Genomic DNA, 72,089 nt, shown 5'->3' with positions numbered 1-72,089 from the left:
ATTTTGATTGTGTTTTTTTTTCCCCGCTGTTATATGATGAATACCTTCAAGTCACTGTTTTTAGTGAAATTTGATACATTCTGAGAACAGCAAAAATAAACCATTTAACATGTATAATTAATTCTGTACTGTTTGTATTTATGATGTACATTTAGAACTGTGTAGGAGGCATGGAGAAGGAGAGGCTTCTGTAAGTGTCAAAGTTGTTGCATACAGTGCTCACATTCTATGTAGTCTTTCATATGATAGACTACATTTCCACAATTAGATACCTAAGCAAAGGAAACACAGGTGATATGATTGTGGAATGAGCAAAAAAAAATGCACGTTTTTCAATTATATTACCTGTGTTTCCTAACATTACACATCACATTGTGTAGATGAGGTTTAGGCCTGTTCCAGGAGACAGAGGAGGTCTGACATTTGTTCAAGAGTGCAGTGGACATGACTCACTTCGTTGGTAGGTCTGCACATGTATTATCTCCTCTGTATTCTTCAACAAACCTAAATTTCATCTGCAACCCTGAGTAGGACTTACCTGAAACAAATCTGTGGATAGGTTACACCTTATCGGCATCTTGAAACAATCATTTAAAATGTTAGGATCAGATTTATGATGGCCGTGCGCCTCTTTTGCGCCGCTGTGGGTCAGTTTTGTGTAAAAGATGCACCATGTTGCAAGATAGGTTTTAGTTCATCTCCAGCAAGATACCATCAGTTTGAAATTTATATAATTAGCACTGTGTAGGGGGCATGCAGAAGCTGAAGCTTTTGTAAGTGTCAAAGTTCTTGCATGCAGTGTGCATTTCTGGGTACTGTTTCATATGCTGGACTACATCTGCACTATGAGATACCTAAGCAAAGGCAACACAGGTGATGTGATTGTGAAATGAGGAAAAGAAACTCCACATTTTTCAATGACATCACCTGTGTTTCCTAAGTTTACGAATGACATTGTGCAGATGAAGTTTAGGTCTGTCCACGGACACAGAAGAGGTCTGGCCTTTGTTCAAGAGTGAAGTGGACATGACTTACTTCATTGGTAGGCTTTCACATGTATTATGTCCTTTGTATTCTTCAACAAGCGTAAATTTGATCTGCAACCCTGAGTAGGCCTCACCTTAAACAAACTTCTGGAGAGGCCACACCTTATCGTCATCCTGAAGTAATCATTTAAAATGTTAGGGACAGATTTATGATAGGTGTATGCCTCTTTTGCGACACTGTGCGTCACTTTTGTGACGCATTGGCGGTGGAAAAGATTTGCTATGAGGCGACAAAATTACAAATTGATGCATCTAGGCAGATGTGTCATGCTGTAAAAAACCCGTGCCAATTGTTGTATACACTGCTCAACATCTGTGTACTCTTTGATATGCTAGACTCCATCTGCACTATGAGATACCTAAGCAAAGGAAACACAGGTGATGTGATTGTGAAATGAGGAAAAGAAACTCCACATTTTTCAATTACATCACCTGTGTTTCCTAAGTTTACGAATGACATTGTGCAGATTAAGTTTAGGTCTGTCCACAGACACAAAAGAGGTCTGGCCTTTGTTCAAGAGTGAAGTGTACATGACTTACTTCATTGGTAGGCCTTCACATGTATTATCTCCTCTGTACTCTTCAACAACTCGAAATTTCATTTGGAACCCTGAGTAGGCCTCACCTGAAACAAACCTCTGGATAGGACACATCTTATTGGCATCCTGAAACAATTATTTAAAATGTTAAGGGCAATTTTATGATGGCTTTGCACCTCTTTTGCGCTGCCATTGCATCACTGTTGTGAGACAGCAGCAGTGCAAAAGACGCACCATATTGCAAGATAGGCCTCATTTCATCTGCATCAAGATACTGTTAGTTTAAAATGTATATTTTTAGGACTGTGTAGGGGCATGGAGAAGCAGAGGCTTCTGTAAGTGTCAAAGTTATTGAAAAACTGTTTGTCCTTCAATCTTTTCCCTTGTCTTTTCTAATTTTTAAATACATGTTTTAATATTTTTCAAATGTTTTTTCTCTCTTTCACAGATTGAAAGTATAAAAATTACAAGTGACTAAGTGAACGACAATTGTAAGGTAAATGTTTTGTACTCTTTTCGTTACATTTCTATCACATTTAACTTCTATTAGTTTCACTACTTCATTTCTTTAACCCTCACTTTCCTGCCTTTGCTACTTCCCTCAATCCTTTCTCTATTACTTACTTACTCTACTCCTTCCACTATTTTTGTCAGTCCCTCTCTTCTCATACTTCGTCACTCTTGTTCACTCACTCTGTCTCTATTACTCTCACTGTTTCTGACTGATCACTCTTTCACTACTTGTTCATTATGCTTTCTCTCTGTAGTTCAAGCACAGTAAGGGGCATATTATCAACACAGGCAATAAATATATCAGTGTTTTTATCGGCAGAAAACTGCCGCAAAAGTGGCTTTAGCAGCAGTTTTCTTCCGGAAAAGCGGCTTTAGCGGCAGTTTTCTGCCGATAAAAGCAGTAATTATTGGCAGAAAACTGCTGCAAAAGCGTCTTTAGTGTCAGATTTCTGCTGATAAAAGCAGCAAAATTTTTATCGCCTATGTTGATAATATGCCCCTATGTTATTTACATTTCTTTGCTGTTTCAATCATTCCTTTTCTGTTACTTCTTCTTTTCTGCATTGTGTTTTTTCTCTCTGTTATTCCGATGTTTTAATATTAATTTGATTATTCATTCACATTCTTTAAGAAACTCTTGTTTGTTATTCTTCTACTCTCTTTTTTTTCTCACTTCCTTATCTATTTTGTTTTTCACAATTATACTCTCTTAAATCTTTTCTTCAGTAAATAGATCTATTAAACAGTATCTCTACTTTACTCCCTATAGCTGTCTTTCTTTTAACATAACTGTCTGTTTCCTTCCCTTATAATTACTCTTCTTTTTAAAAAAAAAAAAAATTTGGGTTCGCTCCCGGTTCGCGTACCGGAGAGCGAACGGGGAAGCGAACCAAAAGAAATAGAGGTTGGCAGAGTTCCAAATATTCTACCAATTTTTTTATAACGGGGAGGTAGTTCTGAAAAGAACTTTTTTTTTATTGTTTTTGTTGTTTTATATTTTTTTTATTATTTTTCTGAACATTTTTTTACTTTTTTTGTATTTTCTGAACAGTTTTATATTTTTTGGGGTTTTTTTTGGGGGGGGAAACGAAAACGATTCATTGTAAAGGGCTCAACAGGAGCAACAAAAAAAAAAGAATTTATTGTCTGGGGCGTTTCGGACAATCATGATTGTCGATAGCTCTGTTGATCAGAGTGATGCTACTTTCTCTGTAGCAAATGAACCCATTGCAATGCACGCACACTTGTTTCACTTCCCCGAATTTCATCTGAATATTTGGGACCAACTCCCTCGCCTCTGGTCCCGTCACTTCCTGCACAACTGATCTTCTGGCCATAGAAGGAGGATTATCTTGCTGGTCACGTAACTGCGCAGCACTGTAGTTGTTAGGATGCCACCTACTCATATGGCGATGCATCGTGTAATTGCCGTAACTGTACTTCTTCTCGGTGCCTCCGGACAGGCTTTCTTTACATATAAGGCAAGTTACGTACCGTGCATTGACTTTTTTTTGGCCCTGGGGATAACTAAAAAATTGCCAAATATAATTTACTTTCACATGAGACCTCCTGGGCTCCTCACGCAAAAATTGCCTCTCTTGCTGCTCTTCCTCTTCTTCCTCTTCTTCCTCCTCTTGCTGAATAATAACTTCAGCAGGTGGTCCTCTCTTCTTTGGATGTGGTGGAGGTGGTGGGGAAGCACCAGCTGAAGCTACTAATGAAGCCATTGCTCACTAATCACAAAGGGTCTTTCTCTCACAAAGATGAAAGTCAGAGTGAGGAAAGAAGGAGGGGTTTTCATCATTTTGGAAAAAAAATAGGTCTAAACCAATGAAAAGTGTTATTTTTAGGTCACATGACATAGTCTTACATCATTAGGAAACCAAAAGTGAAATGAACCAATGAAAAGTGTTATTAACAAGTCACATGACCTGTTGTGTTTACGTTACGCGCTTTGGGCCGCGTCCCGGATCGCTTCCGGGAAGCTGTGCTTCGCGCCTCGTTCGCGTACCGGTTCACTTCCTGGTACGCTAACGCGGCGCGTCATATGACGTATTACGCGACAACGCGATACGTCACGCTGACGCGACGCGTCACGATGTTGTTTTCTAACGCGGCAGTTGCGCAAACGGAACGTTTACCGGTTCGCGGACCGGGTCGAGGCACCAAATTGCGCTAACGGGAAGCTAACCGGTTCGCGTACCGGGAGCGAAACAAAAAATATAATTAAAAAAAAAAAAGTATTAAAAACATGTAAAATATATTTTTTGATTTAAAGAAAAATACATTTTAAAGCTTTTGTTATTTGCTATTAAAAAACCATTGAAATTCACTGAAAAAACCATAGGTTATAGACCATATATAGTTAGGAATTAGCATTTAAAAAACCTTATTTTACTCACACAAAACCATTGAAATTCCATATATAGTTAGTTGTACTAACTATATATCGCGCACCCGCAATCCACTGCTGATCATGTCACATATTACATCATTCATGACATGGTCAGTGACATCACTGATGACATCTCAAATGACATCACTGATGACATCACTGATGACATCTCAAATGACATCACTGATGACATCACTGATGACATCTCAAATGACATCACTGATGACATCACTGATGACATCACTGATGACATCTCAAATGACATCACTGATGACATCTCATTTGACATTACTGATCACATCACTGATGACATCACTCATGTGATAATACGATGAACCTCTTCAGACTCTAATATAACCTAAGATACACTCAGTGTAAACAGACACTCACAGACTGTCACTCATCCATGGAGTTACTCACACACCTAGTCAGTCATGCAAAGAATCAGTCACACCTCCATGTCCTCAACTATACAGTTATACACACCTTACTTATTCAAACATATACTAACACATATCTACTCTCTTATACAATCCCTGATACAAGTTCACAATCATCCATACAGCCACTCACACATTCACTGGCTCTTATGCACAGTTATTTATATATGTCAACTCTCACATGTACTGTGTTTTACATATGTACTTACTTTCACATGTAGCACTGAGATATCCAGCCACTCATTAATGCACTCAGTCAACCACCCATACAGGTGTTTCCACATGCACTTTTGAACCCATACATCTAGTGAATCAACTGCTCACACATCTATGCACAGTTATACACCTCCCAGCCACCCACACACACACTCAGTCTCCCATACAAATACTTAGGCAATCAACCAATAACCCATATAGTTACTCATATAGGTACTGATCAACACATGCAGCAGTTTACAGAACAACAGACATAATGATGCACACATTTTGACAGTTTAGTCACTAACCCATGCACTCAGTGAGACACATTTAATCAGTCACTCATACAGTCAGTCATGCACCTAATAAATCCTTCATCCAGACACTTATAAATCCACTCATTCTTCAATATGTAAGACATATTTTAACTTTACAGAAACACACAGTCACTGGATGATGTCATCAGTGATGTCATCAGTGATGTCATTTGAGATGTCATCAGTAATGTCATCAGTGATGTCATTTGAGATGTCATCAGTGATGTCATCAGTGATGTCACTGACCATGTCATGAATGATGTAATATGTGACATGATCAGCAGTGGATTGCGGGTGCGCGATATATAGTTAGTACAACTAACTATATATGGAATTTCAATGGTTTTGTGTGAGTAAAATAAGGTTTTTTAAATGCTAATTCCTAACTATATATGGTCTATAACCTATGGTTTTTTCAGTGAATATATATATATATATATATATATATATATATATATATATATATATATATCCAAACTGTTAGGTCCAAAGGCGGGCTTCCAGGCGCTCTCAGGGCGGTGCGTTCAGAGCGTGGCAGAACCAAGCCACGAGTTAAATTATTCCAGTTTTCCCAAGGGAAGTTTGTCTCCGCGCACTCCCGGATATTAAGTAAATAACGGCAAAACATCCAAATTGTAGTCCAGTCTTCAGTTTATTTTTAGCCAGCCAGCTACACCTGACGCGTTTCGGTCTCTACGGAGACCTTGCTCACAGGAAAACCTGGAGTGCGCGGAGACAAACTTCCCTTGGGAAAACTGGAATAATATATATATATATATATATATATATATATATATATGTATATATATATATTACCAACTGGCGATCGCCAGTAGGTAGTTATAGTTAGGATTGGCTACCATAGGAATTCCGCAACATTCTATTGGGAATAACTCTGGCGCCGGTTGAGGAATTTGCGTGTAATTTTTCAAAATTTTGGCCAGCTCCGCTCCGCTCCTTCCCTGGAAGTTTCGGGGGGATTCGTGGAGTGGGGGCTGAGAAAAAAGGGGGGTCCCAAAACGTGTTTTCCCCATGTTAATTTTTATAGGACGGTCTGACAAGTCTACAGCCCGAACCGCTGAACGGACTTACGCCAAACTTGGAAAAATTGTAGGGACTGGTACGCAGATGTGCCTTTGCTATGTTTGGTGAAAATTGCTCCAGTGTTTTTTTTTTAAATTAACTTCAAAAACACATATATATCTATATGCGCTCTCCGAGCACTCACAGGTGCTCGTACCGGGGAGCGCACCCGGCACGCTACGGGAGTGCGTGAGCGGAAAGCTGATTGGCTGTCGGGTGTCTGTTATCATTCTAAACAGTCCGGAGAGTCCGCCATCTTGTGTCTCGGTAGAATCGAGACACAAGAGGTGAAAAAGAAAGGGGGGAATAATTAAAAGGGGGCAGAGTAGACACCCCCTGACCCCCTAGGTTTTCTGAGGGGGGCCTAGAAGGACCCTGAAGGGCAAAAAAAATTTTTTTTGTTGAAATTTTCGCGGGGTAAGCGCTGGGTGCGTTCCCAGGTGCGCGCTCCGGTACGCACACCCTGAGCGCACCACAGGGAAAAACTGTGTAAAAAATTATAGTAAAAAAATAATTTAGAGTGCTTAGTGGTAGGGTGGCTCTGAAAAGAGCTGTTGTGTTATGTGGGTGTTTTTTGTACCTACAAGTAGGTACCAATGCAGAGTCTTCTATTCAAGAGGAAAACTCTATTCCCCTCATCTGTAAAATGCACACCATCTCTCCTATAGATGTCTTGCATGTTGTAACGCAAGTTGTTGTGGTAAATGGAACCCATACCATAGTCTCTGAGGTAAGCAGAAACAGATTTATTTACATGTTTCCTTGCTTTTTCAATCTGTGGACAAAATTGGTTGGACCAGTTCCATTTTTGCCTTTGGCATATATTAGAAAATACCAAGGCAGTTTTGGGAAAACGTGACATCAATTGCCCAAAGATGTCCTTTGAAAGCATTTCCAGACCTACTCTAGTCAAAGTGCCCAAGTCATTTCCACCACAGTGCACAATTATAAGGTCAGGGTTTGGTAAATGCATAAAGGATTTTACCAATGGTATCAATTGGTGACTTCTCAATCCTCTATGTCCAATCCATACAATGTCCACATTTGGTAAATCAAGGTTGTAAATACCTCTGTTAGCTGCGTATTTTTGACTCCAGTGGACATAGCTATGACCCACAAACCAGACTTTTTGCATGTTGAAGGTAGATGTGCTTCTAGTCAGATGAATTGTGGAAATGAAATGGCAGTTTGATTATGAAAAAAAGTGCTTGGGAATCAGTGCAGTTGAAAAACCAGAAATGATTGGTGCTTTCTTAAAAATCTCCACTGAAAATTAGGCTGCATGCTTTTTTTTTTGTAAGAAGTCATTTAAATGGTTGAGAAAAAGTCATTTAAAGAAACATTGCTTCTCTTCCAGGGGATACTCATTAATAGTCATAAGCACTGAATAATCTCCGCCTGTGAGCGGGAACCCGGAACATATAACAATATACATATATATGTGTAAATATACAATAATTAGTACATAGTACTAAACCAAAATATACACATATACATGTATAACCCCATAATATGCAACCCAACATAATGTATAAGCTAATAAGACCTTATTACACACTTTCTGCAGTATGAAAATACTCCATACACCAATGCAATAAACAGGCTAGAGCCTAGAAATGCATTTCATAACATAAATACCCTTTATTTTCATCAAAGAATCTGTTGTAAAAGGCAATTAGCCTAACAAGGCTGCATATGAAAAAAAAGTGTCTGTGTACAGAAAATCAGACTGGCACCTCGCCTTTAAGGCCCCAGAGAATCTGAGCACTTTGCCTTTAAGGCCTCCAGGAGAAACCCTGCTCCCATCATGCCCCACAGGTGACAGTTAAGTCAGTTCTTTTTTCTGGCTTGTTCTGTGAGGAACCTGGAACTTGAGCTTGGCTAAATTTGACTTTTTTCAGTCAAAATTTGGTTTTTTTCCTGTCTTTTTTGACAAGATTTAGTTCTAGTGGTGGTTTGCTTTCATTTTCTGACTAAACTGTTGGAGTTTTTTAGTCAGTTATGACACCTTTATTTTATAAATGTCCTTCCTGTGGGAAGAAAATGTCAAAGACTGATCCACACGCTGTTTGTGTGGTTTGTCTTCCTTCTTCTCATAAGGTGGAAGAATGCTATAACTGCCTAACCTTTCCAGCAGGACTCTGAGAGAAAGGGAGAAGATGCGGCTTCTAGGTCGTTTGGAGAGAGAAGGAAAGGGGCCTAAAAGCTTGATCTCATTTAGAAGGCCCTCTTCTCGTGAAAATCGTCGAAGATCTGCGTCTCCTGAAGGTACAACCAAGAAAAAGCGTCTTCAGGAAGCGTCGACGTCGAAAAAGGTGCGTTTAGCGTCGAGATCAAGATCGCCTTCAGGCTTATCGACGCTGAGGCAAGACAAAGCTCCATCGGCGTCGAGGACATCACCGGTGAGGCAGAAGTCGATGTCGATGCAGTCGCCATCGAAGAGTCTCTCTACGTCAAGACATCTGGTGTCTGTTGCGGTAAGAACGACGTTGGGGGTACGGAGTTCGACGTCGAAGGAGAAACAGCACTCGACGTCGAAGGAGAGACAGCACTCGACGTCGAAGGAAAGTTGACGGTCGATGTCGAAGGAGAGACGATGGTCGATGTCGAAGGAGAGACGACGGTCGACGTCGAAGGAAAGACGAAAGATGTCAAAGAGAAAAGCGACGTCGAAAAAGAAAGTAAGATCGACGTCGAAGGATGATGCGACGTCCAGACATGAAAAGAAGAGGAGATTGAAGTCTCCATCGAGACGTAGTTCGACGTCTAGACATGCTTCAGGCTTGAGGCATGAAGAGAGAGTATCAGTGGCTAAGTCTCCCCCACCTGCCAAAAGGTCGGCATCGGGACATTCGAGATCAGCCTCTCGGACCTCCCATAGGTCTTTGTCGAGGTCTGAAGTGATTCCGCGGCCTTTGGTGACTTCTACACCTCAAGACCAGCAGGAAAAAGTTACGCACCAGGATTCTTCGGTGATGGCGCACTCTGGTTCGACTTCAAGGCAGTCGGTGTCAGAGGAAAGGCAACCAGTTCCCAGAGAACAAACTCCATCTGGCTCACCACGATCTGAGCGGAGTGGCTCTTCAAGGTCTTCCAAATCTTCACTGGGAATTCAGATTGTGCAAGTTTCGCCAGAGGGCTCTCTGGAGCGTGCAGCACAGCCGATTAACATGTCACCAAGATAGTTGGAAAGCCTACGACACTGGAAGATGCAACCAACCGCGAACCTAACTAGTGTGAGAGTTGCGTCACTTTGTAAATATGACTCAACAAGGTGCATTTTTTACAGCACTGGTGCGTCACAAAAAGTGATGCACCGGCGGCGTAAAAGTGACGCATGGCCTCATAAATGAGGCCTTCAGTCTTCTACTCTTACTTTTTCTTTCACTTTCTCTGTTTCTTCACTGCCTTACTCACCTTGTCTCACACTCACTTGTCTTTATCCAGTCTGTATCTCCACTCTTTCCTAAACATCACTGCTCTTTTCTTACCCTTCCACACCCTCGTTCTTTTACTACATTTTCTTCACTTATCCACATTCCCCATGTTCACTCTCCTTCTTCTCACTCTCCTTCCCCACACTCACCTTCTTTCAGTCCCCCTACTTCACTTCCCTTCCCCTTTCGTCCCTTTCTTTGCTTTCTCACTCATTTTCCTCTCCTCTCTCACTGCACTCCACTTCAGTTACTCTTTTTCATTTTTTTAAGAATACAGCTCTTTGATGAGAATTGGAGGTAGTTCTGAAAAGAACTTTTTTTTTCTTCTTTTTTCAACAACAAAAACAGGGAATGGGAAACTGCTCCACAGGAGCAAAAAATAATAATCAAAATTAGGGCTGGGGACGGCAGCGGTGGTTCTCTAATGCTGGAACCATAAGCATAACACTTTTTTTTTTTTTAACTTTTTATTATTGAAGTTCTTATATCAGGTTTCAACTAGTAAAAAGAAAGTACGTATATTGACAATCAAAGAATACAAAATCATAGTTTACAGAGTACAATTTCCAACATTACTCAAAATATGATTTCCAAATGTTATCAAATTTCCTTATCCCCCCAATTCGCTGTGCATAACGAAATTCACTTATTCTAACATGTCTCATTTTCTGAAGCCAGGCATTAAACGTAGGAGCTTGTGTTAATTTCCAATTCTGAAGCACCAAGGACCTCGCTACTGCCATCATAATAAATAGTAGTTTAACCAACTGTTCTAGCAAACCGAGATCAGTATCATATCCATAGAGTATTAATTTGACGTTATAGACAATCTGACTCCCACAAAACTTTTGTAAATATTCGAATATCTCATTCCAGAAAGGGACAATTTTAACACAGTGAGCTGTAATGTGGGACCAATTGGCGGGACTATAATGCTTACATCTAAAACAGATGGCACTAACATTCGTATACATTTTTGAGATGACGGCAGGAGTTCGATATAGGAGCCATTTAGTAAAAAAGAACATTCTCCTCCAGTTAGAGCCACGAAGAACACTAAGATTCAATTTGTTTATACATTTCCAGGTATTCATAGTAAGAACATGATTCTCTTGTTCCTGCCATTTTTTAATGACTCTTGTGCTAAGATCTAATTCAGTATATTGAGCTAAATAACCTTTCCATGCTCCTGGCTTCTTATTCTGAGGAATCAAAAACAAATCATCCCACAACTGACAAGGAGAGTCGATCATTCTTAACTCAACTTGTCCCAATACTTTAAAAATCGAAACATATGAATTGGATAACATAAACTTTCCTGAGATTAATTGCTGCATCTCTCCTGGTAACAGCCAGGCCCCTTCTCTTATAAAATCTGATAGAGTGCAAAACCCAGCCCGCTCCCATTGACAAACAATATCTGCTCCGATTTTGATTCCCATAAAAATGAGAGCATTCCTTAGAGGAGTTCTAGAATTAAACTGCAGAAGAGAATATCTTTTTAGAAGAACGTCACGGCGTTTAAAGAACCAATACATTATTTTATATCGGGTGAGTTTTGGCGATTTAGAGATGTGCAAAGGAACTGGGGTTTGTACCTCTTGACTAATTTGGTCAAAAAAGAAATTGATAAATAAATTTGGACTCTGCATTCCTAATTTGAATCGTTCTAAATATTGGGCAAAATATCCACTATAATAATCTCTAAGGTTGGGAAGAGATAAGCCTCCCAGTTCAATATCTACGTACAGTGTCTTTATTGCAATCCTAGGACGTTTTTTAGCCCATATAAAGCTTGAAAATAATTATTCTACTTTTGAAAAAAAACTACTAGGTAGGAAGCACGGAATAGCTGAAAATAAAAATTTAAATAGTTGAAGTACAGACATCTTTATAAGTGCCACCCGTCCCATAATAGTGAATGGTAATGAATCTCATCTAGTAAATAAAGATTGTAGTTTTCGTAAAAGCGGGTCAAAATTCAGCTTAACTAAATCTGATACCAAGGTGGAAAACATAACCCCTAAATACCGCTTTGGTCTTAAATTAATACAACCAGCTAAATCCGCATGTAAATCCACTTCTCCCCACCACACACTAATATTTCATTTTTTTTTTAATTAATTCGATCCCCTCCTAAGGCCTCGAATTCTTCAAAAAGCTGCAAAACAGCAGTTTGAGATTGGATATCTGTCTTGATTATCAACATGATATTATCGGCATAAAGTTTAATTTTTGCCATAGATGTAATCGGTGGAGGGATATTTACAGATTCGCGGATAGCAGTGGCTAAATGTTCAATAAAAAAAGCAAAAAGGATGGGGGATAAGGGGCAACCTTGCCTGGTGCCCCGTTGGACCGAAACTGTGCCTACCATAACAGAATTAATAATTATATTTGCTCTGGCACCCGTGTATAAATTTTGAATTAAACTAATAATTTGTGAAGGGATACCAAAGTGTTTTAAAATAAAAAATAAAGTTGTCCAAACCACTAAATCAAAAGCTTTCTCTGCATCTAATAATAAAATTAAGGCTGGGATTTTTTTAACTTGAAAATAATCTAGCGCTTCCGTGAGAAAATGGGTGTTGGTCACTAACTGTCGGCCTGCCACAAAACCATTCTGATCTAAGTGAATTAGATCCGTTGCAATTGAATAAAAACGTATTGCAAGTAATTTAGTAAGGATCTTATAATCGGTATTAAGTAATGTGATAGGCCTGTACGAGTTAGGGTCTTTTAAATCTTTACCTTTCTTAGGAAAACTAACAACAATCCCCTCCCCAAAAGAATCCGAGACTTGACCACCCATTAACATATAAATAAATAATTGTAATAATAAATCAGAGAACGCGGTAAAGAAACTCTTAAAAAATTCAGCCGGAAAGCCATCCGGGCCACATGCTTTACCAATTGGTAAATTTTTAACCACTAATTCTAATTCTGATTTGGAAAATAACCGCTGCATTGAATCACTATCTACCTGCACTAGGGAGGGCATATTATATCTGGGTAAAAAATTTAAGAGCTTGGAGTTACCTATTATTTGCTGTTGGCTGTAAATCTGTTTATAGTGGGACAACATAATAGTGCCAATAGCATACGTCTGTGATACTTCGACTTCAGTGACAGGGCACTTTAAAGAGTGGATTAACTTTGCGGCAACTTCTCTTTTGCCTGCCATGCGAGGAGTTTCCCAGAAAAGTTATTTTCCTCATAAATCCTCTGAGATTCTATCGAGAATTGCTGTTCACTCTGTGAAAAAAGAAACATTTTAAGTTCACGTTTAGCCTCATTTAATTTTTTATGAACATCACTCGAAAGAATAACTTGGCGCAACAGAGTAAGTGAGTGGATTTTTTGATAAAGTGAGGTCTTAGTTAGTTTAATAGTACGCCATTCTTCCGCATCTTTACTGATTATGATCCCACGAATAAAAGCTTTTAATGCGTCCCATACAATATAGAGTGGGGCTGTATCTAGATTACGTGCTATAAAGTCAGTAATTTCAATTTTTAAGAAAGAGATCCAATTATTGTCCTGCAAGTACATTTTATTAAATATCCATCTTTTAGATGGCTTAATCTCATCGCCTACTTCAAATTCAATTAACAACATGGCGTGGTCTGAAAAACCATTATGGAAACATTTTTGGTAGGAAAATTTTAATAGGCTTGAAACCAGAAAAAAATCTAGTCGAGATGAGGATCTCTGGACCCAGCCCCGGCCCTGGTTATGAATGCAATTGCCCCGTTAGTTATCAATCCCCTACTTGAAATCTGGAACTCCTCCTTATCCCTAGGTGTTGTTCCTTCCGCGTGGAAACAAGCAATGCTAATTCCCATAAAAAAAAAATCAGGTGTCGATCCCTCCTGCCTGACCAATTACCGTCCAATCTCACTTCTACCCAAGCCAGCCAAAGTGCTTGAGAAGGCGGTACAAGAGCAGCTGTCCAACTACCTTGAGTCAAACTTGCTGCTCCATGACTCTCAGTCAGGATTTAGACCAAACTTTAGCACTGAGTCAGCCCTACTTGAGGTATCTGAGTCAATCAGAGAGCACACAGATAGGGGAGAGGAGGCCATGTTGGTTCTCCTCGACCTATCCGCTTCATTCGACACCATCTCCCACGATGTACTACTCACTCGCTTACAAGAGGTAGGAGTCGGCGGAACTCCCCTCGCTTGGGTCAAATCTTTCCTCACGGACAGATTTCAACAGGTGATGCTGGGATCCTACATTTCCACCAAGAAACCATTGTTCTGGGGAGTTCCACAAGGATCGGCCCTCAGTCCACTCTTATTCAATGTATATCTAAAACCACTGGCAAAAGTGGTAGAATCCTGGGGCGTCAGAGTAAATTTTTACGCTGACGACACTCAGTTGGTGTTCTCCTTTAAAGACCACTCTGAAAAGTCATTTAACAACTTCAGACACTGCATGGTGCATATCGCCGCATGGATGTCATCCAACAATTTAAAACTTAACACAGATAAGACGGAAGGCCTTTTTTTAAACCAGAAATCTCCCATTTCTCCCAGTCTTTGGTGGCCAACTGAGTTAAACCCTCCTCCGGTACCAGTCCAAGCTGCTCGTAACTTGGGCTTCCAATTTGATACTGCTCTCTCCTGTAAGACCCAAATTAATAAAGTCACCACATCCTGCTTTGGAAAGCTCCGAATGATAAAAAAAATTCTCCCTTTTCTTCCACTAGACTCACGCAAGACAGTAGTCCACGCCCTCATCACCGCTCATTTGGACTACGCAAATAGTCTTTATGTCGGAGCTCCGACATATCTTGTAAATCAACTACAAACAGTTCAGAATTATGCGGCCAGGTTGATTTGCAACATCCCTTATCGTCACTCCATTTCACCTCATTTGATCAAACTTCATTGGCTCCCAGAAAGACTACGCATCCAATTTAAGTCTCTAATTCTAGCTTTCAGAGCTCTTAATGATCGTGGCCCGATTGATGCATCAAGAAACCTCAGATCAAACCATCTCCGCCTTATGATCTGTCCCCGTTTTCGCCTTGCACGAACGGGAGGAAGGGCCTTCACAGTAGCCACCTCCAGACTGTGGAATCACCTGCCCGTGGAATTGAGATTCCTGACCTCAGAGCCTCTATTTCGGAAAAAACTCAAGACCTGGCTCTTTTCCCTAATTTAATCTACCCTTTCTCACAAGCACCCCCCTGAACCACCTAGGACACGGTCTCCAGCGCCGGGACACCTCCGTTTGGAGGTAGATGCGCGCTCTAAAAACTACTAAATAAATATGTCTCCCAGACCAACACGTGAATTCTTTTTTCTGTGGAAATTTAGCACGCCATGGGTCACAGAGATCCAATAAAGATATATTCTGCATTATGGACCTTCTTGATTTTGGTTTAGATTGTTTCCTTGGCCTACTAGTGGAATCTAATTTTATATCCATGAGGATATTAAAATCACCACCTATCACTATGTCCCCCCTAACTAACAATAAAGATTGAAATAACTCGTCATAGATTGGGGCGCGATCTTCCACTGGGGCATAAATACTGACAAATGTAATTGGTCTTTTCCTATCTTTTATTAAGCACGTGACCCAACACCACCGTCCTGCCCCCCCATCTTCATACTGAACAATTTCTGCGTCTAGATTCTGATTTAGAAAAATCGGGACCCCACTTTTAGGTTCTTACGCACATGAAAACGCTCTATATAATGACCAGGTTTTAAACATAGAAAATGAGTTAATTTTGGCAGTGGAAATATGAGTTTCTTGGAGCATTACAAAAGCTGGTCGTTCTGACTTAACCCAGAGCTCAATTGCTCGCATTTTTTTTTTTGTTATTCAGCCCATTAATGTTGAAGGAAATCACTCTAAGCCCCCCAATAGACATTTATATAACTCAATGATAATTCACTAAAACACACATCTTGCCAACTTATTTTCCCATCAAAATCCAACAAGAACTTCAATTTTTTCCTTTTTTCCCCTCCCCCCACCCCGCACCCCACCGAAGGTGCTCCCCTCCAGCAGACTAATTAATGGAATAGCAATGGGTCAGACAGGGTAGAACTATCTAAAAACTGTGTGATCCAAACAAGGATACAGTCACAAAATCCACAAAGGAGTAATTCGTGTTGAAAAATAATTTTTCCCATCAGATACCCATCCTGTACCGCCCTACATCATTTGGGAACCTTCACCCGAAGGAAGTGGTATACATCCACTGTAGATTAGGTAGACTGTAGCCTAATCTGGTGAAAGGAGACTAGGATGTAGTGGTGGATTGAGTGGCATCAGGGGGTAATCTGACTAGCAGTGCAAAATATAAAAAAATAATGGTGCTAAGTGCGAACCAAGAGAGTAAGATTGGGTTGTGGAAGTGGAAGGGGACAATTTTAATAGGATCCTATCCACACCCAAGGCTAAAAACAGAGCAAAGTAGTGTTCAACAAATGACTACTAAGATGGATTGTAAGTCGACATGTTTCTGCAGTTAATATAGAGTCAAACGATCTCTTCCTGCTTCATCAGGACCTTAATGTAATGCTACTGCTTGATGTACAAAAAGTGAAGAAAATAAATGAAATTCATATCACCTGGAGTACGTCCATGTAGATGATTCAGGTGATCAAGTAGTAACAGTGGACAGATAAACAAAAAAAGGGACACACAGTTAATGGCCATAGTTCACAAAAACAACAATTGTTGTAAAGAATTGCATTTGCCAATGATTTTTAGGTCAATCGTTTCTACAAAGTAAACAATTCTGTATTTATCCTCATATTCAAATCTAGGACAACGGATAAAATTGTATCCACTCACCCAATTTATGGGGAATTCTCTCTCCACCTCACCTGGCTACAGCTCAGGTATAAATGGAGCACCGCTCTATAAGGAGAGAAGAAGAAGAAGGAAGGTAAAGGAAGGACTAACGAGCTGTCTTTTAGTAACATTATCTTTGAAAAAGGATTTTGTGTCCGGTAATTTTATATTGAACCCAGTGCATGCTAGTTTATCATACTATGGCTAGCAAAATAGCAGATGTTTATTCATGTATATATATATATATATATATATATATTAGTTGCCTTGTTTGTATCAACAGGCAGCCTGTACACACAGAGGGGCGTTAATAAACGCAGAACCGATGATGGTTCGTGTAAGGCATTTGTATTTGTGGTTAATATAATATTTAATATATGCGCCTGCTTATTGCTCGCGAGATATGGACCTATCAAATCAACTTAGCAAGCGTCTGTTACATGGGGTGTTGCACGCCAACTTAAACTCAAGATCTGTGCTGCGATCGTCACAATTGAAGGACGCCTCAAGCCATGTCTATTTAAGCGAGCACGATAGCGTTAAGCAAAGCCCCATTAGAGACATGTTACATTACTGCGCGTTCCCCGACTAGCTTACCTGTCCGTCGGTACGCCGGACATCCGTCTGGGCTGTCTCGTGGGAGGTACCTAGACGGACAGGAAGCCGCCATAAGAACGCTACCATTGCGTGCTCTGGAGTCACCTGGTCACGTGAGCAATGCCTCAGGGTCTGCTGGGATATGTAGTGCGTCTGAATTATGTCAGACGTAACATGTAATTAATAGCCGAACAGAAAGCTGTCGTTACAGTGGCACGGAACTTGTTGTGCACACCGAATTTATGCCGCTTTGAGAAAATGTGTTAAAATGCATGCCATATGAGTTCTACTAATGCGATCCCTGGAGTCACATGATCACGTTGGAAAAGAAACGTCATGGTCTGATGGGAGATGTAGTATACCTGGATTTCATCTTATATCAGACGTGGTAACAGAAACAAGGGGAGGACTGTCGTCATAGTTACTCGGAACATACAGTGCAAACAGATTATATGCCGCTTCGAATTCCAAGGCCTGTTACCTTCGCAACAAGTCATGTGTAAACGACTCGATGTTACTGGTAGTCGTTTATAACAGCCTTGGGTATGTTACCAATTACTAAGTACGTCTTGGGGAACCATTAAATGAACCAGAGACAGTGTTCACGTAATGGTGAGAGATATGATTTTACGAAAAAAGGTAGAAGCCCCTTGGTGGTGTTCCAGTAACAATATCGGGTGTAAGTGACCCAAGTGTTGAATGGATTGTGAAAATTGTTATTTGTAGAGCGATCACCTAGCAGGCACTCTATAGGCTGATTTCCCAGTAACCTCACATCATATTACACACCTCAAATATAATCACATCAACATTGAGGGTGTTTACTTCGCAGGCAGCGATGTAAAAGCAGGACTATCGGGGTTTTATCATTCCTGTATATTAGATTTTAGGCCGGATTACAGTGACATCCACGGGATATCTTCATTCAGTCCTGTTTTATCAGTCTGCAATTTATGCACCCATCTTTGTTCTTTCCTGAATAGAAATGCACTAATGTCTGAGATATGTGTGGGGATCACTGGTTGTTCCAGCACGGTCCAGCGTAAATCGGTAGGTAGATGGTGGACTGATATGAAGTGGTTAGTAAGTCTCGTTGCTTGTTTGTTGCAACGTATCGAACTCTTATGTTCTGATATCCTTAACTTCACTTTTCGAGTGGTCATGCCCACATATCTCTTTTCGCATGGGCAACTGATTAGATAGATTAAGTTTGCACTATTGCAGTTTGTAAACCTGCGCTGTTCCCATGCTCGTCCGGTGCCAATATCAATTGTTGTGGACCTTAAAGTCTGAGGACACGCCACACATTGGCCACAAGGATGATGGCCAGTGACTGCAGGCATATCCCATAGGGTACCTACTGCTCTGGTAATTTCACATCTTGGTCTCGTATGGACTAATTTGTCCTTCAAATTTTGTCCCCTTTTAAAGGCAAAAAGTGGGGGAGGCAGTGTGTCATTGCCTGTATTGAGAATGCCTCAATGTCTCTTAACAATCCGGGTAACTTGGTTTGAAAGCATGCTGAATGTAGTGACACATGTCATGCGTTCCGTCTTAGGTTTAGGGGGTAAAATTTCCAATAGGCTAGCTCTGTTGTTGTTGGCCGCTCGTTTTTTAGATTGTTTAATCAGTCTTTTTGGGTATTCTTTATTTGTCAGATCTTGTGCCAGCCCTTTAGCATGTATCTCAAATGAAGAGCGGGTAGAGCAATTTCTTTGGATGCGTAAAAACTGCCCATAGGGCAGATTGTCGCGCAGGGACTTCGGATGGCAGCTATGATAGTTTAGCAACGAATTACGTGCCATTGGTTTTCGGTAAAGTTCCGACACCAAACCTGAGGGTGTGCTCTTGATCAGTAGGTCTAAGAAGGCCAAACTCTGGGTGTTGTATTCCATTGTAAACTTCAAAAATTGGTTTCTCTGGTTAAGCCATTCATGGAACGCCCTAAGCTGTGTATCATTTACTCGCCACACGACGAAAATGTCGTCTATGTAGCGTTTCCATGCCCGCAGACACCCAAGATAGGGGTTGGTGTCTGCGAGCACGTGCTCCTGTTCAAAATGGTGCACGTATAGATTAGCGAGACTAGGGGCAAAAACGCTGCCCATACTAGTCCCGCTAATCTGCAAGTACAGGGAGTCCTCAAAGGCGAAGAAATTCTCTGTCATAGCCAGAGTGGCTAGTGTCATGATGAATCTGACTGGTGTTATGGATTTCAGATCTCTGGCAAGTAACAATTCCTCTATGATCTCTAGTGTCTCAACTTGTGGTATCGAGGTATACAAGCTCTCAACGTCAAATGACACTAGGATGTCAGTTTGGGTGTCAAATTCAATGTTGGGCAATAGCCTCAAGACATCTTTCGTGTCCATTAAGAACGTAGGCATTTCTCGTACCATAGGTTGTAAAAACACATCGACAAAGGTCGATAGAGGTTCCAATAGCGAACCTATCCCAGATATTATGGGACGTCCTGGGGGAGGGAGTTGTGTTTTATGGATTTTGGGTAATTGATAGAAATATGGTGTTACTGGGTTTGGGGTTCGAAGGCATTGTTCCTCTTTTGGGGTTATCCACCCTTCAGCGAGTGCCTCCCCGACAATGTGTCCTATAGTGTTTGTTAATCTCTCTGTTGGATCCACTGAGAGTTTCTTATAAGACCTTGTGTCGTTGAGTTGGCGCAGGCACTCAGTTCGGTAAGTTTCCACATCTAAAATTACCACTGCTCCCCCTTTATCCGCAGGTTTAACTACAATCCGGGGATTGTCTGCCAACTCCCTGATTGCATCTTGTTCTTTTCTGGATAAATTGTAGAAAGTCTTCTGCCTGGTTTTGAAGAGTTCCTGCATGTCATGGTTAACGGCCTCCTCAAAAGTGAGAACCTTAGATGGTAGACCTATGGTCGTAGGATTAAAAGTTGAGGGTCTTTTTAAACCTGTGTTCTCAATATAGTTGGTATGTTCCATTGCTCTTGTCTTGTTTGCAAACATATAGTGGAGTCTGATTTTACGGTAAAATGTACCCATTTCGATCTGGGCCAAGAAAGGATCAGTCATATTCGTGGAAACAAAACCTAACCCTTTATTTAGTACATGTTCTTGAGTCTCTGTGATTGGAAAAGAACTCAAATTCATGACTAGACTTGTGCCGCTGAGGTTCCCGCTTGGTCTTGTGGGATCTTCTTCCCACTCCTCAGATCCATGGTCTGGGGTGGAAGGTTCCAGCGGACCTGTCCTTGGCGGAGTGTTCTTTGGCGGCCACGGCTCCTCCTGCCTGATCCTAAAAAAGGCTGCTGGTTAAAGTCACCATAGAATTGTGGTGGACCGTAGGGATTTAACATGGGTGGAAAGGATGGTGGCCCCCATGGTGAAGGCTGCCACCAAGGTGGAGCCTGGGGTTGGGCAAAACCTTGGTTGTACCCTCTCCAACCCCTTCTGTTACCACCTCTCCCTCTTTGTTTAAATGATGGATTGCTAGTGTTGGAACCGTCTGAGTCGCTGGAAACTCCATCCGAACTGGAGCTACCATAGTTGGATCCACCTCTATGGCCATTTACGGTATTCGTAGAGGGTGAAAAATCATCACTTGTGTAAGGGTAGACTTTGTCCATTGCAAATCTGGCCAGGTCTTTTTTAAACTTTTCCAGTTTGGTGAACAATATTGTATCCCTGAACTCTTTGCTGGATTTGTTGCCATCCTCTTGGTGTTTGGCGAATACTTTGCTCGATGTGATGGTGGTTTTAATTTGACTTTCTAGAAATTGGATCTCCACTAATATTTTGTCTGCTGTCTTTTTGGCCGTTTCTATAATAAGGACCAGCCAATCGCGTGTACACTTCCACGCTATAAGTGACCAGTCATGGAGGAAGTCCTTATCGTCTAAGAAAAGACGAGGGACATTCCCTACAATGAGGCCACTTGGGGCACAGTTGCTTCTCAAGTAGTCTGCCATCACAATTCCATGTACACTGACCCTTGTTTTTTTTTTTTTTAAGGGTCAATATTTTAGCCCAACCTTCCTCGGAATTAGTTGGGTTGGTAGGTATCATATCAAGCATGCTAGGATTTTCAGAAAGTAACGTTTGAATCTCATTCTCGTCGAATGCTAGGCCTAAATTGGTGGCCATGGTGTATTTGTCTAGTTCTTTACATCAAAGAAAATCAAAGAAAGTCACTCAACTAAACCAAATCTCCCACTTCACAACACTTATGAAATATAGGTGACAAAGTGAGACCCGCAGTCGCAGAACTGCTCCAGAACATATAACAATAAGAAGGGTCAGAAGGGAATATTTAATGACCATGCATTGCTAACAACCCTAACATATAGCAGACTAATTAATGGAATAGCAATGGGTCAGACAGGGTAGAACTATCTAAAAACTGTGTGATCCAAACAAGGATACAGTCACGAAATCCACAAAGGAGTAATTCGTGTTGAAAAATAATTTTTCCCATCAGATACCCATCCTGTACTGCCCTACATCATTTGGGAACCATCACCCGAAGGAAGTGGTAAACATCCACTGTAGATTAGGTAGACTGTAGCCTAATCTGGTGAAAGGAGACTAGGATGTAGTGGTGGATTGAGTGGCATCAGGGGGTAATCTGACTAGATAGCAGTGCAAAATATAAAGAAATAATGGTGCTAAGTGCGAACCAAGAGAGTAAGATTGGGTTGTGGAAGTGGAAGGGGACAATTTTAATAGGATCCTATCCACACCCAAGGCTAAAAACAGAGCAAAGTAGTGTTCAACAAATCCCCTCCAGCACCTAGTCCTGTGGCCCGGCACTTCACCTTCACCTCCTCCCCACGCTGGCCACTTGACACTCACCCCTCTCATGGAGGCGCCTTGTTATTGCACCTCTAACCCTGTGATCCCCTGTTCCTCCCCTACCCTCCCCCCCACAATCATGTTTAGATTAACTCTGCAGTTGATTAAGCATCTCACGTGCCTCATCCACATCAGTGAACAAATAGAATTGCCTTTTATCAGAACTTTTAACTTTGCCTGCTGTGCCATTGACGCTTGGACACCCTTTTCTTTAAATAATTGCAAAATCTTTACAAAGTCTTTTCTCCGTCTCGCAGCAGCCGCCGACATATCGGAGAAAATCCGACATTTAGTAGTAGGATTGGCATGAAATTGTCTTTGCTTGAAGGCTTGTGATAGGATTGTTTCTTTGACCCGTACATCAGCAAAGTTAACAATAATTGTCAGAGGAAAAGGAGAGTTAGAAAATGGACGAGCTGGAACTCGGTGCGCACGTGTAATTGTTAGGTCTCCCTTGAATTCAGGGATTACCTCTCGAGAAAAGAAGGAAGTAATGTCATTTGAGATGTCATCAGTGATGTCATCAGTGATGTCATTTGAGATGTCATCAGTGATGTCATCAGTGATGTCACTGACCATGTCATGAATGATGTAATATGTGACATCATCAGCAGTGGATTGCGGGCGCGCTAGTTATAGTGAGTCCAGCTAACTATAAGGTGGGAATTTCAATAGTTTTGTATGAGTAATATATTCAGCTAACTATAACTGGTGTGAAACCTATGGTTTTTTCAGTGAATATATATATATATATATATATATATATATATATATATATATATATATATATATGAAACGAAGGATCCCAACCGCTTCTTGTAGCGATTTAAGCAGGCGCAGACCTCCTCTCCAGAGAACAGATAACAGATGTTTAAATCATCAGACAAGCCATCACACTAATCAAAGTGCCAGCAGTGCATTTTATTTTGCAAAAACGTGTCAGAGCAAGTGCCCTCCCTGACGGGGTCCGCGGTCGCCAGTAGGTAGTTATAGTTAGGATTGTTTTCCATAGGGAATCCGCAACATTCTATTGGGAATAACTTTGGCGCAGATTGAGGGATCTGCCTGTAATTTTCCTCAAATTTGCTTCGCGGTGGTCCACTCCTTCCCTGAAAGTTTGGGGGGGATTCGTCAAGCGGGGGCCGAGATAAAAGGGGGGTCCCAAAACGTGTTTTTCCCATGTTAATTTCCATAGGGCGGTTGGACTCACTTTTAGCCCGAACGGCTGAATGGATTCCCACGAAACTTGGCAAAATTGTAGGCACTGGTAGCCCGATGTGCCTTTGCTATGTCTCAAGATATGTGATCCAGTGGATTTTGAGTAATTTAGGTTCAAAAAAATATATATATCTATAGGCGCGCCCCGGTACACGCACCGGGGAGCGCTCCCGGCGCGCACCGCGGGTTCGCGCGCGGAAAGCTGATTGGCTCTCGGGTGTCTATCAACATTCAAAACAGTCCGGAGCGGCCGCCATCTTGTGTCTCGGTAGGATCGAGACACAAGAGGTGTCAAAAACAAAGGGGGAAATAACCAAAAGGGGGCAGGGTAGACCCCCCCTGACCCCCTAGGTTTGATGTGGGGGCCATAAAAGAGTCCCGCGGGACAAAAAAAAAAATCATTTTTTTTCGATTTTCGCGGGGGAGCGCCCGGTACGCGCACCGGGGAGCGTACCGGGGAGCGTACCTTGGTAAAAAATAGTGAAAAAAATTAGTGTAAAATAATCATTTTGAGTGATCAGAGGTAGGGTAGCTCTGAAAAGAGCTTTTGGGTTCTGTGGCTGATTTAGGTACCTACAAGTACATCCAACACACACCCACATGCACACACCCCACACACACACCCACACACAGCCACACACACACTCCTCACACACACACACCCACACATCTCACACACACACACACCCCACACACATAACCCCACCCCCCCACACCCACACACTCCCCACACACACCTCACACACCCACACCTCCAACCACACCCAAACACCCCACACACCCACACCGACACCTTTCACATCCACACCCACACCCACATCCACACACCCCACACACACACACCTCACCCCCCTCACACACACCTCACAGACACACCCCACACATCCCACACACACACCTCCCCCCCCACACACACACAACTCACAGACACACCCACACATCCCACACACACACACACATCCCACACACATACCCCCTACACCCACCCCCCCCACACACACCTCACACACCCACACCTCCACCTACACCCAAACACCCCACCTACCCACACCCACACACCTTACACACCCACACCCACACACCCCACACACATACACCCACACCTCACCCCCCCACACACACACACTCCTCACAGACACACCCCACACATCTCCCACACACACCTCACCCCCCCCTCACACATGGGGAAAACCCAGTGGAACAGTAAAATAATAATTTAAAGTGCTTAGAGGTAGGGTAGCTGTGCATAGAGTTGTTGTGTTGTGTGGGTGATATAAGTACCAGCATGTAGGTACCAATGCAGAGTTTTAAATTCAATGTAGACTGTCTCCTCTGTAGATATTTTGCATGTTGTTACAGAAGATATTGTGGTATATGGAATCTATACTATAGTCTGTCAGGAAAGCAGAAACAACATGGAGGCAGGAGATGAAAAAGAGATGTCAAATACACATTGGAGATAATAAAGTGGGAGAAAGGAAGTAACTATGAGCAAAATTACTATGTAACACAAAAAAGTTGCACAGTATAGTATAAGTCTCACTTTATATTATAATCATTTTGGTACTACTTCATGAATTACATATAAAAATGAATAATGTCTCGAACAATTTTTGATTATTAAATATAAAAAAAAAATTCTGATTCTTTTTCAAAATTTAATAAAACTTCTAACAATATATTGTCTGGAATGTCCTCATTTTCATTCTGTGATTCTATTGCTTCCACACACTCAAGTAATTCATGGTCCAGAGACTCATCCATAAAGTCAAAGTCATCATTCTCAGCAATATTTTCGTCAGGGTTTTTTGAAATTTTCGCGGGGTGAGCGCATGGTACGCGCACCGGGAAGCGTACCGGGGAGCGTACTTTGGTGAAAATTAGTGAAAAAAGTTAGAGTAAAATAATAATTTTGAGTGATCAGATGTAGGGTAGCCCTGAAAAGAGCTTTTGGGTTCTGGAGCTGATTTAGGTACCTACAAGTAGGTTCCAATGCACAATCTTAAATTCAGGAGGAATATTCTATTCCCCTCATCTGAGAAGTGCACACCATCTCCTCTGTAGATATCTTGCATGTTGTAACGCAAGTTGTTGTTGTATATTGAACCCTTCCATAGTCTCTCATGTAAGCAGAAACAGATTTATTCACACATTTCCGTGCTTTCTCAAATTGTGGACAAAATTGGTTGGACCACTTCCATTTCTGTCTTTGGCATATATTGGAATATACCAAGGCAGTTTGTGGAAAAAGTGTCATCAATTGCCCAAAGGTGTCCTTTAAAACCATTTCCAGACCTACCCCAGTCAAAGTGCCTAGGTCATTTCCACCACAGTGCAAATTTATGAGGTCAGGGGGAGGCAGATGGTAAAAGGTTTTCACCAATTGTATCAATTGATGACATCTCAATCCTCTTTGGCCAATCCATTTTATGTGCACATTTGGTAAATCAAGGTTGTGAAAATTTCTGATAGCTGCATACCTTTGAGCCCAGTGAATGTACCTATGTCCAATAATCCAGACAGAGTACATGGTGAGAGGAGGTTCTGGTGCAGTCAGATGAAGTGTAGGAATGAAATGGCAGTTGGAACAGAAGGAGTTTGCAAAAAAAAAAATGTGGAGTGCAATGATTGGTGGATTCAGATAAATGAAAACTGAAAGTTAGGGTGCATGGTTCTGTTCTGTGAAAGAAGTAATTTGAATGGTTAACAAAAAGTCATTAAAAGAAAGATTGCACCTCTTAAGCTGGTGTATTGAGAGGTCAAACATCCTTGCTGAGTTCATTTGCAACATTGTAGAATAAAGGTTTAACCCTGAGAGCTCAGTGAGGAGGGAGTTGCTATGGTAACAGGTAGAAAGGGCTGATGGGGGGAAGGGTGTTGATTTGAAAATAGAGAGGGAAGAGTTTTGATTGGTTACCATGAGGAATATGTGTGTAGAATTAGAGGTTTTCTGTGCCATTCATGGTTGCAGTGCCTGGAGTACATACCTTTTGCTCTGCTAAAGAAATATTGGTGTGTGTATCTGACACTGTTCTCAATCTCCCAAAACATTTGTAAAGGTGAGTTATGATTCATTCAATATAGATAGAGAGTTCAGATTAAGAAGCACATTGAGCTTCTTTGCTGTTTGTTTGTGTGATGCTTTTTGAAAATGCATGGTATCAATTTTTGCAATAGAGAGGAAATGTATTTTGTAAAATAGTGAGTTTTCAGAACTGAAATGGAATTCTTGTACATAGGACCGGCGCTGTGTTTCTAAAATGTTATTCAAAAAACAATTTTGGGGCAAATCAATGGTTTTACATTTTTGAGAAGGAATACATAGTGTGTGCATGATTACATAAAAATATTTGAACCTTTCACAATCATATCACCTGTGTTACCTCAGATTAGGAAGCAGAATGAGCTTCTTTGCTGATGCTTTTTGAAAATGCATGGTATCAATTTTTGCAATAGAGAGGAAATGTATTTTGTAAAATAGTGAGTTTTCAGAACTGAAATGGAATGCTTGTACATAGGACCTGTGCTCTGTTTCTAAAATGTTATTCAAAATAAGATTTTGGGGCAAATCAATGGCTTTTCCATTTTTGAGAAGGAATAAATAGTGTGTGCATGATAACATAAAAATATTTGAACCTTTTACAATCATGTCACCTGTGTTACCTCAGATTAGGAAGCAGAGTGAGCTTCTTTGCTGTTGGGTTATGTCATTTTTCTGGTAATGCTTGGTAGGAATGTTTGCAATAGAGAGGAAATGTATTTTGTAAAATAGTGAGTTTTCAGAACTGAAATGGAATGCTTGTACATAGGACCTGCGCTGTGTTTCTAAAATGTTATTCAAAAAATGATTTTGGGGCAAATCAATGGTTTTACATTTTTGAGAAGGAATAAATAGTGTGTGCATGTTTACATAAAAATATTTGAACCTTTCACAATCATGTCACCTGTGTTACCTCCGATTAGGAAGCAGACTGAGCTTCTTTGCTGTTGGGGTGTGTCATTTTTTGGGTAATGCTTGGTAGGAATGTTTGCAATAGAGAGGAAATGTATTTTGTAAAATAGTGAGTTTTCAGAACTGAAATGGAATGCTTGTACATAGGACCTGCGCTGTGTTTCTAAAATGTTATTCAAAAAACGATTTTGGGGCAAATCAATGGCTTTTACATTTTTGAGAGGGAATAAATAGTGTGTGCATGATTACATAAAAATATTTGAACCTTTCACAATCATGTCACCTGTGTTACCTCAAATTAGGAAGCAGACTGAGCTTGTTTGCTGTTGGTTTGTGTCATTTTTATGGTAATGCTTGGTAGGAATGTTTGCAATAGAGAGGAAATGTATTTTGTAAAATAGTGAGTTTTCAGAACTGAAATGGAATGCTTGTACATAGGACCTGCGCTGTGTTTCTAAAATGTTATTCAAACAACGATTTTGGGGCAAATCAATGGCTTTTACATTTTTGAGAGGGAATAAATAGTGTGTGCATGATTACATAAAAATTATTTGAACCTTTCACAATCATGTCACCTGTGTTACCTCAAATTAGGAAGCAGACTGAGCTTGTTTGCTGTTGGTTTGTGTCATTTTTATGGTAATGCTTGGTAGGAATGTTTGCAAGAGAGAGGAAATGTATTTTGTAAAATAGTGAGTTTTCAGTACTGATATGGAATGCTTTTTTTTTTTTGATTAAAGACTTTTATTGCACAAAGTACAAGAACACAGCCAATGGCCTACAACCCATAAATGGGCCGGCTGCAAAAATATGTCACTCATACATCCCACCCAATAATACAATCACTGTATCCGAGATGAAGAGCAATGTATTGTCAGATAACAATCCAGAACCTGAGTCTTGTGATAATTCTTATGCATAGTATAAGCAGTCTCAATTTATAGATATCCTAACACTAAGTAACCGTTTAACATCCCCCCACTCAACACCCCAGGTCTCAGACCCTAACAGCAATGAGTCTTGTAGACAAGTATGCATCCAGAGAGGTATACAGAACAGATCGTAGAACATTTCTTGAAACAATGTTGAAGGCACGGCAGAACCATGAGCTACCTGTATGTCACCATTATCAATCCTCACAGGGAGAAGCTTACCCATGCCCCACCCGTTCAACAGACTCCAGCATCCATACATGAAACAAACTAGGGACTCCCATCCTCTGCAAGCCTCGACAACATGTATACTGTGTACGGGTCCCATATATCTCGAGGCCTTGAGGCTTCCGGCAGTGCCTCATAGTAACAGGTCAATTGGTCTCGGCAAAATGCCATGTCCTGCAGCCAATGTTTGACATCTGGTGCATGTTCCCCCCCCCACGACACAGCCACTCTGCGCTTAGCAATTTGTAGTGCCAGCACTATCAAGCGTCATACCCCGGTAGGCACTCCTGAGACCACACCCAACAAGCATAAACGCGGATCGGTAGGTATATCTATCGATGTCATCTCAGACAACGCCGCAGTCACAGCTATCAAGAACTTATATACCCGATCACATCCCCACGCCAAGTGTATAAAGTCAGCATCCTCCGCACCACATCGCACACATCTGGATTGGTCTCGCAGGCCATATCTCATCAATTGAACAGGCGTATAGTACCACTGCTGTAGACATTTATAGTGAATGAGATGGAAATTCCCATTAGCTGCAAAACCGCCAGTCATAGAACAACACTCGGCCCATTCATCATCAGTCAGCGGATCCTGCAAGCATGCATCCCACCTTGCTTTGGCCACCGCCCCTCCCCCTTCCTCATCCTCCTGTGAGGCCCGATATAGACGCGAGATCAATTTCACTCGGTCCGTTGATGAATATAGCAACTGTAAGGCACCTAACGCCGGAGGCTCCTCTGGGAAGGAGGGATACAAGGCACGCACCGCAGCACGAAGTCTAACGTAAATGAATGTGGCCAGAGTAGGATTATTCGTTTGATCTAACAGAGTCTGCAAAGGAAGGAACGCAGCAACAGGGAATACTTTTCCCATAGTGAGTATACCTGCACCCTGTAAAAGCTGTAAGACTCCCAATTCACTCGAGACCAATATCTCATCATGATAAAGTAGTGGCATAGCTGGGGCATATAGTGGCAATCTATTAGATTGTTTGCCCAATTCTTGCCATGCGCTGTACGTACTGCGTATCGCATCTACCTCCCCCTTCTCAAACACGGAATACGTGTTCACTATCAGTGCCTTTAGTGGTCGTGGGGTGACAGCACTAGCCTCGAGCGCCACATGTGGTGTATACGGCGGTGCCGATAACCAGTTAGTAGCAAAATGGGCCTGAGCGGAAAGATAGTACAGCTTCATATCCGGTACCGCAAAACCCCCCAGCTCATATGGTTTCGTCAACACATCCCATCTCACCCGCGACTTCTTTCCGGCCCAAGCCAGCTTGATAAGTAACGATTGTAGTTGTGCAAAGAAGTGGGATGTCAGGGTGATTGGCAAATTAACAAAATAGTACAAAAACTTAGGGAGTACCACCATTTTGATGAGAGAGACCCTGTCCGCAAATGACAGCGGCAGTCTAACCCATCTCTTCACCTGGTCTTCCAATTTCGAGATGGCTACTTCGTAGTTAGCCCGTATTGTCTCATCGCAATCCCTGTGCACCCAGATCCCCAGATAGCGCACCGGTTCCAGCGCCCATTCCAATGGGAATTCTAGTGGGAAGGGCACCGTGGCATCCGTTAGGGGAAGCAATATGGACTTATTCCAGTTAATGGACAGTCCAGAAAAGATCCCGAACCTGAGGAATTCCCTAAGCACTCTTTCCAGATTTTGAGCCGGATCTCCTATGTACAGGACCATGTCGTCAGCGTATATAGACACCGCCAGTGACCTGAGTGGGAATCGCAACGCTGCGTCAGCATATCTTTGTCGCAGAATGCAAGCCAGGGGCTCCAGCATAAGAGAAAATAGCAGGGGCGAAAGAGGGCATCCCTGTCTAGTCCCCCTTTGTATATGGAATATTGCCGACACATGTCCATTAATCCTCACCCGCGCCATCGGTTTTGTGTACAACAGAGTAATCAAGGACGTGAAAAAATACGGCACACCCATGCGATGCAGCACTGCTATCATGTATCTCCAAGCTACAGAGTTGAATGCCTTTGCCGCATCCAAAAGCACCGCCACGGCTGCAAGATCCCGCTTGAGAAGATGCAGAACCGTGAACAAAGCTCTCAAATTGTGAGTAGTGGAGCGGAGGGGTACGAAATCGGACTGGTCAGGTAAGACCATAACCGGCAGAATAAGTCGCAATCGCGTCGCTAGCTCCTTGGCAATGATCTTAACGTCTGTGTTCATCAGAGACAGAGGCCGATACGACTCGCATAGATTCAAGGGCTTGCCCGGCTTCGGCAGTGCCACCAACAGCGCTTCTCTCATTGTTGCCGGAAGCTGTCCCTTTTCCATTGCTTCCTCCAGTACACTCGCCAAACGCTGCAACAACAGATCCACGTACTCTTTATAAAATTCAGATGACAAGCCGTCTGTGCCCGCCGCCTTGCCATTAGGCAGAGCGGTAATTGCATCCCGAAGCTCCCCCTCCGTAATGTGATGCATTAAGAAATCTTGCTGACCCTTGGATAGCCAAACCAACGCTATGTCGTCCAAATAACGTGCCAAGTCTTCCTCATCTGCCGTGTCCCTGAAACCATACATCCGCTCATAGTACTGTACAAAACAATCCAGGTTGCCAGTCGCGCTAGTTATGGTAGCACCCTCATTCACTATCTCCTGAACCCCACAGTGCCTAGCCCAGGGCTCTCTAATTCTATCAGCCAGCCCACAGCCTGCGCGCCCCCTTCACTGTAATACCGCGCTCTTGTGCGTTTGGACAAGAATTTAATCTCCTGATCTGCGAGTTTGTTATAATCAGTTACTTTTTTCCGGATCTCCGCCAACCTAGCATCGTTCCTTAGCTGCTCCTGCTGCCGTTCTAATGATAACAGTTCATCTTCCAGTTTACTCATGGAGTTCCTCAATGATTTAAGGACCCCGGATTGCATGCCTATACACGTTCCACGAATTGTTACTTTAAAGGCTTCCCACACTGTTCCTATGCTCTCCACGGACCCCACATTCTTATAAAAAAATTCTTCAATACTCGTTCTCAGTTCTTCATGCATTACCGGATCTGTTAGCATACCAGGGGATAGGCGCCACGAGAATGGAGCCGGCGTATGTGATGGCCAACCCACCTCCAGAAGCACAGGGGCGTGATCTGAAAGCGTCCTAGGTAAATGACTATTCTTCCTGACCCACCCACTAACATCCCGCGTCACTAGCCAGTAGTCCAGCCGCGACCATGTGTCATGCGCAGATGTGTAGCAAGTGCCTTCTCTCGCACCCGGATGACCCAGTCGCCACACATCCACCAGTCCAAGTCCACTCATACCATCGTGCACCGCATCAGTCGCTTTCCTGTGCTCATAGGGTCTTTCATCCTTCCTATCCAGCATCTTATCCAGCGTCACATTCCAGTCCCCTCCACAAACAACCGCCGAGGGCGGTAAGGCATACACCTTGTTCCACAGATTGATATAAAAGTCAGGATCGTCTATATTTGGACCATATACATTCAACATCGTTATCAATGTGCCATATAGTTTCCCCTGCAATATAATGTACCTGCCTTCTTTATCAATGTCTTCATGCATCGAAACAAATTGCACATTTTTCTTGATCAAAATCATGACCCCATGAGCAAAGGAGGAGTATTCTGTCGCCACCCGAATGACCGCCCCCTGCTTAGCTACTGCCTCAACCGCCTTCCCCCGTAGGTGTGTCTCCTGAAGGAAGACCACCTGAGCCCCATGTTTATTAAGAAATGCCATCATCTGTCTAGTCTTCTGAGGTCTATTCAGACCTCGCACATTCCATGTTATCCAACTCATCTTCCCACCCTCAGCCATTGGGTCTACCCGTCCCAGAATCTGGAAGCATGCAGAGGAGGCAAACCTCCCAATCCCAACTGCCAATTACATGGCCGTCAAACAAATAACCATCCGCAGTAGTCATGCTAAGAGCAATGCAATGTGTCAATCCATATTTCGGAATCACAGTGTCCGCAACCCTCAACCCCTCACTCACATACTTGAATAGCAATATACATACTTGAGACCCTCGAAATCCCACCAACCGCCCCCCACCCACTTCAGCACCCCCAACCTGCCAAAGGCTATCCCAACCCCCCAGCCTCCCAACCTTGGTCCCTACATCAAACAAAGCGTGGGGAACTCCCATATGCGGGGGCGTAGAGGTGCCCAACTCCCACTAGTAAGTTAAGCAGGAGAGGATCGGATTAGTCGTTCAAACATCCGCCCCAGTCGTCCCAGCATCACGGCCCTCAACACAAGGTACGTGCATACTATATTCGAGGAGGCAATGTTACCAGTATCCGCTTATAGCCACACTCCAGTAAACAGAAGATCAAAGTGTAACCCCCTCCCACATCCAAACCTTAGGCCATGTCCACAATAATGGCTCATCTCCCTTTCCAGTCCGGAGAACTAGCATCCAACTGCTGAACCCATTAATAATCAGTAAGTTGTTACACAAATGTCATATATCGTTAGTCAGGGTTCATGATGCATCTTTGGAACCGCACATTAATTCAAGCCAGCATTTAACATTAGCAGCCACGCAGGACGAGATTGTCAGTTACAATAACAGAGCGTTAATGAGTAAAAGCGCCCCAACAGAGCAAAAGAAGAGTAATGATCATGCTGACGAAGAGTGCATGCTCACGCAGCTTCGTCATGTATTTCGTCCTCCCTGTCCTGCGCTGTATTTGCGTCTCGCTTTCTTTTTTTCTGCTTCTTCGCATAGTCCAGAGCTGCCTTAGAAGAGGTAAAGATTTTATTATCCGACGGAGGTCCAATCCGGAGGCGCACAGGATATAACATAGCATATGGAACGTCCTCAGCCCTGAGAAGTTGCTTCACCGCATTGAATTCTTTTCTCGCCGTTTGCACCGCCACCGTAAAGTCAGGGTAGAATTCGAGTTTACTGCCTTGCCAGTCTATGGTGCCCTTCTCCCGTGCTAGGCGCAGGATCACATCCCTGTCCTTATAATTTAGTATGCGGGCAATAATAGGTCGTGGCGGCACTCCAGCCACCGGTCGCTTAGCTAACGAGCGGTGCGCCCGTTCCACAATGAACACTCGCGACAATTGATCTGCCCCAAAAATATCAGTGATCAGTCATTCCATGAAGTCTTCCATGCAGCCAACATTCGTAGACTCGGGCAGCCCCGTGACGCGGATGTTGTTGCATCTGGACCTCCCTTCCAACTCCTCATTCTTCGCCTTGATGACCGCCAAGACGCGCTCCATGTTGAACACCTTTGTAGTCACGGTGGTCAGACCGTCCTCCGTAGCAGATACCCTTTGCTCTACCTCCCCCATCCGTTCGTTCTGCCTATCAAACTGTGTAGCCATATGATCCAATCTGTGATTCACTGCTTCCATGGTACCTTCAATGGATTGCAAAGTCTTTTGCATAGCTACAAGCACCACTTCCAAATTCGGTGTCCCGCCAGATGCACCAGCAGATTCAGTGTCCGGTGGAGCCTGCGAGGCTGACATGGTGGTTTTCTTCGAATCAAAAGTCAACTTGGGTTGATTTCTTTCAGTTCTGCCCATGACGCCAGCAGCTCAGCACACCCAGCCACACCCACCGCAGTTTTCAAAAAGTGCCAGAAGTAATCAGCAGGTCACCCCAGAGTCATCTAGTGGCAAGTCGAGCAGCACCAGCCTCCAAAAAAGGCGCGCCCCAGAATCCACACAGGCCGCTCCTCGCGCCAAAAGTCACAGTCAGCAGAGGCCTAGTCGCGCTCTCAGGGCGCCAAGCGTATCCTTCAGGACATGGGTGTGTGCAAACCCGAGCCCCACCGATCAGCAAGATGTCCACACTCCGCTATAGTTATGCCCAATCACTGATCAGGTCAGGCGCGGCCGCACATTACTCCACGTATAGCCACAAGCGTCCGGGAGGTAGAGCTCCAAGTGCCACAGTTCCACAGCAAACAGCTATCAATGCGGCTAGTTGTCTCCAGATACAGTTCCACCTCCAATGCACGCCAGTGGGCAATTATATTCCAGGCACCAACGGGTCACACCACGACTCAGCCGTCTCCCGCTGTCTTCCCGAGCCCGCCCCGTGCCCACCAGCCTCAGTGCGCGCGGAGCGGCCCAGTGCGGCCTAGCGCCACCTCAGCAGCCCCGGGCTCTCCTAGGCCGCTACCCCACTCACCGCAACCTGCAGAGACCGGACACAGCCCAGGAGTCGAGCGCTCTCCTCCGACGTCTTGCAGCTCCCCTCCGTCAGTCTGAGTATGCCGTGCCGACGTCCGATCCGCTCCCAGCCGCAGCGCCAGCGGCCACCAGAGACCTCTGCCGCCACTAGCCCTCCGGCTCGGCCACAGCTCCAGAGCACCACAATGGCGGACACCAGCCGGCAGACCCAGTCGCCGTGCTCGCCGCCAGAGACGATCCGGTCAGCCAAAAACCGTGTCAGTCGGGGCAGCCTCGTACTCCTTCACAAGTAGCCGCTACTCAGGTACGTCACTGGGGCAGATTACAAAGGATAATTAAAGGATGTTATTCCGATCTGGCGGAGCCTCACATACGTGCGGCCATCTTGCCTGGCGCCCTCTAGCGCCCCCCCCTGAAATGGAATGCTTGTACATAGGACCTGTATTCTGTTTCTAAAATGTTATTCAAAAAACGATTTTGGGGCAAATTAATGGCTTTTACATTTTTGAGAAGGAATAAATAGTGTGTGCATGATTACATAAAAATATTTTAACCGTTCACAATCAGGTCAGCTGTGTTACCTCAGGTTAGGAAGCAGACTGAGCTTGTTTGCTGTTGGTTTGTGTCATTTCTTTGGTTATTCTTGGAGGAAATGTATTTTGTAAAATAGTGAGTTTTCAGTACTGAAATGGAATAGAAAAAAATCCCATACTATGTGCTCCTTTGGCCTATATGGGGTATTGTCTTCTTGGAGGAATGTCCTTCTCCCCTCCTCATCCTCCTCCTCCTCTTCTTCTTCCTGACCACCAAAGTGATGTTGTGGGGGTCCTCTTGGTGGTGGTGGTGGTGGTGGTGCAGATGCTCCAGCTGCTGCTGCTACTGTAGCCATTTTAAAGTAGAAAAGATTAGAGACAGATCTCCAAACAGGTCTTCCTCAGTCAAAGGACAAAGTCAGAATAAGGAAAAAAGGTGGGGGCTTTCATCATTTGGAAAACAAAACTGTTCTGGACCAATGAAAAGTGTTATTTTCAAGTCACATGATCCGAGTTTTCATCATTTGGAAACCAAAACTGATCTGCACCAATGAAAAGTGTTATTTTCAGATCCCATGACCCTACACGCTTACGCTACGCGCCCCGGGGCGCACCCGGGGGCGTGTAGCGTAAGCGCGTCAGGACGTTGCACGATCGTATGCGCTCGCGTGCTTACGCAGTGCGTCATATGACGCATCACGCGGTTACGCGAAACGTCACGATGTTGTTTTCGTTCGCGAGAATAGCGCTAACGGGACGCTCACCGGTACACGCCCCGGGGCGCGCCGTAACATTGCGCTTACCCGTGCGTTCACCGGTACGCGCCCGGGAGCGCTCCGGGGCAAAAAAATAAATTAAAAATTACATAATTATACAATATAAAATTCGTTATAAATTTTTGTACTTTTTATACCTATAGAGATTTGCTATTAAAAAACATTGAAATTCACTGAAAAAACCCTAGGTTTCACACCAGTCAGGAGTGATGTCACTGACCATGTCATGAGTGATGTAATATGTGATGTCATCAGCAGTGCATTGCACGCGCAAGTTATAGTGAGTCCAACTTCAATGGTTTTATGCGAGTACAACTTCCAGCTAACTATAACAGGTGTGAAACCTATGGTTTTTTCAGTGAATATATATATATATATATATATATATATTCACTGAAAAAACCATAGGTTATAGACCATATATAGTTAGGAATTAGCATTTAAAAAACCTTATTTTACTCACACAAAACCATTGAAATTCCATATATAGTTAGTTGCACTAACTATATATCGCGCACCCGCAATCCACTGCTGATGATGTCACATATTACATCATTCATGACATGGTCAGTGACATCACTGATGACATCACTGATGACATCTCAAATGACATCACTGATGACATCATCCAGTGACTGTGTGTTTCTGAAAAGTTTAAATATGTTTTACATATTGAAGAATGAGTAGATGTAGAAGTGTCTGGATGAAGGATTTAGTAGGTGCGTGACTGACTGTATGAGTGAGTGATTAAATGTGTCTCACTGAGTGCATGGGTTAGTGACTAAACTGTCTTAATTTGTGCATCATTATGTCTGTTGTTCTGTAAACTGCTGCATGTGTTGGTCAGTAGCTATATGAGTAACTATATGGGTTATTGATTGATTGCCCAAGTATTTGTATGGGAGACTGAGTGTGTGTGTGGCTGGCTGGGAGGTGTGTGACTCTGTGCAGATCAATGTGTACTTGTATCAATGATTATATAAGAGAGTAAGTATGTGTTAGTATATGTTTCAAAATGTAAGGTGCTCTATGTTTAACTGTATAGATTAGAAAATGGAAGTGTGATTGATTATTTACAGGACTGACTAAGTGTGTGAGTAACTCCATGGATGAGTGACAGAGTGTGAGAGTCTGTATAGGTGTATGAGTGCATATGATAGTGTTGTAAAGATGAGTGATTGTATGTATGAATGATTGTATGGGTAAATGAGTGAATGTGTGTGTAAACATAGGAATCACTGAGTGCGTATGTAGTAACTAGTATTGGTGTGTCAATGGTTTCAAAAATTATACTCTGTATTTAACACTGGGTGTAACAGAGGTTATATTAAAGTGTGAGGAGATGCATTGTATTGTCACATGAATGATATCATCAGTGATGTGGTCATTGATGTCAAATGAGATGTCATCAGTGATGTCATCAGTGATGTCATTTGAGATGTCATCAGTGATGTCATTTGAGATGTTATCAGTGATATCATTTGAGATGTCATCAGTGATGTCATCAGTGATGTCATTTGAGATGTCATCAGTGATGTCATCAGTGATGTCACTGACCATGTCATGAATGATGTAATATGTGACATCATCAGCAGTGGATTGCGGGTGCGCGATATATAGTTAGTGCAACTAACTATATATGGAATTTCAATGGTTTTGTGTGAGTAAAATAAGGTTTTTTAAATGCTAATTCCTAACTATATATGGTCTATAACCTATGGTTTTTTCAGTGAATTTTCAAGGTTTTGTAAATGCTAATTCCTAACTATATATGGTCTATAACCTATGGTTTTTTCAGTGAATTTCAATGGTTTTTTAATAGCAAATATCATAAGCTGTCGAATGTCAAGTACGTGGTAAGTGAAAACATTTTCGTGTTTATGCACACTGATCTGCTTTGAATGGTGCCCCCCCCCCTCATTTCTATTAGGAGTACTCTCTCTTTGCACATAGTGAAGGGTAGTTAACGCAGGCCTTTGCCCCCGTTGTAATACGTCGTGCCTGCTTCTCTCTCCATTTGATTGATTGTTATCCAAGTATTTACTGTTTTAGAATTGGTTCTCTTTGGTTCATTCTCTATTTACAAACAAACACAGAGTCGCAATACTCTGTTTAGTCTTTGCAGATAACGAAAAATCGTGTAAAAAAAAAAGAAAAGGAATCGAGCAAAATCAGTAGGCCACTAATGGGATCTCTTTTTGACCTCGCTAAAATAGAAACATTAGGAACAACCCCTCATGACAAATACAAAACTAGTGAGATGAACTGAACTCCACACAATGATGGCTGCAAAACAGCTCGGCTCCGCCACCCACCCCGCCCAAAATAACGATAAAGAGCGGCTGCCATGATTGGTTGCGGAATGGCCACGACGGAGCTACGAAATGGTGCTGCTCTCATGCTAACCCCAGCTTCAGTCTGAAACATCCAGAAACACTGTAGACTACCAATTCGATCAGTTCCGGTAGCGCCCCAATGTAACCCGGTAGAGAAGAACTAGCCCTCCCCTCTTTGACTGATGGTTCTTGTTGCCTGTCCCTTCTGTTGTCATTTAACAGAACTATTTAGCCTGCTGAAAGGGGTTGTGTTCCGACCGCTGGTTGGTGGAGACATTTTGACTATATTCTGGACCTGCGTTGTCGCGTAATGCGTCATATGACGCGCCGCGTTAGCGCATCCGGAAGTCATCCGGGGCGCGCAGCGCGTAACGTAAGCATAACAAGTCATGTGACTTGTTAATAAAACTTTTCATTGGTTCATTTTACTTTTCTTATTCTAATGATGAAAGGCTTGGTCATATGACCTAAAAATTACGCTTTTTATTACTTCCGAACATTATTTTTTCTTAAATATATGTTATAATGTTCCAGGCTAATGTACTTTCCCGGAAAATTTACAACTGTCCTGCAAGTAAAATATATTCTTTTTTCGAGAAAAAGAGCGTTTCTTCGTCCCATGACGGAGCCGTTGAGCAAAAGAGGGTCGACCTGCTGTCTTAGTCGCCGATACGCCTGAATATGAGATTCTTATCGATCACTTTATGTTGCAGGAGTAGAAAACACAACAGCCCTTGACCATTTATCTTCACTGCGTTCCTTCGTATTATACCTTTTACCCTTCATGTAATTGGTCTGCTTTATTTCACTTGCCTTTTAATGATTCTAAAACAGTGACTATTATTAAAAACTTTACCAATGTATATACTACTATCATGTTTTCTTTTAAAAACCTTTATTGTGAAAATTTCATTATACAAATACGAGCCTATAACCACGTGGGCCGGCCATGGAGCAAACTGTAATCGTATATGATGAGTAGACATTTACACTGTAGAGGAACGTAACGGGCGGGCCATTAGGTTGCAAGAACTAAGGTGTCTAACAGTTACGGAATCGGTGGACGTACATTTTATCATTAAAATACGACAGGGCCAGTTACAATAAAATTATCTAGATATACATTTGCGGGCAAGTACCATGGGTGACGTTAATTCGAACTTTCAATAGTACAGTAATCAATAACACATCAGAACTTAATATCAATAGGGATGTCGAAATATTCAATCAATTCTCGTCCCCGCCCGCCATGTGCTTCAAAACTGCATACGTATCTCGTGATTTCAAGGTTCTGCAACCAGTACACAACAAGGAGTTACGAGTCTCATTTATTCCGGCGCCATTTTGGGCGAGGACGGGCAGGTCCAGGATATAGTCAAAATGTCTCTACCAACCATCGACTATGATGATGTTCATATGCTGTATTTATTAGAGTAACACTCATCTGTCCACATGAAATTAATTTGCCACAATCTAAACATGTCATTTTAATCTTTCCAAAGTTCTTCTAAATATTTGGGACCGTTTCCCTTGCCTCTGATGCTGTCAGTGCCACTTCTTTGATGAATGTACTAGCAGGTCAGGGGTTCTCCTCCAAATCTCTCTTTTATGCAGCACTATAATTAATTGGTGCCACCTCTCCATATGACGATGCATGGTATAGTTACCATAACTATATTTTTTTTCGGTTCCTCTGGAGAGTTCATCGTGGCAGATGAAGCGTGTAACGTACCGGGCATTTACCTTTTTTTGCATGTACAGGAAAGGAAAAAAAAATTGAGCGTCCGAGTTCTAAGGTGTCCCAGGGCCATTTTAGTGGACCAGGCCCAAATCCAAAGAACAGGCCGCCATTTTGAGAGTCCTGTTGCAGCCGCCTGTCGCTGTAGCATCAAGAGCAGCCGAAACTCAGCTGAATGGCAACTGAAACGGTAAAGGGGCGCCCCACTACAGCAGACGAGCCTCCACCTAGGAAGGCCCGTTCACGCCGCCTCCCCCCCCCCCTTCGGGCACCCCACGCCGTTATTCGGAGCAGTATTGTAGGATGGCCACACCAGTGCGGCAACTTGCTAGACATCACCTCGGTGGTAACCGAATCTCAGCGCCTTGTGGTGTCTTCTATTCAGAAAACAATGTTGTGCTGCCTTTGACCTATTCGCCGCAAGTGCGCACGCAACTCAGCTGCATAGCTTGCTAGACACCACCTCGGTGCTAACCGAATCTCAGCGCCTTGTGGTCTCTTCTATTCCAAAAATATTGTTGCGCTGCCTTGGGCCCCATTCGCACATCGGTCCGCTACTGCCGCCATCTCACAGGCCAACGGGGCGCCCCACGCCGACTTTCAGCATTGTAGGATGGCCACACCAGTGCACCTTACTAGACACCACCTCGGTGCCATCCGGATCTTGGAATCTCAGCGCCTGCTGGTGTCTTCTAGTCAGAAAATATTGTTGCGCTGCCTTTGGCCCCATTCGCACATCGGTCCGCTACTGACACCATCTCACTGGCCAACAGGGCGCCCCACGCCGACTTTTACCATTGTAGGATGGCCACACCAGTGCCACAACTTGCTAGACACCACCTCGGTGCCATCCGGATCTTGGCATCTCAGCGCCTTGTGGTGTCTTCTATTCAGAAAATATTCTTGCGCTACCTTTGCCCCATTCACACATCGGTCCGCTACTGACGCCATCTCACAGGCTAATGGGGCGCCCCACGCCGAGTTTCAGCATTGTAGGATGACCACACCAGTACAGCAACTTGCTAGACATCACCTCGGTGCCATCCGGATCTCGGCGCCCCACTGCAGATGAAGTGCCTCTCAATTATGAAACCACCACGGTGACATCCGGATCTTGGCGCCTTGTGCTGGTTCCGGCCTATTCACACATCGGTCCGCTACTGACGCCATCTCACAGGCTAATGGGGCGCCCCACGCCGAGTTTCAGCATTGTAGGATGACCACACCAGTACAGCAACATGCTAGACATCACCTCGGTGCCATCCGGATCTTGGCATCTCAACGCCTAGTGGTATCTTCCATACAGAAAATATTGTTTCGCTGCCTTTGGCCCCATTCGCACATCGGTCCGCTACTGACGCCATCTCACAGGCCAACGGGGCGCCCCACGCCGACTTTCAACATTGTAGGATGGCCACACCAGTGCGGCAACTTACTAGACACCACCTCGGTGCCATCCGGATCTTGGCGCGTTGTGCTGCCTTCGGCCTATTCGCACATCGGTCCGCTACTGACGCAAACTCACAGGCCAACGGGGTGCCCCACGCCGACTTTCAGCATTGTAAGATGGCCACACCAGTGCTGCAACTTGCTGGACACCACCTCGGTGCCATCCGGATCTTGGCGCGTTGTGTTGCCTTCGGCCTATTCGCACATCGGTCCGCTACTGACGCCGCCTCACGTGCCAACGTATTTTCTCCGCATTTTATACCCTATGCCGCATAACAGGTCATGTGACTTGTTTATAAAACTTTTCATTGGTTCATTTTACTTTTGGTTTCCTAATGATGGAAGGCTTGATCATATGACCTAAAAACAACACTTTTCATTGGATGAAAACTTTTTTTTTTCCCAAACGATGAAAGCCCCACCTTGTTTCTGGATGTTTCAGACTGAAGCTGGCGTCAGCATGAGAGCACCACCATCTCGTGGCTCCGTCGTGGTCATTCCGCGAGCAATCATGGCAGCCGCTCCCTACCAGAAGCCTACAGGAGTCGGGGGCCCCCAAAACTTTTGATGAATCCTCAAGGCGGAGGGGACGCTTTCGAGAATGGGGTCCAAGACCTAGCAGACAAGCGTCCGATTTCCAAGGTGTCCCAGGGCCATTTCAGTGGACCAGGCCCAAAAAGGAAACAGCCTGCCGCCATTTTGAGAGTCCTGTGACAGCCGCCTATCGCTGCACCGCAAGAGTGGGCGCAACTCAGCTGAATTGCGGCTTTTGACACAGTGGACCAAAAGCGGACGGAATGGCAACTGAAACGGTAAAGGGGCGCCCCACTACAACAGACGAGACTCCACCTGGAGAGGCCCGTTCACGCCGCCTCCCCCGGGGCGCCCCACGCCGTTATTCGGAGCAGCATTGTAGGATACCAAAACCAGTGCGGCAACTTACTGGACATCACCTTGGTGCCATCGTTCTGCTGCCTTGGAACTATTCGCACAACAGTTTGCTACTGATGACCCACCCCCCGCGACGCCCCACGCCAGAAATCTGGACGTTGTGCTGCGTTGGGACTATTCGCACAGCCGACCGCTACTTCGTTGTTTTTCCCTAAAAATGTTTATATGTTATTACTGTTTTTGTTTTCTTGTATATATTTATAAGTTATTAAAGTTTTATAATCTTACTACTTTGTTGGAGTGCTATATATTTTTAATGTGACACATAATTGTAAAAACTTTGATGTACAAAGAGTCATCCCTGGAATCTTCCGCTTCAGGCTCGGTCCCCTCCCCAATCACAATACAGGATGGTTTTCAGATAATAGGAACGCGTCTGCTGTGACGGATCTCATCGAGTGTGGGCCTTGATCTACTATAACTCCTTTGAAGAGGGGTGATTCTTTACAGCTGGGGCCATAAACTACATCTGCAGGGCTAGCTGATACCCTAGGACCGGCCTGGACAATCGGACACAGAGGAAAAGCAGTGTCAGAGGGTGCGGTAGTGAATAGGGCAAAAGGGAGGTGTCGGGCGGGCACAGGGTGTGATTCTCAGGGAAGAGCAGCGCAGATGGGGGATGGTTTATTACCCATGCATAAGACAGAGAGCGGGGGTGACCACTGCCTGGGGGAGATGCTTGCGAGGGTGGGGAGCCATGCTAAGGATCGACAGCGTGCACAGAGTGGGTCTGGTCAAGGCATCTAAAATGACTGCCGTGCACGACAAAAGTGTGGCATTTGAAAAAAGGCAAGATGGCGCAGACAATGTTTTTCAACACTTCCTGATTTCCTTCGAATCGAACGTTAACAGACGTTGGGGCATATTACCAAAGTTAAGCGATATTTATCCCTAACGATGCTTAGCAACGATTTTTTTACCGCTAAGCATCGTCAGAAATTATCGCAGATAAACCTTGCTATTATCAAGGTTTATCGCAAATACGATAAAAAACGACCGCAATGCATTAATATCGGTGAAAACTCAGCGATATTCATGCATTACCGAGCTAATGCTCTTAGCCATGTTATCCACCTCCCATTGGATAACATGGCTAAGAACTGCTCAGGGCAGGTGCTAGCTTTTGGAGATATTCGCGCTTATCGCGAATATTTCCAAAAGTTGATAATAGGAGATAGCGATGTTAGCGACTGTTTCCAGTCGCTAACATCTTGGCATGCCCACTTTGCATGTCATTAGTGATAAATATCACTCACATGCAAAGTGGGGCCCAAGATGGTCGCTATCTCCTACTAGCCGTCGCTAACTGGTGTTAGCAACAGCTAGGTAATACAGATATAATTTTATCTCCGCGAAGCGGAGCGCTGTTACAGATATATATCTTGTTTTTGAACGTTAATTTCTCAAAATCCACTGAAGCACATATATTGAGACCTAGCAAAGGCACATCGAGCTACCAGTCCCTACAATTTTGCCAAGTTTCGTGCAAATCCATTCAGCCGTTCGATTATTATTATTATTTTTCTTTTTGCCCCGCGGGGCCCTTTTAAAACCTCCACATCAAACCTAAGAGGTCAAGGAGGATCTACTATGCCCCCTTATGGTCATTTGCCCCTTCGCTTTGGCCTCCTCTTGTCTCTCGATCCTACCGAGAGACAAGATGGCGGCCGCTACGGACTGTTTGCAATGTTTACAGACGCCGGAGAACCAATCAGCTTCGCAAACCTCCGTTACGCGAAGCGGAGCGCTGTTACAGATATATATCTTTTTTTTTAACGTTAATTTCTCAAAATCCACTGGAGCACATATATTGAGACCTAGCAAAGGCACATCGGGCTACCAGTCCCTAATATTTTACCAAGTTTCGTGCAAATCCATTCAGCCGTTTGATTATTATTATTATTTTTTTTTTTTGCCCCGCGGGGCCCTTTTAAAACCTCCACATCAAACCTAGGGGGTCAGCGAGGATCTACTATGCCCCCTTATGGTCATTTGCCCCTTCGCTTTGGCCTCCTCTTGTCTCTCGATCCTACCGAGAGACAAGATGGCGGCCGCTACGGACTGTTTGGAATGTTCACAGACGCCGGAGAACCAATCAGCTTCGCTTCACAAAGCTCCGTACCGCGAAAAGTCCGCGAACCGGAGCGCTGCCCGGTCCGCTGTTACAGATATATATCTTTTTTTGAACGTTAATTTCTCAAAATCCACTGGAGCACATATATTGAGACCTAGCAAAGGCACATCGGGCTACCAGTCCCTACAATTTTGCCAAGTTTCGTGCAAATCCATTCAGCCGTTCGGGCTAAAAGTGAGGCCAACCGCCCTATGGAAAACTCAATGTTAAAAACACGTTTTGGGACCCCCCTTTTTTCTCGGCCCCCCCTTGACGAAACCCCCCCAAATTGTCAGTGGCTGCTCAGAAACAAAATGTTCCATTTTCCTGAAAATTTCAGCCAATTCCGTCCACAAACGCCAAAGTTATTAGACATAGAATTTTCAAAAATCCCATAGAGAAAAAATCCTAACTATATATTACCTACTGGCTTTTCAGGAAAATGGAACATTTTGTTTCTGAGCAGCCACTGTAAATTTGGGGGGGTTTCGTCAAGGGGGGGCCGAGAAAAAAGGGGGGTCCCAAAACGCGTTTTTCTCATGTTAATTTCCATGGGGCGGTTGGCCTCACTTTTAGCCCGAACGGCTGAATGGATTTGCACGAAACTTGGCAAAATTGTAGGGACTGTTAGCCTGATGTGCCTTTGCTAGGTCTCAAGATATGTGCTCCAGTGGATTTTGAGAAATTAACGTTCAAAAAAAGATATATATCTGTAAGCGCGCTCCGGGTAGCGCTCCGGTTCGCGTACTTGACGCGTAACGGAACTTCGCGAAGCGAAGCTGATTGGCTCTCCGGTGTCTGTCAACATTCTAAACAGTCCGGAGCGGCCGCCATCTTGTCTCTCGGTAGGATCGAGAGACAAGAGGAGGCCAAAACAAAGGGGGAAATGACCATAAGGGGGCATAGTAGATCCTCCCTGACCCCTTAGGTTTGATGAGGAGGCTTTAAAAGGGCCCCACGGGGCAAAAAAAATAATATTTTTTTTCTTTGTTTTTGCGTGGGGAGCGCCCGGTACGCGCACCGGGAAGCGGTCCGAGGAGCGTACTATGAGGAAAAAAGAAAGACAGGGTATAAAAATTTGGGCAATTTTGTTATAAATGGAAGGTAGTTCTGAAAAGAACTGTTTTTTTATTCTTTTTATTTTTTTTATTTTTTTTATTAATTTTCTGAACAATTTTTTGATTTTTTTTTGATTTTTGAAAACTATTTTGTGTTTTTTTGTGTTTTTTTAGAGGAAATAACAAAAAAGCAGGGTTTGAACATGTCAGGAGCAAAAAAAAATAAAAAGGATTCATTGTTTTCTCATCTTGTTGCATTTATGATTTTCTCCAGCTCGGATAATCAAATTAATACTCTTCTCTCTATAACAAATAGTTCCTCCACAATATATACAAACTATTTTGTAGTGTTCAAAAGGAGCTTGAATATTGTCTGGTCCGGCGAATGAGCTTTGTCCACTGGAGGTGCTGGGGATGACATTTGGGGGATTGGCAGCAAGATCCCTTACTTGTGCTTGGGAAAGATTATTAGGGTGCCATCGCTCCATGTGGCAAATCATTGTATGATTGCCAAAGCTGTATTTCTTGTTGGGGTTGCCACGAGAAAGTATATTTTTACATATCAAACAAGACACCTGGGGTGCATTGACCTTATTTTGTCCAGGTGGAATTTTAAAAAATTGCCATATGTAGTGCTCTTTAATATGGCTCTGCCTTGGTGTTTCTGGCAGGAACTGCCTTACTTGCTCTTCCTCCTCCTCCTCCTCTTCGTCCTCATTATCTTCCTCTCTACCAAAGTCCAGTGTTGGAGGTGGTCCTTTTGGTGGTGGTGGTGGTGGTTGCTGAGAAGCACCAGCTGCAGCTATTACAGAAGCCATTGTGAAAAATAGGTCTTGCTCTCTGGAAGTAGAAAGTAAGAATGAGGTAAAAACAAGGAGGGGTTTTCATCATTTGGGAAAAAAATAGTTCTAAACCAATGAAAAGTGTTATTTTTAGGTCACATGACCTAGCCTAACAACATTAGGAAACCAAAAGTGAAATGAACCAATGAAAAGTGTTATTAACAAGTCACATGACAAATCACATGACCTGTTATGCTTACGTTACGCGCTCCGCGCCGCGCCCCGGATCGCTTCCGGGAAGCTGCGCTTCGCGCTTCGCTTCGCGGACCGGAGCGCTTCTGGGTGCGCTGACGCGGCGCGTCATATGACGCATTACGCGACAACGTGATACTTCGTGATTACGCGATGCGTCACGATGTTGTTTTCTAACGTGGCAGTTGCGCAAACGGAACGTTTACCGGTTCGCGGACCAGGTCGCGGCAAGAAATTGAGCTAACGGGAAGCTACCCGGTTCGCGGACCGGAAGCGAAACAAAAAAATATATTAAAAAAAATACATTAAAAAATTGTATTAAAAACATATAAAATATATTTTTCGATTTAAAGAAGAATACATTTTAAAGCTTTTGATATTTGCTATTAAAAAACCATTGAAATTCACTGAAAAAACCATAGGTTATACACCATATATAGTTAGGAATTAGCATTTACAAAACCTTGAAAATTCACTGAAAAAACCATAGGTTATAGACCATATATAGTTAGGAATTAGCATTTACAAAACCTTATTTCACTCACACAAAACCATTGAAATTCCATATATAGTTAGTTGCACTAACTATATATCGCGCACCCTCAATCCACTGCTGATGATGTCACATATTACATCATTCATGACATGGTCAGTGACATCACTGATGACATCACTGATGACATCTCAAATGACATCACTGATGACATCACTGATGACAACATCCAATGACTGTATGTTTCTGTAAAGTTAAAATATGTCTTACATATTGAAGAATGAGTGGATTTATAAGTGTCTGGATGAAGGATTTAGTAGGTGCATGACTGACTGTATGAGTGAGTGATTAAATGTGTCTCACTGAGTGCATGGGTTAGTGACTAAACTGTCTTAATTTCTGCATCATTATATCTTTTGTTCTGTAAACTGATGCATGTGTTGATCAGTAGCTATATGAGTAACTATATGGGTTATTGATTGGTTGCCCATGTATTTGTATGGGAGACTGAGTGTGTGTGTGGGTGTCTGGTAGGTGTATGACTCTGTGCATAGATGTGTGAGCAGTTGATTCACTAGATGTGTGGGTTCAAAAGTGCATGTGGAAACAGCTGTATGGGGGGTTGACTGTGTGCATGAGTGTATTGGTGAGTGAATGGATATCTCAGTGCTACCTGTCAAAGTAAGTACATATGTAAAACACAGTACATGTGAGAGTTGACATATATAAATAACTGTGCATAAGAGCCAGTGAATGTGTGAGTGGCTGTATGGATCATTGTGAACATGTATCCGGGATTGTATAAGAGAGTAAATATGTGTTAGTATGTGTTTGAATAAATAAGGTGTGTATAACTGTATAGTTGAGAAAATGGAGGTGTGATTGATTCTTTGCATGACTGACTAGGTGTGTGTGTAACTTCATGGATGAGTGACAGTCTGTGAGTGTCTGTTTACACTGAGTGTATCTAAGGTTATATTAGAGTCTGAAGAATTTCATCGTATTATCACATGAATGATGTCATCAGTGATGTGATCAGTAATGTCAAACCAGTGATGTCATCAGTGATGTCATTTGAGATGTCATCAGTGATGTCATCAGTGATGTCATTTGAGATGTCATCAGTGATGTCATCAGTGATGTCACTGACCATGTCATGAATGATGTAATATGTGACATCATCAGCAGTGGATTGCGGGTGCGCGATATATAGTTAGTGCAACTAACTATATATGGAATTTCAATGGTTTTGTGTGAGTAAAATAAGGTTTTGTAAATGCTAATTCCTAACTATATATGGTCTATAACCTATGTTTTTTTCAGTGAATATATATATATATATACATATATTTAAATATATATATATATATATATCTTTGAGATCCAGACAGTTATTCAATCATTGATGATACTAGGTGGTTTATAGTCTGCTACATGTTTTGTTTGTTTTTGGTTACGGATGTATTTGCAAACATCAATGGTTTCCATACAAACTAGTGTTGTTGGAATTTCCTTTGTAGAGTGGGGCCTCATAATTCATGATTTGAGCTGTTGCCGAGTGAGGTGAGGCTTAACTCTTGGGAAGTTATGGCAAGTACTTACTTTGAATTGCAATACATTCTAAATGATTTGTTGTGTATATATATATGAAAACGAAGGTATACAAGGAGATGTTATGTTTATTCTCCCTAGATGCAGCTTACTCATCATACTTTCACAAGAGATTGAACATGGTGATCACAACAGTGAAACTGTATGTATGATCATCTTTCTTTATTATGAATGCAGTGATGATAGAAACTTTGGTCCTGTAGAAAGCCAGGGGTAGTTATCCCTGAAGGCTGAAACATGTCGACCGTTTAAGCAGTAATTAGTTTCAAACTGCTCCTTACAAAAAAGATAATTTTTTCCTCACTTTTACACTGTTTTTAATAGGAGAACTATGAGAGATTGATATGATTATCTGCAGAAAGAATAATAGAATATCTCATTAGCTCATCCTTTTTATCAACACTTTTTTTGCACAAAACTAATACTAGCACTGCACCTTATAGCACCTTTTCCCAACACAATCATATTTGTTTTTCCTCCTTGAAATAAGCATCGCATAGAAGGATACGGTTCTTTTTCTCTGATCTCTCTGATTGATAAGAGAGGGGGGAAGAAAACTGTTTGGTACCCCAGATGATGACACTGGGCACACCATTGTGTATTGATGGGAAATCAGCTATCCTGAGGCGATCCTGAGAGTCGACTCTTGTGTTACTTTTGTTTTCCTTTCTATTTGCACACCCAACGATATAGTTCACAAGAGGTATATGTTACAATACCTTTTATTCTAGTTCTTTGGATTCTATTTTGTTCTTTGAATATTCCAACTGCTCCGAGAAATTTTCTGTGGTGTGCAGATCACCGTGAGGGAAACTGCACAAACTGCGGGCTAGAGGTGTGCCGATCAACAAAATACGGCACTGCACTGGCTTTTACCTGCAAACATCATGCTGATAATAAGATCAAACTGCATCAAACGGTAACACGAAAAAAAACGGCTCCTCACGCAAAATGGTGGTACATACAAGTAAGGTACTTGCGTGTCGCGTCTGATGTGCTAATCTTGAACTAGAATTGCTGAGCTCCTTTCACTGCACCCAAGATGGCACCACATTGCATCGACCCCATAGCAGTTCAGTGACTGTGGCTTGCAAGCCTCCCAAGCTGCAACGTCAATGTCACAGCTGCTTCACCACCTCCACGGGACTATGGTCAGGCCACCATCACGATCCGAGTTGCTGCTGCATCAGCTCTTTAGTCGGCCACGTACTGGAGCTTGAGCACATACCATGTGAGCGATGAGTGCCTCCACACTGTTTAAATAACAAAAAACAGTACCTTGAATCTCCATGACATAGATACATCGCCTGTGCTCCTACTCTGAGTGAGAGACAGACATGAGACAGCTCTGCTCCTCGAAATACTCAACATGTCAAGGTATCGCCAGGTTATGTGTTACCTCCTCATCCCATTAAGCTTAATCCTTACCAAAATGTTGTAACTCCGCATTGAGGGAAACACTGGACACTAGTAGATTTGTGAAAAGAGTGAACGGCCCAGAGATCCTGATGCTGGATATAAATCCTTAGTGTTGTAGGAGGCACTTTTGCTCAAGGCTCTGGACCTCTACAGCCTTGAATAAACAAGTCAGATAAGGGTTGTGAGCAGGTGTTCCTCTTTTCCAAGAGATAATATTGTTAAAGGGTGATTCCTTGTTCAAATAATACTCATTAATCCAGGTTGATTTGAGTGAGAATAGGTCTTTTTATTCACTACCATCAATATTGAGGATTTATCCAAGGACCCGACGCAAGATCTTCCCTCTTATGAATATCAAAATCTGGATTCTAATCACAATGTTGTATTACTAATTTGGAAATGTACGGATTCATCATTGAAACCATGATGCTAGAATGTATAATCTAGCCTTGAGAAAGTTCTGGCGCCACCAGCCATATGGGGTGAAACACGTGTCGGCTGTTCACTTTCCCTAATAATTTCCTTTACGAAAAATCAAAAAACAAGTAAAATGTGGTGAATAAAAATACCTATTCTCACTTAAATTAACCTGGATTGATGAGTATTATTTGAAGAAGGAATCACCCTCTAACAATATTATCTCTTGAAAAAGAGGAACACCTGCTCACAACCCTTATCTCACTGGATACTAGTAGAGTTTCCAGCTAAAGCACTAATGGAGTATACAACCTGGCGTCAATCCACTCCAAGGAACCAGGATAAACTGCCTTCCTTGGAGTGTTCTCAGCCTTACATTCTAGAAGAGTACACGTTCCATCACAATAGTATCCAATCTCAATGCATTTTCCACAGATACACCTTCAGACTTACTCCGCTGGCAGAATTTGAGTTCCATGAAAAAGACTAATTTAGAAGGCACAGTATGTGACCCGAACTAACCGGCTTGGTGCACCTGACCCACGCCTCATTGCGGATGGTCTGAAATCACACCTAACTCCTGGCCTTCAGCTTCCATGGACTATCATTGGTGCTTGGTGCTTTTTGTTGCTAATTTACTTATAAATATAAAAATTATGTTTTTGGTTTCTCTTATTGGGGTTTTTATACTTTGGTATCATAAGGCCAATTAGTACTGCTTTCACAATGTCTTCAAGAACACAGTTTGGCAAACAAAAGTATGCTGTCCCTAAGTATGTGATATGGATTCCTGAACTAGACTCCATTTTGATAAGTACTTAGGGCCTGATTCAGATCTCGGTGGACAAGTTAATCCATAACAATGGTGACGGATATCCTGAGTGTCAAAATATAAATCCCATTATATCCTATGGGATTTATATTTTGGAGGACAGGATCCCCGTCACCGTTGTGATGGAGTAACCCGTCTGCCGAGACCTAAATCAGGCCCCTAGTGTTAATCTAACTTTAGTTGTCCCATTTTATCAGCTTTAAATGGGACATTTGCATGTTTATGTAACACAAAGGTACATTCAGCTTGAAAAACAGCTTTTCTCGTTTGTTTATCAAAAGAATAAGAGACATGAGTCTGGCCACGATGTCCTAAATATCTGCATCTCAGGGTTGTCTGGTACACTTATGAAATGTAACTATAATGTTATGGACAGGGGTGACACATGTAAAGCATACTGGTTTTGGCTGGATTTTTTCTATTGCATCTTTCTCTTACTGGTCATTAACAATCAGTTAGATGATGCAGCTGTCAGTTTACTATGTAAACATTGAGATTTGACCATTGCGGTTTCAGAGGTCTTCACATTAAGCAGTTCAGAACAACGTCAGATTCCAGATCACCACCTGCTGTCTTCTTGGATTAAGGTTGAGCTTATGGAGTCGAAACCGAGTTCAGCTGAACTCTGCAAATGGAAGGCTCCCTCATCCTTACCCTGCTGGCTGAGAGTCTGATAGTACAGAAGCACTCTGTGCATAGGTATGCAGAGCAACAATTATAACACTTCCCTTGTAGGCAATGTTAGATTATGTTTCATGCTTTCAGAATAAGAAAGAAGTGTGGGCGTAGGAATTAGGAAACCTAGTGCTTAGAAGCATGATAAAAATGTAAGAAGTGTTTTCTTTTATTGTAACCCTTCTAACCACAATCTGTTTCATCTGTCTCATGGTCACAGAGCATGTACTAGTTCATAGAATGCTACAATAAATGTTTTTAAACATCCACTGTGTTATTATTAGTACAGATGCTTGAGTGTGACATTGTAAGTGTTACAGTGGGTTTCCCTAATACCACAGTGTCACACTGGGAGTGACTATTTTGTTTACCAGAAATCATCCCCTCCCCCCCTCGAGAAACAGGGAAGAGGGCATTTTCACAGTACACCAGATCCACCTTACTCATTCATAGCCTTTTGAACTCAGTCCTCGTGGTATAGGATTAGGGGTCTAAGACTCCAGCCTTTGAGTATATCCTTAAAATACATAACATGGGGATCCAATGTCAGCTTTCGATTTTTTGGGAGGGTCCCTCAATAGTCTTGAATTAGCACACTCAAATGAACCATCATTACAAGTATACGGAGACGCCTGTTGTGAAAAACAGGATGTCCATATTTCTTCTGTAGGTTAGTCAGTTTTGACTTTTATAATGTTCCATCTTCAGTTTCCCAGTTTTGATTCCCATTGATTGAATCTGTTCTCCTAAACTGGAGGCTCTCTCAGTTGTGATAGGAGCTAATTATAGGGAGGCAGTTACACAGCACCTCTAGGCAAGTAGAGCTCCCAATGCAGAAGGATACGTTATCTTTCTACAATCTGCACATACAGCATATGCCTGTGAATTATTTTATCAATCCAGTCTCCTCTGCCTGCTTTCTCACCCTTTGTATGCTATGAAAAGAAAAATGTCTCCCCTTAAACACCCGACGTACAGTCACTCAGGCCCCGATCACCAGCTGATTAGATTACAGCAATGCACTCTATGATGGGATCACTACACATATTCTGGAGAGACTACAGACCATACAGAACTCTACCAACAGACTCAGCCTCAAATTCCCCAGATTGACCCACATCGCCCACCACCTCACAAAACTCCATTGCCTCCCTATAGAGAAAAGATGCCAATTCAAGCTGATTATCCACACCTAAAAAGCACTACACAACACAGGACCAGCATATATCAAACACCACCTGAACTTCCAGTATCCTGCAAGACAACTACGCTCCGCCTTCCTCTCACTTGCCCATACCCCTCGCAACCACCAAAGCAACATTGGAAGACATTTCTTCCCCTTCCTCAAAGCAAAAACCTTAAACGACCTCTGTACACAGCGAGGAACCTCCACCTTTCTGTTGAAATTCTAGAGTTAGCTGTTCGATTAAGTAAAACATATCAGGGGGAGTAGTCCCTCGTACGTGGGAGAGTCCATTGACAAGTGGAATAACAGAACCGACCACAGGATCTCAGGAGATCCGCACGGTCAGATCTTAATGTCCTCTTACACCCATTAGGGTGTCATGCTTCATCATAGGGCGCTCCTTATCAAGCCGGCACTGCAATACCTGATGGACCTGGGGGCTCTTTATCGGAGCTCTTTTGATCCATCATCGCCGTTAGATGGGTGCATGAAAGGGACTCATGTGAACGATAGTGTGGAGATAAGGGTCTGTATAAAATAGTCCAGGGTAACCAAGGGAGAGATTTATGGGGTACAATAACTTGACTAACTAAAAGCAGAGGAGCTATCCTCTAGTAGCAATGTACGATGATAGCTACTAATTAAAGTGATAAGGTGGGGTCAACATGTTTCATGCCGTAGATTTCCAGGATGGTCAAATGGAATTTCATCAGGACACGAAAATGAAATAATCCTACCCTATAAGGTGGTCACTTGTAAAGTACAATACTGCACCTAATTCAATGCAGGGAGCGAATTCCACCTGAGAGAGAGTAAAGGTGAAAACAAGAGTGTAAACAAAACAAAATTCAGCATGCATAACACCTTGAGAAGGAACCTACCTCCATTATGCAAAGGAAATGGCACTACATATTCCTAGTCACTGATTGGTGATACTCCCTAAATAGTGGAGTTCTATTTCAAAATGGAAACCCCTGTTTAAGAACAGCACTCACAGAAAATAGAATTGCAAACCACACAGTTAGAGTGAAAGTAGCACACAAAGATGGCTGCAAATGATCAGTGGTGCTAAATGGTGGCATGATACAGGGAAATGCTCCCCAAAGGTCAGTGCAAATAACGTGTACATTCGTATTTGTCTCATGGCCTTAGCCAGAGGTTTAGTAGGAGTTGCGCTTTAGGTGGCACAGAGGGTCCCAGCCTAGCTACAGGACAGCCGGTAGACCAAGTAGGGGAGCAAATGTGCCAAAGTATTAAAAAAAGCAGCGGAATTAGCAATAATGTGGCAGGGTACATAGTGTTATTAGAAGTTTAAACGCCATTTTTTCCTTTCTTCAGCCTTTTTCCACACGGCACACATTATTATAAATATTAGAGTTAAGCAAACTGTTTTGCTTCACACGAGAATAATATGTTTTTCTATACTAGCAGTCTTGCTTGGTAAGCTTTGTCTGAACAGTGAGTGCCGAGGCCTTCAAGGTTATTTCAACACAGTGGTTGTTGTTTGGACTGATCAGCGCACATTCTAGACATAACATATATGCAGCTGCGGCCACCTCTGATTTTGGTGTGTTTAATAATGCACTGCGTAGGCATGATCACACACTTGGAGAACATTCGCATGCTGAGAGCTGGTGCAGAAACTGATGTGATCCATTTCTGCTAGGACCAGAGGTATGGGGCCGCCCTTGTAATCCCAAGAGACCTTCTGTAGATATAAAATAACCTACTAGCAAGGGATGGTGAGATATAGGTGTATTCTAATCTTTTTCCATTTAGCATTGTTACATGCTTTCTCCCTTTGTATTTTATGGAATAGTAACTATGCTGATAATCTTGTTGCTTATAATATGTTTGCTTGTATTAGCTAAGATACTGCGCATGAGAACACGGTATTAGAAATAAATATTTCAAACTTGCTCGTGTCTCGTTTCACTCCCTGTTTTGGACTGGTATGAGAGTATAACGAAAGAGTGTTCATGTGTTCCACATTGCCTGAGGTAGTCTAAGTTCCATGTTCTGGGTTGTCTAACCATTGGGGTTATGGAAGAACCAATGAGACTCTGATTGCTAGTCTGGTAGGGGATTTTGGCTACTAAGGTGAGTTTTGGTACACTCCATGCACAGTTCTGTGTATGAGCAGAATCCCTGCTACATGGCGCCCAACGCTGATGGTCTTATTACATGACACTTGAGTAGTACTTCAACCAGTCCTTAACCCCTTCGCTATTGTTTCCGGTTAACAGTGGTGTCGGACAAACCTACCTATAGTTACATGGGTCTTTTCAAGCTTGAATCTTTAAAAACGGTTTCCTTTTGAATTACTACCCAGTTGTGCTACATTGTTTTACATTGTACCTTTGCTTCCCTGTGTCACTATGGCTGACATTGACTTACGGCAGCATAGTCGCATTGCGGTACGCAACCATTTGCAAGCTTATATTGTCGTCTTGGAGGGCATGGCAGTTATTTTTGTAATGAGTGCTGAGGTGGCATACCCTTTTGAGATTTACTACTCATGGGTGACGTTTCCCGCTGTGGATGCAGCTACTCAGGTGTTTCACACTTATACTCACACACCTGTGCCCGGGGAATATGTTCCATATAGGACACAGGAGGTTCGATTTCTGCATGGCAGCACCGTGTTTGGTTTAATGGCACCCTTCCCCATAGTTTAACGGCGGCTCGATTAGGTCCTTTGTCCATCCCAGGCGCTTCTTGCCCTGTGTTGGCTGGATTTACCCCGCATCCTCGTGCGGGGACTGTCCCCGTTGCTGAATTGAGGCCACTATATAACTCTGTGATCAGTGTTCAATATATCACACCTCTCTGACCCTCCCAAGCGTTGCCTCCCCTAATCTCAGGCACAGTCTGAGGCAACGACGGAGAGGTAAGGGCAGGCTATGACTAATATCTAGATTGAGAAACCTAATGAAGGGCATTATTAATCTGTTTCATAGACTGGGTGTCTAAATCAGTTGATAGGTGGATGAGCCTATAGGGGGTTTGAATGGAAGGACTACTTTGAAGTTAAGAAGCAATGAGGATCTTGATGTTTTGAATAAGTGCTACTTTGCACTTTTTTCGCTCATAATAAGAAATCCCTCTTTTTACTTACCTTCATAGAGCGTGGCCTCCCTAATCCTGAGCTTGGTCCAGGCGAGGTGAGGTATTATCCCCTGTCACTAAGGGTGAGTAAGGGACCACTGTAGTCCTTGTTAGATTGGTACATTTTTCATTTCAATACTGCCCGATGTGTTTATACTTTCCCTGCTTTATGTTATAGGTGAGAATTACACCATCTGACATGGAGGAATAGAGAAGAATATATATCGTTTATGATTTAATTTGATCACTTTATTGATGGCTGATATTATTTTTAGCACGCACAAGCAGTGACAAAAATATTTTCTAAGAACAGAGGCCCTGATGAAGCCGTAGGAGGTGTTTTGTTCCCCACTTTTGGCAGAAACATGTCGGCCCACTTGCAGCTATTTGTTTAAACGTCATCGTTTTGCACTGTTCCGGTTTTTTAAAACGAAAGAAACATACAGTTATTAAAGTTTTTCACTGTATGTTCTCTATTCTAATTTTAATCTCACATCTTTATCACTTTGTTTCACTGCACTTTAAGCCCATTGAGTGATCCCACGCATGGTCTACCGAGTGATAGCGGGCTCTGTTCCCTGTCCTTGAAGGTGGGGTGTAAAGTATCTCAATGATCTAGAGATACCCCATCCCAACCTTTTGGATGACGAAATAATAAAACTATAAGATCACTTACAAGACATTGATGGGAATCCATCTCTGGACCTTGGGTCTCACCCACTTTTGCTGGGAAGAAAATGCGTTGGGCAGTATATTTGATGTAGGACTCTGTAAGTTTTTCAATGAGCACCTGCAGGGCTTAGAGCCTTAAGAGATGAGAGTATTTATCTAACTCTCTTATCAGACCCCCAAGTTTTATGTGTTGAACAGTATGTTTATTAGGGGATGATAGCTTGGGCATGTCTTAAAAATTCCCTCAGACCCTCCACTACCTGTTTTGTGATTATCAATATATCACCCGCAATTTCCCGGGCGGGCCCCTGGAGTTGCTGCCCTTCCAGCTGGACGGAGCGGAATGAAGCTTAGTCCCGTGATGGTCAATGCAGTAATGGGCAAGCGTCCCCAAGATAAGGATGATATGCCTTTTTGGCTTGCCGAGAAATTTGACCAGCTGGAGGCAGTTTTTCCTAATTCGAGTCCCATGGAAAAACACAGGATTCTTACAATTAGTTTGCCCAAGGACTTAGTACCAGAAGCTGGTGACTGTGAGTCATGGGGTAGGATTTTTGTGGCAGTGTACACAAGGGGCTTCGGCACTCCGTCAATGGCTGTCCTTCCGACGGTCATTAAGCGTGTTCAGGACAAACACGGACCTGAGGCTGCAGTTGAATTTGGAATGAGACTCGTTGGCACATTTGACGTAGTTTTCGATCTCGTCCTTTCTAATGTAAAGGGAGATGCGGTGAACTTTCATGTGGCTAATGCCTTGCGTGATGTCCCCGATGCCGACAAACCCCGACAGTTACCGGGAATTATTACGGCGGCTTATAAAACCATTAGCCGCAATAGTTTAGGTGTTAAGCCCTTTTCTGCTAAAGATAAAAAACAAACTCAGGGTGCGAAGTCTGAAACAGACGTTCAAACCACAGCTCCAAAGAAAAATTGGAACAGAAATAAAAAACAGGGGAAACAGCAACAGAAATAGGAGTCCCGTCCCCCATCACCAGTGCCTGCGTCTTACTGAGCGCGTTTATGAGTTGCGCGACCGCACTACGATTAAGTCGCCTCATCGATTTCAGGTTCCTGATCAATGCTCTCCTCGTTCTTTACAAGACACATCGGCCTCTTCGTCCACTGGTGGAAGCGGCGGAAGAGGTAATGGTGGTACGCAGAGTCGCGACCAGCCCCGCCCAAAAGACGGCAAAGGCAAGCAGGACGATTCTTCACAGAAAAGACCCCAGTTTCAGAAAAAGAAAGTTGACGCTTTAACAGCGAGATATGCCACAGATAGTGAGAACACAGCTTTGGAATCAGACATGGGCGCTGACGTTGTTGGACAGCGCGGCGGAGATTACTGAAGGTGACAGCGACTGACCAATATGTTGTTGTAGAGACAGCTGATACTAGAGTATCTCCCCCTGATAGGCTTTTTGAAATTGTCCTTTTAATTGAAGGTGACATACAACGTACCATAAAAGGGGTATTTTGGGAAAATCTTACAACTACCTATGCTATTTTGTTAGCGGAAGCTGACTGGCCCCCACCTTTTGTTCTCGCGGCTCCGAGAGGGGAGGAGGTAATCCTCCCTAGTTTCGCGCACACAGTGTCTAAGGAGCATGCTCTGAATTTTTCAGAAGAGTGGGCTAAGGCCCTTGCGGTGGCTCTGTACCGTACGCGCGGTGGTTGGGATACATTTTCCCCGCACCACGAGATTCCCTTGCGGTCTATGCCACAGCCTCAACCTCAATATCCTATCCGGTGTGAAGCTAAGGCTTCCGTTGCGGAAATCCTTGAACAATTATAATATCAAGGTGTGAACAATCATAATATCAAGGAGTAACTGATGAATAACCCACTTTTTACTGTGACCAAGCCTGACGGTTTGTACCGTTTGGTATTGGATAACCGGCATTTAAACTCTCATTGCCGTACCTGTGCAATACAAAATACCCACGGCTCTGCTTTAGTGGATGGTCTTGTGCGTAAAAGGTTTAAAACCACACTTGACATATCCAAAGGTTTGTTTGCCCACAATTTGTCTGGACTAAGTTCCCAAAGGACCAGTTTTACCAGTGGCGGCAAACATCGCCAATTTAAGCGCCTGGCCATAGGCTATAAGAATAGTCTGGGTGCCCGCATTGTCTCTCTCTTGGCGTGTTCGTATGTGGATGACAGCTATCTCACAGACGACGAAATTTGGGCGCATCTGTGTCGCGTTGACCACATAATTTGTAACTTTGCTGACTTCAGTTACAAATTCAACTTTCAAAAGTCTCACATTGCGGAGTACACAGTGCTGTTCCTGGGCTACGAGCTCAACAATGAAGGTTGAGGGTTGGCACCTCACTTCTTGTAGAAATGCGCACAGCTGCACGCTCATACAACACTGAAATTCATACCTATGTTCCCGAATATGCCCAGTGCATCAAGCCTTTGTAGGATTTGATACAACTTACCTTTACCAAATCATGCTGGCTGCCTGAACATTCAAATGTCTCGAAAATCTTACAAAGTGTAAGAATAGCCTGGGGCACTCTTGAACACGATCAGTGTTATGAATTAGTAATAACAAGTAATCCAAAGTAGAATTGAGATTTTTACTCAAATGTAAGCTCTTAGTTCATCAACACTATTCCAATATTCCATCATATTGACATCATATGTTGAAATTATACAGGCTTATCCTTCATTGATTGTCCATAGTGGGTACATATGTCAACATCCACAATGCTTTAAATCCCCGATGCATTTCGCGCTGGTGAGCGCTTCTTCAGGGGGTCTAAAAAATTAAACAGGAAAGGTGTGTAACTATACTGATACTCAGGAGCGAGAAAGCTGCATAGAATAACATTGTTACAGGTAACAAGGTGCAAGGGATGATGGCGTGGTCATAAAATAAAACTTGGATACAGCTGTGAAGTAATATCGACCTTCAAAAACGTGTGAAAACACATGGTCAAGAATGATTCATAGAAGATAAAAGGTTAATAAGAAGTGCGAAAGATCATGAGGATTAATAGTGATGGGAATCACAATCATAAAGAGGTGGAATAAGAAGATGGGAATAAGTAAGATTCAAACGAAGCATCCCGTTATTTGATTCCAGTGCAAGTGAAAAAACCGAAAGTCGTGATGTAAACTGAGATAGCTTATAGAGTGACCGGATTAATAATCTGGATAGTGAATGTGAAATAAACGTGCATGAAAAGTTTAGTGGAATGTGTTCTTACCCGGTGGATAATAAGGAAGTGTACAGGTCATAAGGTGATGCGGGGAAAGCCAGGTCCCGGCTCGCCGTAAACCCGGAAGACGCCGCGCATGCGTAATGCATGAAGATATTGGAAGATACGACTGAACATCAAAAGGGGACTAATCGCGAGTAGACAAATGCAAGTGATTAGAAAAGGGCTCGCATGCAATAAGCCCGAAAGTTAGAGTATGTTAACGGAATATTAATAGAGTGATTTGTGCATTCAAAAATGTGAAGTTAGATTATACAAAAAAATATTAAAAAAATTATTAATAAATGAACCAAAAGAAAGAACATGATAAACCGGAAATATGATATGACTGTTGGACACTATACTACAGGGGTACATAGTCAGGTCACAAAATATAAAATGGTGTAGCAACGACTGTAAGATGATGTCTATATGCAACAAATCAAACTAATCATAGAAAACATGCTGTATTACACAGTATAATAAACAGTGAAATGCTAATCACAGTTTAAAGAGAGATCAAAAAGCCGGACTGTCTAAGAGTTCATAAATGGCAACTAAATTCAAGTCTTTCATTAAGCCCTTTGGGTTGTGAGGCCTGTAATCGATATATCCAAAAGAGTTCACGTTGTAACAATAATTTACTGTTGTCTTTGTGAGGCAATTTTTCAACTGTTTCCAAGATCAAAAACCGAATTTGGCTGGGGTTGTGTGACTGTTGTATAAAGTGTACAGCAATATTCGACTTAAGATTCTTGGTGCGGATGTTGCTCCGGTGCTCATTCAACCTTACCTTCATTTTTCGCTCAGTTTTGCCAACATACGGTAGACCGCATGGGCATTTGATCATATATACAATGTTACTTGTATCACAGGTAGCATTTACTTGAAGGTTGATAGGAGTTCCTTGGGTAGGATGTGCCATAGTGGGTCCTAGTATTATGCTACTGCAATGGCTGCAGTTGTGACATGGAATTGTTCCTTTGAAAATGGTATTCGTTGTGATTGCCGGTTGTTTGATTAGCGTTTGGATGGTTTTGGTACGCTGGTATGCAAAGATAGGAGGCCTCTCGAAAATGTGATTAAAATCAATTTCTGATTGCAGTAATGTCCAGTGTTTACAAATCACCCCTTTGATTTGACGTGAGTGTGTAGAGTATTTAGATACAAAGACTGGTCGAGTGGCTTGTTGTTGAACTTTGTTAACGGGTTTCAGTAGATCTGTGCGAGTTTTAAGTTTTGCTCTATCTTCAGCCATGAGGGTGATTTTTTTAGGGTAACCACGCCGGTGAAATTTGTTGATAATTTTGAAGCTGTTTTCTTTGTATAGGTCCTCTGTGGATGCAATATGTTTGGCTCTCAGTAGTTGCGAGTATGGTAGATGATGCTTGAGACTCGGTTGGTGGAAACTTTTATGGTGTAGATAATTGTTCCGGTCTGTTGTTTTGGTGTAGATAGAGGTTGTGAATTGATTGTCATTTACTTTGATGAGTACATCCAGGAAAGAGATTTCAGTTTTGCTGAGCGTATGGGTGAATTGGATACGTTCATTTACTGCATTGAGTTCATTGATAGCAGAGCCCTTTTCTAATCACTTGCATTTGTCTACTCGCGATTAGTCCCCTTTTGATGTTCAGTCGTATCTTCCAATATCTTCATGCATTACGCATGCGCGGCGCCTTCCGGGTTTACGGCGAGCCGGGACCTGGCTTTCCCCGCATCACCTTATGACCTGTACACTTCCTTATTATCCACCGGGTAAGAACACATTCCGCTAAACTTTTCATGCACGTTTATTTCACATTCACTATCCAGATTATTAATCCGGTCACTGTATACGCTATCTCAGTTTACATCACGACTTTCGGTTTTTTCACTTGCACTGGAATCAAATAACGGGATGCTTCGTTTGAATCTTACTTATTCCCATCTTCTTATTCCACCTCTTTATGATTGTGATTCCCATCACTATTAATCCTCATGATCTTTCGCACTTCTTATTAACCTTTTATCTTCTATGAATCATTCTTGACCATGTGTTTTCACACGTTTTTGAAGGTCGATATTATTTCACAGCTGTATCCAAGTTTTAATTTATGACCACGCCATCATCCCTTGCACCTTGTTACCTGTAACAATGTTATTCTATGCAGCTTTCTCGCTCCTGAGTATCAGTATAGTTACACACCTTTCCTGTTTAATTTTTTAGACCCCCTGAAGAAGCGCTCACCAGCGCGAAATGCATCGGGGATTTAAAACATTGTGGATGTTGACATATGTACCCACTATGGACAATCAATGATGGATAAGCCTGTATAATTTCAACATATGATGTCAATATGATGGAATATTGGAATAGTGTTGATGAACTAAGAGCTTACATTTGAGTAAAAATCTCAAATCTACTTTGGATTACTTGTTATTACTAATTCATAACACTGATCGTGTTCAAGAGTGCCCCAGGCTATTCTTACACTTTGTAAGATTTTCGAGACATTTGACTTACAGCACCCCAAGAACCAGGTGGTGAACACCCGGGGCACCTATAAGTATTATAAGAATAGTATATTTTGTTGTATCATCGAAATTACCATAACTACATTGGAGTGCAGCGGTCTTCTTTCCTTTATTCATACTTGCCTGAACATTCAACCATTTTGCAATCTGTGCAGGCTGATCTTCTATAATCTAAATTATTACTGGCTCGTGATAACCACACCAACCTGGTGATAAGAATCATCCCTTGGGCGGTGGGTTTCACTTACCTTACTTTTAACGAAGTGACACAGTACCTATCTATTACAAGTCACACTTGTACACATCGGCTGAAATGCGGTTTTCCACTGTGGAGAACATTTTGAGAGCAGTACAAATGGCGATTCTTAAGAAACGTGCACTGTCGTAAGGAAAACGCATGTTGGTGGTTACCCCGTATCCTGCACTGGAGGCAGTGACGAAGACCAGTGTACCAAATTCTAAAGCTTTGCACCCACGGTGGATACAATGGGCAGCGTCATTGATGTCTCCGGGTGTCACGTTTATTTTTGATGCCTCCTTACAGTCACAAGAGTGTTTGCAGTATGAGTTTGTTCATCCTACATCATTGACTATGCGGCCTTTGGAGGATTTCCATTGCATCATTTACACTGATGGTTCAGCGCAAGTTGAGCATTAGTCTAAACACACATATGTCTCAGCTTGTGCCATTGTGTTGGTACCATGGTGAATGATGAATTCAAGTCCGATGTTGAGCATACACAGACATTAGGGGACTGTACCGCAAAATTGGCAGAGCTCCGTGCTCTGATGCTTGCATTGGAGTACGCTGATCCTGGTGTCACAACTCCTATTGTTAGTGATTCTTACTACTGTGTCCATTCTTACAATGAAAATCTGTTCTTTTGGGTTCAGAATGATTTTCGTGATTCCAAGGGTAGCACGATAAAACATAAAATGATCTAGGTTCGAGTGGCTGAGCTTAAAGAGCAGTTGCCACTCGTGTATGTAATTCACACTCTCGGTCATCAGCGCGTGGGAGTTCACGCTGTTGGCAATAGTTTGGCCGACGAGGCTGCAAAAACAGCAGTATCTACATATTTGGTTGCAGCAGTTACACATTCTAAAAGTAAGATTGATGATGACATCTTGGCGACTGTAGCCGCTACTGAGAAGGGAAGTAAATATCCTAAAGGTTTCCCTTCGAAGTATTCATATCACTTAAGTCCCGATAAAGTTCCTTATGTGAAAATACCGGACGTTGGTGAAAGACTGATTCCCAACGCGGACCGCAGGTCCACACTGATTACAGCTGCTCACGAGGGTGTTGCGCCTGCGCATTTAGGCGTTTCGGCTACTGTTTCTGGTGGCGGGGACTGTACAAACAGACACGTGATTATGTCCTTCAATGTGACATTTGCCAGCAGATTAAGCCTTCAACTGCTACACGTCCGCCTCAGACACAGTTGTACATTTCTAACAAGCCACTTGGTTGTGTTTGTTTGGATCACTGCGGTCCTTTTTCATCTGATACTGCGTATAAGTACATCTTAGTTGCAGTTGATTCTTGCACACGCTTTGTGTGGGTGTGGCCACACCACAGCGCTGATTCGCGAACTGTCATAAGAGACTTGCGTGTTTTTGTAGGGATTTTTGCCTGTGGTACCTTCCATTCGGATCAGGGTCCTGCTTTCGCCTCTAAGGCGTATAAGGATGCAATGACTTCATTGGGGGTAGAAGTCAGGTTTTCGTCTCCATACAGACCTGAGGGTAATAGTGTTGTGGAACAAATGAACCGAGATTTAAAGCAGTCTTTGACAGCTAGAGTTATAGGCACAGGCAGGAACTGGCTGGCCCACCTAAATAGCGTGCAACGTGCACTTAATAATCTCCCTAGAAGGTCTCTGGGTGGGCAGACTCCATACGAAATGCTGTTTGGTATCAAAATGTTCGTCCCGGACCTTGGCGGTCTAGACCAGGCGGAGGTTGCTGCCCCCTTTGACGTAGATGAACATTGTCATGTTTTACAGAATCTACAAGTGACGAGAGACAGTCTTGCAAAGGAACACTTGCCCTCCACATCTGATGCTGCGTTGCAGATTCCGGTAGTTGGCTGGCTACCCCAAGTTGGAGAACTGGTTCGAGAGAAGATCGATAACAAGAAAGAATTTGGTCCCTCATATCGAGCTCCAGTTCCAGTGCTTGGTGTGAAGGGCACAAGAACAGTCATTTTACCACCACTTCCAGGTCGTAAAGAACAAAGGTACATCTCCATTGACAATGTCAAACTACACAGAGTGGGTGATTCTTCTTAGTATGACTCCTGCGGTGTCATGTCCATCGATTTTGAGAAATTATCTTTTGGCCCCGGCTCCTAACCCCAGGCCAGACGTTGCCTTGGAGATGCCGCAAGTCCTTTGTTAAGTTCTCCACCTTGATGAGACTGAATATACTTACTCCACTGACTTATCGATGACTGATTTGCAAACCTGTTTGGCTACAGAGCCCAGATTTACATTTGACACTGACTCTCACACATCGAAGACCCCTTCAAAGATCTCAATTTTTGCATCATGATTTCAAAAACATTTTTTGATTCCTCCTTGGACCTACATTTGGTTGGTTCTTTTTTCGATTTACCTGTTCATGTCTATTGGATTTGTGGAGTATTTTTTTCGCCTTATCAATGGACACTATGTTGAAGAGAGAACATGCATTCGACCTATTAATGGAACATTGGCTCCCCATTCCTCATCACACAGATTGAAGAGGGACCTGGCTTTTGTTAACATCACTGCTTGGCCTGTCTTAGATGAGATTGTGTGGGATGCTATTAGATTTCAAATTCACGGACCCACAGAGGTTATTAATGTCCCAAATGTCCTAAGGGTTTCTATGGGGGATGTGATTAAACAAAATATACGTTCTGATGATTGGGATGTTCAGGCCGTGGAAGCTTTAATTTCTGATTTGAAATATTATGCTGCCTTTGATGCTGAAGATTTGTATCTAGATTCCACAAATTATGGTGATTTGTTTTGTTATCAATAATTTGGCAATCACTACTTGCATAAGGCTAACACCAGGAGGAATATAGTTAATTATGCACAATGGGAACATTTTCCCGCTCCTGTACAAGGCAGTTCCATATCTCTGTTAAAGAAGTTCACTTATTTTACTGATTTTAATCAGTCAAATCCCAATGCATTTTATTTTAAAATGACCGAAAAGTCCACTTCCGAAGTTAGACTTACCTACACAAAATGATTGTATTCAAAGTCCTTTTTAGACCAATTGGCTGTTGGGGGCTACGAGCTGTGGCAAGATACTATTGATCTTAAATCTGTTTAGGGTTCTAAAGATTGGCAAGTGCAAGGCACCAAGGCTTTGCATCGTGCATGCCTCATCCCGAACCATATGTTGTTTTTGAATTCTACAATTTCACAAACAACTTGCTTTGGATTGACTACTACTAAAAATTTAAATACTCCTTCTTTTCCTGAATTAGGAGAATATTCCGGTTGGAGTAATAATACAGAGTTTTCTATCAGAGAATTACAGACTCTGTTACTGAATTCTACCTTTAACATATTCAGTTTGGATCCTAAGAGTTGGTTGCTGTGGCACAAAAGTGCTGATTCTTGCCAGCATCGTTTTCTGGGTTTAGCTTCAGGCTACACACAGGTCAGGGTGGATCCCGGTTTTGAAAGTGGCCATTCTGTGGCTACCTATTCTGTAGGCAAATTATGTCAGAGGTGGCTCAAACATTCCACGTTGGCGTCAGTTAAGCAGCATTTATCTAAATTGACTGACGATGTTGATCTGAATGATTTTGTGAAGGGCCCGGCTTCCGGCAGATCTAAAAGATGGATATATGCTATTTACAATGAAGTCTGGAAACTGTCCCAAATTGCGGCGGCTTCCCTCATTAGAGCTATATATCAAGCAAATTTAGAAAAAAGTGCTAGCAGTTGTAGATAACAGCATTAACACGCTTTCTTCCTGCATTTTCACATTGGATTATATTGTTTCATCAGTTGTTGATATTGTGCAAGAAGATGTGTCTGTTTTGTTCCATGGTCAAAATCCATTGCGTTCTATTATGCAGTTTGCATGGACCTTGCAGACCTTGAAATCTGGAAAAGTGGCATGGCACTACATGAATACTTCGTCATTATTTTCCCCGTTTAATTTGACTGACAAGCAACGTTTTATGTCAATGAAAGATGCAACATTTACTATCTTACACATTGAAAAGTTAGAACCATTACCTTTTTCTGTGGCCGAAACAAATTCTGCAACGTGGCTTATCCACGGATTGATAACTTTACCTTTTCCCCTTTTCAAGTTCGAGGCCTGTATGAAATACTACACAATAAGCAGGTATGAACTTCTGGGCACCACTTCAGGGTCCATGATCAGTTGTATGTTATTGCGCAAGGCCAGATTGTGGAGCATGCAGCAGGCAATCATGATTTTGCATACTTTGCCTGAAGACCAACAGGTTGCTCGACCTCCCATCCCACCCATGTCGACTGATGAGGATAGTGGTGAGGAAGAAAGTGTGGACCAGAGGCGTCAGCTCATTGATCGCTATTTCCCTTGAATGTGAGTAACTACCGCTTGTGCAGCCAGACAATGCGTGATGTATGTTTGGTGGTGGAGTGTGGATGTGGTGTGTCTATGCAGCCTGTTCTGGTATGTTCTGTTTGCAAATGTGTGTGTTAGATGGGGTACATGGTATGCTCCCTGATGTGTGTCCTGTGATCCACTTAATTGGTTTTATCCAGGCAGCGAAACCTAGACTTCAGCAGCCCAAATGTACAAATGTACGTTCTATCACTCGACGTGTCCTCCCATGGGCATCATTATAACGCAATTCACCAGGGGTAGTAGGATTCCTGATGGGGCTCAGCAGCCACGGCCTGTTTGGGTACGCCGAGTCGCCTAGGTGGTGTGATGACAGACACAAATGTCATTACCATGAATTGTGGAAACACCATGCCACACATACAACACAATTGTCCTCACAACACACTAACAACACAATTGTCCTTCCAGCACACTCACCTACAAGCCACGCACGTTCTGGACGCAGATTAGCCATCAGTTGGGGGACAATGCTGCTCCGCATGATGTGTGAGTCATGGGCGGAACCGGGAAATCTGGCACACACATGCGAGATGATGTTATCAGCCAGGCACACCACTTGCACGTTGATCAAATGGTAGTACTCCCGATTCCTATATACAGCTTCACGTGCCTGGGGTGATATGAGACCAATATGTGTCCCATCAATTGAACCCACCACGTGTGGTAACTGGGCCAGGGCATAGAAGTCCCCTTTGACTGTTGCCAACTGTGCCTGACGTGGAAAATGGATGTAATCATCCTTGTAATGCATCAAGGCATTCAGGACATCCCGCAGAACTATGCTGAACATGGATTGTGACATCCCTCCCGCATGACCAACGGTGTACTGGAAAGTGCCAGTCGCAAAGAAATGTAGGGCCCCCATCACCTTTGCTGTGGGTGTGGAAGCTCCAGGATATGTCCTGCCTTGACTGGCGGTGGGTGACCGGCCTGGACTGGCGGTGGGTGAGGCAAAGACACTGTAAGGGGTTGTTTCAACTGCCATTTCAGATTGCGTCATCAAACGTATGTGTTTGCCTGCACCGCCACCGCGGAAGGCGTGCACCGCCATAGCGGCGCCAGTGAGTGATAGATTTCAAATGATGCACCGCCGCGGTAGTGCGCACATGCGGTTGGCGGTGTGTGAACGTGACGATCCGTGCACATGTAGCCAATGGGAACAGGTTACGCATTGCGCGTAAGCGCATTCAAAAATAGCGGAAGACGTGCTTCGCCACAACAATGTGAGTCATTGGCTCTTTTTGAATGAAGCATCCAGGGAAAACCAATAGCTGCAGACGTGTGCCACTGGAATGAGCTCAGGGCCCTATATATGTGTGAAGATCTCCTGCACACATTCACTGCTTCCAGCCACTGCTGCCTGCGACCGTCACCTCTCCCTGCTGCTCCTGAGCTATCCAACAACTGCTGCCTGCGACCATCACCTCGACCTGCTGCTCCTGAGCTATCCAACAACTGCTGCCTGTGACCATCACCTTGACCTGCTGCTGCTGAGATATCCAACAACTGCTGCTGCACTGCCACAGTCGTGACCCTTGCCATGCAGGGAGAGTGAGAGACCCGGTCTCGTCCCTTCACCACAGCGGAGCTGGATGTCCTTGTGGACGGTGTGCTCAGCCACTATGAACGGCTCTACGGTGCCCCCGGACAGGTGGTAAGTGAAGTGTGTAACATGTAGGTGGGCATGAGGTGGTCACTGACTCCTTGCTTCTGCAAGCTTGGCGGTATGCTGTGGGACCTTCACATGTGTTGTACTGCGCATGGCTGCATGAAGATACATGTTACTGCAATGTATATGATTGTCAAACAGTCCACTGACGTTCCCTTCTTGTCTCCCATCCTGGTAGGTGAAGCTGCACCTTCGCAAGGCCGTGTGGAAGACCATAGCACGTGATGTACGGGCAGTTCGGGTGCGCAATAGACGACACACACACTGTCACAAGCGCTGGGACGACATATCCAGGCTCAGCAAGAACGTTGCGGAGATGACACTGGGGATCATTCCGAGAACAGGCCGCCTTGAACGACGCACCATGACACCTCTAATGCACTGCATAATTGCTGTGACGCATCCTGACCTGTCCGCCCGGCTGAGAGGGGATCAACAGCAAACTAGCGGTAAGCAGACTGTATGTGTCTGTAACTTGTGAGTGAATGCATGTATATGTGCTCAGACACAGTAGTGACATCCGTGGTGCGTATCTTTAGCATATATTGCATGTTGATGGCATTAGCAGAGTGAGCGGTAGCACCCATGTCCGCCAGGTGGACATGCCAGTTGATTTGTATTTGAGGGTTCCCGGACATGCCGTTGAGGTCCGGTGTCCCATGGCATAACATGTGTGGTGGTCTGCATGCACTTGCCCTGTTTGTATGATGTACAGTTTTCACATACACCCACGGCTCTATGATGTGTGGATGTGTGGTAGGGGTGGTTTGTGTACAGGATGGGTGCTACATGTCAATCGACTGTACGAAACGGTGTGAATTTGAAACCTGAGTGTGTCACTTAGGTTCACATCTCTTCCCTCTCTCTTCCAACTTTGGCCGAGGGCACTGAGACACAGACGACGGAGATGAGTGGTGGCAATGCATCCGGATCCGAGATGACACACACGCAGACTGACACTGAAGAGGGCAGCCACGGAGAGGGGACAGAACCGTCCCTGAGGACTCACATGTGGAGACACCATCGCCCTCATCCTCAGAAAGTGTTGGTGAGTCAGCACTGTTGTCACAGACAGGGAGAGCGCAATGGACACCTTCAGTCGGGACACAGCACACAGGGCCCACACTGCCACCCACTGCAACATGTACTGCTCGTGCTCACCAGAGGAGGGGGAGCAGAGTTGTCTTCGGTGCAGGAACCGCTGCCCCTGCACCTGTGACACAAAGTGCACTTTGTGCAGAGGCTGTTGATCTGCTGCGACAGCTGTGTGTAGGGCAGACCAACATGATCAATGCATTCCAAGACCACGATAGGAAATTGGGGCAGGTGGTGGCATTCATGGAGGGGATGCATGGCGATGTTGCTGGTCTCCACAGAACAGTTCAGTCATTGGCAAACACTGTGTCCTCAGCCATTGTACAGTCGCATAGACAGGGTGCTACTTCTGTACCACCATCCACACCACTTGATGTTACAGGGTAGAGTGAGTCATCAGACCAGGCCTCCTATTCAGGTTATTACACTAGGAGCAGCCACAGGCAGCAAGGCAGGGCACGGAGGGCACAGACACCATCCCCTATGACTGTGATATCTTTATCCGAAGACGTCGTGAGCAACACTGGAGTTGACACACAGGATAATCAAGGGGTGTTGGTGGAAATGGATTCACATGCTACACAGGCATCCCCCACATAAGGGACTCCCAAGCAAAGGCCACCTCCCAAGAGCAGGGACACTCCCAAGGACACGGACAGTACCAAGGAAAGGGCACCTCCCAAGAGCAGGGACACTCCCAAGGACAAGGACAGTACCAAGGAAAGGGCACCTCCCAAGAGCAGGGACACTCCCAAGGACAAGGACAGTACCAAAGAAAGGGCACCTCCCAAGAGCAGGGACACTCCCAAGGACAAGGACAGTACCAAAGAAAGGGCACCTCCCAAGAGCACGGGACACTCCCAAGGACAAGGACAGTACCAAGGAAAGGGCACCTCCCAAGAGCAGTGACACTCCCAAGGACAAGGACAGTAGCAAGGAAAGGGCACCTCCCAAGAGAAGGGACACTCCCAAGGACAAGGACAGTACCAAGGAAAGGGCACCTCCCAAGAGCAGGGACATTCCCAAGGGCAAGGTAGCTTCAAAGGAGAGGGACACTACAATCGACAAGTCTGCACCCAGGGACAGGGCACCGGCAAGGGATCAAGGACATTCCAGGGACGGGACACCTCCTATGTCCAAGGCACATCCCATGGGCAAGGGTACTCCCATGGACACGAGCACCATCAAGGACAGGCATATATCACCCCTGGCTGCACTGAGGATGATGTTTAAGGAACGTACAACACCTGTGTCAGCAGTGGAGTCCCCCCATACCTCTACTCCCATCCACGCCCCGCAGAAGCAGAGGAAGGAGTACACTGTTGTTGCATCCCCCATTACACATTATGCAGAGGGCAGAAGGCAGGCCCACAGCAAACGGCAGGCAGGGTCCAGCACGTCCCCAGAGAGCAGACCACCACAAGCACATGATCCACCTTTGAGGTCTGATGATGCCACTCCACTTACCAGTCCAGTCACGTCCGGGGTGCCCTTACGTTTCACAAAGAAACGGAGACACACACCAGTGAGACCTGACCACCCCAATGTCGCTCCAGTACAGCTGTCCCCAGCTCCCAGAGCCACGCTGCCTCCTGGCCCATACAGCCCTGTGGCTCATCATTTCAGTGGTCCTAGTGGCTCATCTGCAGTTCACTCTCATGTGTCAGATAGTGGCACTGTGTCTATTGTTCGCTGTCATGCATCATGTAGTAGCACTGTGTCAGTTGTGCCTTCTCCTGTTGCAGGTACTGGCACTGTGTGTGTCCGCCACACTCATGTGTCAGATGCAGGCATGGTGTTTGTTGGTCAGTGTACAGGGACATGTCCTGGCAGTGTGTCTGGGTCTATGG

The sequence above is a fragment of the Lissotriton helveticus genome, chromosome 3_2, assembly GCF_964261635.1.
Source record: "Lissotriton helveticus chromosome 3_2, aLisHel1.1, whole genome shotgun sequence".
NCBI classification, from domain to species: Eukaryota; Metazoa; Chordata; class Amphibia; order Caudata; family Salamandridae; genus Lissotriton; species Lissotriton helveticus.
This window is presented reverse-complemented; position numbering follows the sequence as displayed.